We start from the raw sequence: 66,323 nt of genomic DNA on the forward strand, positions 1-66,323 counted from the left end.
AGGTCTGGGAGGGGGTTTGAAACCTCAGAAACCAGGTGAGCCAGAGCCCTCCCCATCCCTGTCCTGCACCTCCTCCTGCTGTCCTTCCAGAACCCCCCTGCCCAATACTGTCCCTCACATCCCTGCTTTTCCTCTCCAGGATATGGCAATGGCAATGGGCTGGGGGCCCAGCCAGGTGAGGGGGCAGGGAACAGAGGGAAGTGGGGGGATATTGGAAGGTGGAGGGCAAGGTGGGCAATAGCAGGAACCACATCAGGTGGCTGAGTCACCTTGTCCCCAGAGCAGATTGTGGCCCGTGGGAGCTGGGCTTTTTCTGGCCTGGCCACTCTCTCCCCTGGAAGGTGTGTCTGCCCTAGAAGCCACCACAGGCGGATGGCTTGGCCATGTGGAGGCCAGGAGGGCAGCCTGGGGGCAGCACTGGCCTGGGCTCACTGCCCCCTCCCTTCCTCCCCATCTAGGTCCCTGCAGTGGTGGGGTCCCTCCGTGGCTTCTTGCCAGGCCTCCCACTCCAGGGATCCCTTCAGATAAAGCAGGTGGCTGGGGCCTGAAATCCCAGCCCCCTCCCCCAGTGCAGAACGGCAAGTTCCCAGGTCAGTGCGGATAAGGGACCTGAGGGGCCCTGGCGGGTACCTGGTCCCAGGAGGGGCTGGGCCTGGCTGGGCCACTCAGAATCCCCCAGGCCTGATCTCCAGCAAGTCAGTGAGGAAAAGCCTGAACTCTGGCCCTGAGACCCCACATGACCCCCAATATGACAGCTCCCCCAGCCCCTTCCCCCATGGCAGTCTGCGACATTCCACACCTGCCCCACCCTGGGCTCACTCCTGTCCCCTGGCTTTCCTTCTAGTTCCTACTCCAGCCATCCAGTGGGGGCCGAAACCTCAGGAAGCAGGTGTGCATCTGCCTTCCCTGCCCCACCCCATGCCAGATCAGATCATTCCTCCATCTCCCTTGTTCCCTGGGTCATCTCAGGTGTTCAGGCACTTTAAGGGCCAGGAAGTCCCTCTCCGAGTCTACCCTTGGTATCTCTTGCTGCTTTCATATCTCATTTCTTCTGGTTCCATTCCCTGTGGATGAGGAGAGTCCCTTACTCCTCAGAGTCTGGAAGGTCCATACTGGACCCCCAAGGAGTTTGGGAAAGTCTGGGTCCTCCCTGCTCATCTCCATTCCCCTCACAGGGTACCAGCCTCCGAATGGCTACAGACCAGGAGCAGAACTGGGTGAGGAGGCCCTTCGCCTGAGTTCTCCCTCCTCTCCCCTCCAACAGCGCAGGAAGTAGGGAGGCGAAACCGGCTATCTCTGACCCCTGTTTCCTCTCCCCCAGGCTTTGGTGGTGGCCTCAAGCCCCAGAAAGTCGGTGAGCCCCCGGGTCCCCATCTTGGGCATGAGCTATGTCTCCCTCACAGTGAGTGCTCCTTGTCTGTCTGTCAGTCTCCGTCCTTATCCACCCAGCGATTATGTACTATGCACTGGACCACAGTGGTGGCCAGAGCCAGGGGGATCCTGTCTCAGGTGAGGGCAGAGTGACAGACTCAGCAGGCAGAAAGGGAAGTGCCCAGAGGGAGGGAGGGACAGCTTCCAGAAGGTGGGCTCCACTGGGTTAGCTGGATGATGGTGGGGGATTGTGGGAGGTCCTCTCTAGGCTGCCTCGGAGTCAGTCTGTCTGTCTGCCCCTCCCTGTCCATGAGCAGGTCACCCTGGCCCCCCCCAGTGCTGCCCCCGCCCCATTCCAACCAGCCCCTCTCCCACCGCTGTCCTACAGGTTTTGGTTACAGGAATGGTGGTCTGGGATCCGGGGTCTTCCCTGAGGCCCGCGCACAGCCAGGTGCCTGGGGCTGCTGGGTAGGGTGGGGTGGGGGTTTCTGGGCTCAGGGGCTGCTCCTGCCTCTGACCTTCCCTTTCTTCCTCCAGGGTTCCCTGGGACTGATGGCTTTTGGAATGGTGAGTTGGACCCAGGGGACACCGTGCAGGGGGTGGGGGAAGGGATGTCCAGGGGCGGGGCAGGAGTCAGCCTGGTCTCTTGCAGGGTATGAGAGGGCAGCAGTTGTGCGCCCCAATGTGGCTGCTCCAGCCCCTGGAGGAAATGGTAAGAAATGTTGGGGGAGCAGAGGGAACCCTAGCAAGGGTGGCGGGGACCAGGCCGAGTGGGTGAGGGACTCTGAGACCCTGGAAGGACTGGGGCATCCTGAATGTACAACTCCAGTGGGCAGGAGTCCCAAGCCGGCTCTCCTCCTTCAGGTCAGGCCGGGGCCCCGAGGGGCTCTCCCTGGCCCTCCCTCCAGCCCTGGGGGGCCAACTTGAGGCCTAGATATGGGGCCAGAGGTGCATATCCAGAGGTCAGGAGCCAGCCAGGTAATGGGGTGCGTGGGAACGGGTCATCAGGGGTCGGGTAGCTGTGGAGAACTGGGCTCTGGGCCCTGGGGCTAGCCGTACAGCCCACCTTATAGCCCTGCAGAGATGGAGGGAGGGCACTCCTGGTGGAGGGAGTAGCAGGGGGACAGGAGGGACTCAGTGTTCTCACCTCTGCCCCTCCCCCCAGGGCCCTATGGGCAGCTGAGGCCAGAGCTGGGCCCTGGGCCCTTAGGTGAGTGGGGGTCTCCCAGGGCCTGGGGTAAAGCTGGGGTGGGCAGGAGGACTGCGAAGTCGTCTGGTGACTGGGGTGCCCTGGCTTGTCTGTGTGCCTTAGGGGGCCCTGAGGTGAAGCGAGGCAGCAATGGCCTGATGGGAAATGGCTATGGAGGTGAGAGGGAATGCAGGGCCCCTGCCCCCACTCATCCCATGCCACCATCGTTGCCCCTCCAGGCTGCACTGGGGGACACCCCCAGCCCTCGGGGGGGACATATAGCCAGCTCTCAGGCTACCTGTGTGTGTCTGCTGGGTGACTGGCCTCAGAGGCCAGGGGAGGGAGAGGACTCATGTCCCCCAGGAGGTAAGGAGGGAGACAGGGCTCACCACGGCCCTGCTCTGCCTCTTCCCAGGCTGCTGCCCTCTTGGGAAATGCTGAGCTCCAGAGCAGATTTACTGCCCACTCTGAGCTCCTCTGTATCAGAGCCTGGTCTGCCTGGCGAGGCTGGCCAGACCCTCGGGCTTGGCCTCTGGCCTGGGGTCTCCTGTGGGCTGGAACTATCAATAAAGGCAATGTGCTTCCCTGTTTGCCTCTGTGGGCTGTGTGCAGGGGATCACTGTCTGGGTTGGGGGCCAGCTGGGGGCCCCTTATTCATTCCTTCAACAAACATCAACACAGCTGTGTGCCAGGGGCTGTGCTCCAGATGGGAGAGATGTGAGAACTCAGGCCTGCCCTTGGGGAGGGGGGCATCACGTGGTCACAATCTGGCGATGGAGCCATGTCCAAGTTAGGGGACTTGTGCGTCATTTGTGTTTTAATTTATAATTAACTTATTAAAATGATCCAACTAAAAATCTCATTTTCCTTAAGCCATTATACTTGCTTCCAGACCTCATTTTATTGATTGACCTTATAATGTGGATGTAAAACTCACTTCACATTCTTTGATTAGTACTCAATTAGATTATAAATTTGACAGATCAGCTTCTCCCTAAATATTTAGCATGCTTTACAAACCTGATTAATTCAATTCCCTTAGACACTTCAAATAATTACACACATAATCTACTTGATCTCTTAACAGGGTGAGGGAGTGGCGTACGTGTGTACAAATCCAACCAGCAACTTCTTCCTAAGCACTTAAGGGGCTTTTGGAAATGAGCCCCTCTTGGAAATGAATAAATTAGACATTTAATATCTCAGATTACTGAACACTTTCAAACATTTTAAAAAGCCAGTTACTAATCCAATGTCAATAATCAGTGCTACTGGATTGCTTCGTTTTCTCATCCTGTGATTATAAGTTTAATCACCCAGAAATGTGGAAGCAAATTACTCTCCTAGGCTGGGTCCAGAATGGAGGTTGCACAATTGGGGATTGATCTGCTATTCTGAACTTTGACCAAGGGCTTGGCTAGTCCTGGAACCAGTCTCTTTGAGACTCTGTTCTGAGCTGTGCCTTCCCAAGCCTACACCTTTTGCAATCTGGTGAAGTTTTGTCTTAACTGAAGAATTCCAGCTGAATAGAGTTGAGGGGATTTGGCACCCTATGAGGAACTCAGCTTGTCTTTCTGTGGCCTGATTTAGGATAACAAGTGTAGACCAAAATCTGACTGCAGTATGCACAAGGTTTTGGGTTGAACAACCTTGAGGAGTGTAAATGTATAAACATTATTGGAATTCCAGACTGATTTCTCTTAGCCTACCTCATTTAATTTGCTCTATTTGAGAATCATTATAGACTTTTGTTTTTTCACAGAAGTATTGATTCTTTAAAAATATAATCTTGGGCTTCCCTGGTGGCGCAGTGGTTGAGAGTCCGCCTGCCAATGCAGAGGACACGGGTTCAAGCCCTGTTCTGAAAGATCCCACATGCCGCGAGCGGCTAGACTCATGTGCCACAGCTGTTGAGCCTGTGCTCTGGAGCCCGTGAGCCACAACTGCTGAGCCCACATGCTGCAACTGCTGAAGCCTGTGCGCCTGGAGCCCGTGTTCCACAGCAAGAGGGGCCACAGCGGTGGGAGGCCCGCGCACCACAACGAAGCGTAGCCCCTGCTCTCCACAGCTGGAGAGGGCCTGTGGACAGCAATGAAGACCCAACACAGCCAAAAATAAATTAAATAAATAAATTTATTAAAAATAAATAAATCCTGGATGTCATTTTTTTTTTTGTCATTTCTTTAAAAAAAAAAATCATCTTGTGTTTCTCTGACCTGAGGTGTGGAATAACCCACATCGTCTCTTTACTGGAGAACAGGATTAAGAGGAGCGTTTGGGCACAGGGGCCACAGAGAAGAGGGTCTCAGTGAGGGCAGTGGATGATATCCTTTCTAACCCACTGAGAAATGTTCTAATATTGTTTTTTTTTTAATTAATTTATTTTATTTTTGGCCGCACTGGGTATTCATTGTTGCATCCGGGCTTTCTCTAGTTGCAGCAAATGGGGGCTACTCTTTGTTGTGGTGCTCGGCGTCTCATTGCGGTGGCTTCTCTTGTTGCGGAGCAAGGGCTCTAGGCGCGCCAGCTTCAGTAATTGTGGGTAGTTGTGGCTTGCGTGCTCTAGAGAGCAGGCTCAGTAGTTGTGGTGCCCGGGCTTAGTTGCTCCGCAACATGTGGGATCTTCCTGGACCAGGACTCTAACACGTGTCCCCTATATGCACAGGCAGATTCTTAATCACTGTGCCACAAGGGAAGGCCTCTAATATTGTTTGTTTTTTTAAAAAATAAATTTATTTATTTATTTTTGGCTGCATTGGGTCTTTGTTGCTGTGCATGGGCTTTCTCTAGTTGTGGCAAGCAGGGGCTACTCTTTGTTCCGGTGCACAGGCTTCTCATTGTGGTGGCTTCTCTTGTTGTGGAGCACAGGCTCTAGGGGCACGGGCTTCAGTAGCTGTGGCACACAGGCTCAGTAGTTGTGGCTCGCGGGCTCTAGAGGGCAGGCTCAGTAGCTGTGGCGCAGGGGCTTATTTGCTCCGTGGCATGTAGGGATCTTCCCGCACCAGGGCTCGAACCCGTGTCTCCTGCATTGCCAGGCGGATTCTTAACCACTGTGCTACCAGGGAAGCCCTCTAATATGTTTTAATAAATATTTCTATATTCCAATTTTAAATAGATTGACCATTTCTCATTTTTTCCTGATTGTCACCCATCTGTGTTGTTTACAACCGTTCTTAACAACGTTAACACAAATGCTGCATGTCAAGCTTTGCTTTTGAATTGATATCGTTTCATCTTTTCTGTAAGATCATTCATTGGGAATTTGCGTAGATCTTGACCTACACCAGGAGCATCATTCCAGAATCCCTAAGGGCAAACCCCCCCAAAAAAAGAGATCCATACACTCTCCACATTGGCTGTTGTAGGGAGGGAGGGCGGGGCTGTAGAGGGGGTTGCGTGGCTAAATGGACCCTCAGGCCAGTTGGGGGCGCCCACTGCACACGCAGCGCCTGGCCTCAGGGATGGTGAGGGGTGGAGCCTGCGGCAACTCGGAATACTATGATTGGCTGGAACTGAGGGAGGGGAGGGAAGAAGACGTTGACAGAGAGTGCTCCTGCCTCTGACTGGCTGCCAGTGACAGCTCGTGCCAGCCGGCGGGAGAAACGCACAGGTCGCCGGCGCATTGGCCTTTGATTGGGTGGAGCGCGGTGGCGCACGGCTCCGATTGGCTGGGTCTCTCGCAGGGCGGCGCGTGGCCACCTGCTGGAGAAACAAGGCCTCCGCGGACTATGCGCGCTCGGCCCTGGCGCGGCGGTGGTGGCCAAGCTGGCGTCCCGGCTTCCTCGCTCCCGCTCGCATCCGCGGCTGGCCCGCGCCCGCGCCCACTCGCGGTTAGGCCGGGCCCGCGCATCTCTATCCCTGACCCCACCGCCTGCTCCGTCCCTGCCGCACCCGCCGCTGCCCGGACTGCCGCCCGGCCTGAGCCCCGCGCCGCCGCCGCCGCCTCCCTCGGCGCTCGCGCTGGCCGAGCTGCCGCCGCTGCCCGCGCTCCCGCTGCGGCCCAAGCCGGTGGCGCCCTGGGGCCCCGGCGCCCACATGGCGCTGCCCGACCTGCCGCCCGAGGCCTGGTCTTCCGCGCCGCCCGCCGCCGCCCTCGCCCTGCAGGACCTGCCGCGCCTCCCCGCGCCCGCGCCACCGCCCTCGCATCTGCCGTTACCGCCTCTGCCCGAGACCGCGGTCGCCGCCACGCCAGGGCCCGTGGGCGCGCGCGGCCGCCCGCCACTCAACACCGAGCCGCCCCCGCAGCCGCTGCCGCCGCTACCCACGCGGCCCTCGCCTTTCAACCTGCAGGCACCGCCTGCGCCGCTAGACCCCTGGCCGCTCGACCCCTGGCCGCTGCCCGCCTTTCCCCCGCCGCTGCCACTGCCGCCCCCGCCTCCGCACTTTTTCCTGTAGCCGCCGTGCTGAAGGCCCGGCCCTCCCCGCCCCGGAGGGGCTGCGGGCGGGTGAGTTGGCAGCCCTGCCTGGATTCAGAGGCTATGCCCCTCGCCGCCTTCCCCGCCGGCAGGTTCAGGGGCATGGGTCGGGGTCCGGCTTGGGGAAGAAGGAGGGCGTGTCGGGAGCAGCCCAGCTTTGGGGGAGGAAGGAGCAAGTCTGAAAATAAGCTCGTTTGAAAATTGGGGCCATTTCTTCCATTTTTCCTTACTATCCTACAGGAAGCCTTTTGCCTGGTCATTTGAGAATGTAACTAATTCCTTGTAGTGATAAACTGGCTGGTGATCTGGGCAGGTGGGGCTGGGATCCCACAGCACGCGGCTTGAGGAAATGAAAACAAAATTTAAAAATACTTTTACTAGAGTATGCAAAATGTCTCATTTTCCCTTGTACAGTAAAGGGTTTGGATGTCATCGCTAAGATCTTTCTCTGCTGAAGTTTGTATGGCTTCTTGGAAACTCAGAACCTGCCTTCCAAGTCTTAAGAAGTCAAACTTTCAGCTGAAATAGATCCTGGGGTCCCTTGGGCCTGGGCGCACGGGGAGAACAGCGGTGTTGATGGACAGTCGATACTGGGCCTTGGAACAAGAGTGTCACATGCAAGGGCTCTGAAGTCATCCCCAAGGGACAGGAAAGCTCCCAGGGTGAGTCATGAGAGGAAGCCCCTGTTCTCTCCTCATCCTTACTACCTCCCTTCACCACCCCCACCCCCCTTTCTCCCCAGCATGTACAACGCAGAATAAAGTTCCCTTTGTTACTCAGGTGGCTTGGGCTCAAGTAACCAGGCAGACGTCCTATCTCAGTGGGCTCTTCTACAGCAGCTCAGGAGTGGTATCAGGAAGCCAAATTGACCTTGGGAGACCTCTGAGAGCCTGGGACCTGCCAGCAAGAAAGGCAGTGTATGAGTTTCCTGAGACTGCTGTAGCAAATCACCACAAACTGGGTGGCTTAAAACAGAAATTTAGTCTCTCTTGGTTCTAGAAGCTGCAAGTCCAAAATCAAGGTATCCCAGGGCCATACTCCCTCCCAAGGCTCTAGGGGAGGATCCTTCCTTGACTCTTGCAGCTTCTGGTGGCTCCAGGTGTTCTTTGTTTAAGGCTGCATCACTCCAATCTTTGCCTCCATCTTCATATGACCTTCTCCCTTGTAGCTGTGTCTCACATCTCCCTCTTGTTTTTCTCTTATGACACCTGTCATTGGATATAGGGCCCACCCTAAGTCCAGAATGCTCTCATCTTGAGATCCTTAAGTACACCTGCAAAGACCCTTTTTTCAAATAAGGCCATGCTGACACGTTCCTGGGCTTGGGACTGGACATAGTGTTGGGGGCCACCATCCAATCCATACAGGCAGTGTGCTCTCCCTTGTGGGGCTGGCCCACCTGCCACGCTGTCTTTCAGCTTCCCTAAAGCCTGTGTTAGGCCCTACCCCTTGCTGAACCTGAGCCTTGGGTGCCCTTGGAGTACTCACGCAGGATCCAAAGGCGCTAGTGCCTTGATAAAACTCTCACTGGCACAGGAAAAAAAGTAGACCGACTTTCCCCTTTGCTGAATTGTGGCCGAGTTCGCATTCCTGCCAGCTTGCTGCTTCCTCTATGCTCTTTATGTCCTGTAGCCCTCCCCACTCTGAGCTGAGAATCAGACAGTAAACAGGAAGGACAAGACTGAATGTGGGCTCCTAAAGAAGACAGCACTCTCAGAGCTTCAGATGGCTAACTGCTGCTGGTTGTAAGATGACAATTACGACTGATAATAAAGTTGTTACCCAGTCAATGGAGTCGGCCCCAGTTTACAAGTGAAACTGCCATTGTGCTCTTGATGAAATACTCCCGTCCCAAGTTAATACCTACAATAATACCTAAGGTGTGCAGGGCACTTGCGGCCCAGCCAGTGCCTTTGGCAACCCTGGAGGTAAGCAGGGCAGGCTTCTCCCTCTGGTTTGTAGCCAGGAGACACCCGAGATTAGGCAGACGTGACTTGCCCAGCAAGGTCCTGGGGTGGGGTTGACACCACGTCTGACCCCAGAGTTCACTGATCTGCGTGCTGCGAGTGGAGAGCACTCTTTGCTTTCTGAGACGGGGACATGGACACGGTGAAAGTGAACCCGGGTGGAGGGTGGCTTCCCGTGTAATCAGATACAGATGTTGTTCTGTGCAGAGACTTCCCCATGACGCAGGGAGCCTCGAGGAGTGGGAGGAGGAGGGGATGGCTGGCTCTGGAGGAAAGGACAGGATGCAGGGAGGATGGCTTGAGGGAAGCTCAACATGGTGCGGGGTGGCCCGGCTGGGCTGCGGGCTGCATTGCCTTCGGGGAAAGAGGCACCAGGAGGCCCAGCTTACTCTCAGGAAGCTCAGCCAGCGTTGCTGGGCAGGGAGCTGGAGGCTTTGAAGTCAGTCTGGGGTTGCATCAGGCTTGTCCTGTTTCCCACGTGTTCTCTTGGCCAAGTTCCTTAGCTCTCTGAGCTTGCTCCCTTGTCTGTAAAATGGGGGCGTAAGTCCCTGAGAATTATTATGGGATGTCAGTGTTTCCTCTTTTCCTTTTGGTTCAGGAGCCAGGGGCTTTCTACCTGCAACTTCGGGGCCTCAGGTGCCTCCCCAGGGAAATGGGCGATGCAGCCTTTGGGGTTGTTGTGCAGCCCCCATAGCTACCTCCATACCCTTCCTGGCACCATGGTGGCCACAGTCAGTTCCCCTCTTTTGTCCTGTTCCCCTGTAAGGGGAGCGAGATGGACAATAGGATTGGAGTTAACCCCCTCCCACTTCACCTTCATCTAAGCTGAGCTGCAGTCTCTTCTGCCCACCTGAGCCTCCCACCCCTCCTCCCTCCCAGAGAGAACAAAGGTTAGTTTTGGTTCTGTCACTCCCTGAAGGGGTGAGGAGGACAAGCCCCCCTCCACTTCCTTGGTTTCCTCCCTCAGTGGTACAGCGGGGAAGGTTCTCCTCCCCCACCTCTTTCCCAGGAGGTGGCGGATGAGGTGGGGCTTCCTGCGGACTCGGTAAAGTGTCATTGAGATGGTAACTACACAGTGGGGGTCCCGGCCTCTCCTGTCCGTAGCCTTCCAGCCCGAGTCCCAGGCCCAGCCTAGGCCCCAACTTTAACCCTTTGGTTCCCAGATCCAGCTGAATCCAGGTTGACCAGAGGACCTAAGAGAGGGCCTGGGGCCTCCCAGCCGTGGCCTAAGGAGGGCTGAGGGCTGAGGGTGGGCAGTACATTCCTGCCCAGGTGCCCTGGGACTCTGACCTCTGCTGCCCATCCCCCCCACACACACACAGTGTGCCTCTCCTAGTTCTCTGACAAATGTCCCCACATTTACTCTCCGTCTAGGCTGTGGAGGAGGCGCCTTATCAAGAGGGGGAAAAGGGAGACAGGTGGGAGGAAGCTGAAGCTGCCCCGTGCCCGGAGGCAGGTCTGGCTGGGATTGGTTTCTGGGGGCGGCGGCAAGAGGGGTGTCTTCATCCTCTGACCGCCCACCTCCCGTGTGGCAGTGCAGGGGTAGAGTGTAGACATGTCGGGCCGAAGAGGAAATGGGATCTAAGAAGTTTAGGGTCCTCATTGTGCCATCTCTGGGCACCACGTTTACCTGGTGTGTATAGTGCCCACACCAGGCCCCATCACGACGTTGGGGGGAGGGGGTTGGAGCTGCCCGTGGAACTGGTGGGCCCTTAAAGCAAGGCCCAATTGCAGGCTGACCAACTGTCCCCATCCCCTGCGACCCCCCTACAAAGGACTCAGTGCTCAAACCAGGAATGTACTAGGCAAATCAGGATGAGTTGGTGACCTTATGCCCAAGGCAGGAGGCAGACTCTCTCCAGGCCTGGGGAAGGAAAAGGCCCTGGGCTGAGGCTGCCCAGGATGGGAGGCCTTTTGTGCGGTTCGGTGGGCCCTCCAGAGATCCGGGCTGGCTGCTGCTCCCTGACACCTGCCTGCCCAAACCTGTGTGACTGGATTCCTGGTGGCCCCAGAGGGAGCCCACTGAAGGCTTGCCTCTATTTGCCCTTCTTCCCAACCACCCACCTACCCCATGAAGTCTGAGGCCTGGGGACGTGAGGGGGCACTAGATGAGCTGGACAACCTGCCCAGGGCTCCCCCTGCCCATCCCAGCCAGCTAGCATCAGCACCCTCCTCCCGTCTTCAGGCCGGGGCCACCAGGTCAGCCCATACCAGTTTATCTCTGCCCCTCTCTGGGGAGGCACCCAGTGTGGAGAAAGCGCCAATCATTGGCGTCCGCCTATCAGACCCACTGGCTGGCACTGGCCTCAGTTGTTCCATTTTAGGGGGAGGCGTTCTTGTGCTTTCCTGGGGCACCCACCCCTTTGCAAATCTGATGACGTTATAAACCTCTTTTCCAAAAAATTGCTAAAACCCATTCCCAGAAGCAATGCAGCCACTTGAAATTAGAATCCTTTATAAATGAAGCCCCACTGGGTAGGTGAGGAGGCACCTAGCACCCCTCCCCTCCCTCAGGGTCGTCGAGTGGTGCAGCGGCCAGGTGTGCATTGGGGGGCCTCCCACCCCTGCCCCCACAGGCCAGGTGAGCTCCAGCTTCCTCAGGAGGAGGGTGGGTGGAGAGGCTCTCCCCCGGGGGTCCTCTCCACCACCCCGGAGAGTGGAATTTTCATCAGCCCCCAACTCCCTTTTCACACAGTAATCCTCAGTTCTTAGCACCCAGGGAGGGCCTTGAAGGAGCTCATGGCCCGCCCCAAATGAGGGGCTCCTGTTTGTGCGCTTCTCAAAGGGACCTTTGACCCAAGGAGGCTAAGGACCTTGACCTTCCATGAACTGGCCCTGGGTTGGGGGCAGGATTTGAGCCATGGTCTGTGTGACTTCCAGGCTGCCCCCACGAGGGGAGTCACAGGCTCTGAGGGGGTCTTCAGGAGGGGTGTCTTTCCTGAGGACAGTGGGGCAGGGCTCAGGGACGCCCTCCTCTGTGGTGTCCCACTCCCCGAGGAACAGAGTTGGGTGCTGGGGCTGCACCCCCACGGAGGGCTCACGCCCCTGCTACTCTCCCCCTTCCCCCTCCCCCACCTGCACAACGGGCTCTTTGTCCCTGGCCCCCAGACACCCTCAGCTCAGCCCCCAGATTCAGCAGCAGGGGTGGGGATGGCACACCTGAGCTGATGTAGAAGTTGGGGGTGGTGGTTTTCTAGGCCATTGCCTGGGTGATGCCACCTGAGCTGAGCGCCAGGCACCTGTTGCTGGGGAACAGTGCGGGCAGGGCCCCTCCCTCGGGAGCCGCCAGCGCCACTGGGCTGAGACGGGAGACGGATCAGATTCCAGAGAGTCCCCGGTTGGCGGGCAGCTGGACAGGGGCGGGGTGTGTGATACTGGGGAAGCTGGTGCGTTTGCATCACGGGGTGGGGGAGAGCAGAGACAGCGGTGGGCGGGGGACAGGAGGCTCCCCAAGATACCCTCCCACTTCTGTCCTGAGCCAGTTCCTTTATGGCCCCCATTCCTTCCTCCACAGCCGGTCCTCAGTCTCCCCATTCCTTTGTCCATGGGTTCCTATGGCATGGATGTTCTTTCTTCCCCTGTTCCATCCTGGTCATGACCCACCCCCGCACTGACCCTGAGGCCCCCATCCCATCCCCAGCCCCGCCTCCTCCCATCACTCTGGCTTCCCCAGTCTCGGCCTCTCTGCTCCTCCCCTGCCTTGGCCTTAAAACCCCGCCTGCAACCGGGAGCCAGCAGAGTCCCCAGGTGGCACTGCCAGGTGAGCCGCTCAGCGTGAACCTGCACCAACTCTGGGGACACATCTCTCTTCAGCCTGAAGGTGGGTCGGGAGGGTCCGTGCAAGCTGGGTCAGACAGGCGGCGGTGGGACCTGACTGCAGGGTGGCAGGAGCAGCCGCTGGGCATCTGAGGGGCGACGGGCCCCTCGAAGGGACACCAGCCGCTCAGCTGAGCAGGACTTGAGGTTGATTTGTGTTTGTGGAGGTTCAGAGACACATCTGTGAGGGGCACGGAGCGAGGAGGTGCCTTGCCAGAGGCTCACAGATGTGAGGACTGTCTTGGTCAGAGGACGCTGACTTACGCTCCGCAGCATCGGACCCACTCCTGCAAATCAACCAGGCCTCCTAGAGTTGGGAAGACCTAACTGAGGGAACAGATGGCTTCGGCTGCTCTTGAACTCCTGGGCATGACCCTGGCTGTGCTGGGCTGGCTGGGGACCCTGGTGTCCTGTGCCCTGCCCCTGTGGAAGGTGACTGCCTTCATCGGCAACAGCATTGTGGTGGCCCAGGTGGTGTGGGAGGGGCTGTGGATGTCCTGCGTGGTGCAGAGCACCGGCCAGATGCAGTGCAAGGTGTACGACTCGCTGCTGGCGCTGCCCCAGGACCTGCAGGCTGCCCGAGCCCTCTGCGTTATCGCCCTCTTGCTGGCTCTGCTTGGCCTGCTGGTGGCCATCACGGGTGCACAGTGTACCACCTGCGTGGAGGATGAAGGCGCCAAGGCCCGCATTGTGCTCACCGGGGGGGTCATCCTCCTCCTCTCAGGCATCCTGGTGCTCATCCCTGTGTGCTGGACCGCCCACGCCATCATCCAGGACTTCTACAACCCCCTGGTGGCTGAGGCCCTCAAGCGGGAGCTGGGAGCCTCTCTCTACCTGGGCTGGGCGGCATCTGCCCTGCTTATGTTGGGCGGGGGCCTCCTCTGCTGCACATGCCCCCCGCCCCAGATCGACCGGCCCCGGGGACCGAGGTTGGGCTACTCTATCCCCTCCCGCTCGGGTGCATCTGGGCTGGACAAGAGAGACTACGTGTGAGGTGAATGTCCATGGAAGCCTGCTGCTTAGAACCTTGACCCTGTGCTGGATGCCCTGCCCTAATCCTTGCCTTCTACTGTCAATCCTTCCCCCAGGTGAAACCCACTTTCCAGATGCTGGAGCCCAGCCCGGCTGCAGGGCTAGTCTCAGCGGGCCTGACTGAGTCTAGACCCTCCTCAGGGTCCCCACCTCCATCCAGGCAGGGTGCCCTGGCCTGCCCCTGCTTCCCCCAATTTTCTCTCTTCTGCTGTCTCCTTCTTCAGGCTGGCCCTCCTCTTCCTGAGCCCTCCCCTGCCCCCAGAACCTGGGCCTCACTCAAAGGGCAGTAGCTCCTTATGCCCTCCCTGGCCTGGAGTTGGTCCCTTCTGACCTGGCCACTACCAGCATCCAGAGGCCCAGGACAGGTCATCTGGGAGCAGCCACTCTCCTCCAGGCCTGGAGGCCCTGCCCATCATCAACCCCCCTCACCCCCACCTTTGAGTAGGGAATAAATAGACCATTTGTAACCCGGCTCCTTTGATCTGTGGTTGGGCCGGGAAGACCTGATGGCCTCTCCTGGGTTTGTCTGGCCAAGGCCTGCTCCAGGTCCTGACCAGTGGGTAACCTCACTCAGGCCACGCAAGGCACGGGGGCAACACGGGAGGTGAGTGACTTGTGCCCACCTCCTCCTGCCAGGCTGGCACTCAGCAGACCCCCAGCAACACCAAAGGCAAGTAACCAAACAAAATGTGCTTTATTTAGTAAAAACTGGTGAGTGTGGGCAGGACATGGCAGAAGTGCACAGGGGCTGGGGATGGGAGGGTCAGGGGTCAGCACAGGGGGGACATGACTCAGGATGGAGAAGCCAGAGGTCAGAAGACTTGGAGGTGGGTGGGTCTTTGGTAACTTATCACCTGCTCCTCTAGAGGCTACACATGGCTCAAAAGCCCCTGGGGGTTCCAGAGGCCTGACCAGCAAGGGAAGGCTTGTCTCTGCAGGCCTAGGGAGGCCCTACCCCCAACATCAGCAGGAACTCTCGGGGACAGGATGAAAGCACCTGGATAGCAAGCACCCTTCACATGGGGCCCAAAGCTCCAGGTTGGTCTCTAAGATGGGGGTGTCCAGGGTGGAGAAAGATCCAGAAACTCTGAAGCATCACCTCTTTGGCTCCATCATCCAAAGGTGAGGAACGCCAGTAGCAGAGCCCAGGTGGGTTATCAAATGGATTAACCACCGCCCCCCACCAATATAAAGCAAAAACAACACCAAAGCTGTCATGGATCACCATTGCCATGGCTCCAGCTCAGAGGGTTAGGCTCCACTCTCAAGGGAGCCCACGCTCCCCTTCCCGAATTAGACGTAATTCTTAGTGGGGTACTCAGAGGGACCCCGAGAGGCAGTATGTGGGGCTGAGGCCGAGTATCGGGCCATATAATGGCTAGAGCCCCGGGACCCCCCAGAGGGGCAGGTGCAGCACAGTAGCCCCCCACCCAGCAACAAAAGGCCAGAAGCTGCCCAGCCCAGGTAGAGGGAGGCTCCCAGCTCCCGCTTTTGGGCCTCGGCCACCAGGGGGTTGTAGAAGTCCTGGATGATGGTGTGGGCAGTCCAGCACACGGGGATCAGGGTCAGGACTCCTGAGATGACAAAGATGATCCCAGAGATGAGCACCAGACGGGCCTTGGAGTCCTTGTCCTCCACACAGGTGGTGCACTTGGCCCCTGCGAGGTAGACCAGCAGGCCGAGCAGGACCACTAGGAGAGTGATGACACAGAGGGCTCGGGCAGCCTGCAGGTCCTGGGGCAGCGCCAGCAGCGAGTCGTACACCTTGCACTGCATCTGGCCAGTGCTCTGCACCACGCAGGACATCCACAGCCCCTCCCACACCACCTGGGCCACCACAATGCTGTTGCCGATGAAGGCGGTCACCTTCCACAGGGGCAGGGCACAGGACACCAGGGCATTCACCCAGCCAAGCAGTGTCAGGACGATCCCCAGGATTTGCAGACCAGCAGAGGCCATGGTGAGGTTGAGGTTGAGGAGCTGCACTGCGGGACAGAAGCAGAGTAACGTTAAGATCAGCTGGCCCAGCCCCTGGTTCCCAGTGAATGCTAACCCCCATGCCACATGCCATGGCCACCACACAGGACACCAAGAGTATGAACCCTGGGAATCAGGACACCGTGTCCTGTAACATGGGCAAGGCATGCTCCCTGAGCCTCATTTTCTCATGGGCAAAATGAGCATTTAATGCTTTAGTATTTTTTTTTCCCCAGACAGGCACTAGTTTATAAGAGTGAAAAAGTAAGCAACCCAGTCCTAGTTGTTTTGAGTGCAAATGAAATATAAAGCCTATGCACATGCTTGCCCATGGCTTCAGCTACTTTGGGTACAAAGGGGCAAAAGGGATGAAACAATAGAATGCAGTTTTTTGGTGGTTTCCACAGGGTTAATGGGTGGTAGGTTTGCTCTAGCCATGAGTTTCAGGCTTAAAACTTAGTTTTAACACCAAGAATAGAGATACAAGTTTCCTCCCAGCACCCAACATAAATGTCCAAACCCTTCACCCCAACTTGGTTCTGTACCCCATACAGGCGGTTGCCAGTTTGATCTTAAGATCTTGTGTACATGGTGGCCAGTCAGCCCTGGCCTTGCCTGCCACTGCCTGGCCCAAACCAATCCCACCCAGTCAGACCCTGGATGGGGCAGGAGAGATGGAGGGAAACAAAAACAAAAACAGCCCTCCCACCCCGAAGCACTTCCTTTCCCAAGGCCACCGGCTGCCTCCCTGGTTCCTGCCCTTCTGTCCTCCCCTAGGGGGGCCACAGAGCAGACCCCCAAGGTTGGTGACTTTTTTTGTGTATTCTTGCCCCAAGTGCCATTCTCTCAGGACACAACTTCCCTAAAAGAAGTTACCACCCTTGGGGTCTGTCCAGTGAAACATCTCCTCTGGGGCAGCCCTGGCCCCCTCACATCCCACTTCGTGTTGGAGGTCGCCGCGGGGGATCCCTTCCGTTCAGGGTCCCGTTGTGGCTCTCCACTGCCCAAAGTTCCCGCGCACGGCTCGGACCTAAACTTAGCACCGGCCCCACCAGGGTGGCCAGAGGGCAGACTCTCCACTCATTTGCACCCGCCCATAACCCGGGCCGAACTCATGGCCTGGGGGGAGATAGGACGCGGCGGGCCGTACGGCGCTAATCCCAAACCCAGTGTCAGCCCTCCAGGACTCTGGCCGGGTTAGGGCCGGGGCCACGCCAGACTGGGCACCCAGCACCTCTCCCTTACAAGCGTGTCCCTGCTCTCGACTCCTTCCCTTTCCACGCACTACAGGCTCGGCTCATCCGAGGGCGTCCCCTCCCGCTCTCGATCCCTATTTCCCTTCTGAGTCTGGCCCGAAGAAGGGTGTCCTCAGCCCCCCGGCCTGGAAGCCGCGCACCCTGGAAGGTTCTAATGGCGGCGCTAGCTGCAGGGTCCGCTCCCGCAGGTGAGGGGGAAGGGAGCCCCGCCCCAGAGGGAAGCACAGGTGGGGGAGGGGCGCCTGGGTTTCGGTGCCTTTGTCCCCGGGCTGGGGGAGGGGCGTTTAACCCTTCCGCCAAAGGACCCCATTAGGGCTTTGGTGCAGCCCCCCGCCCAGGGGCTCCTGGCCCTGGGTGGCTGCCGCCCAATCAGTTCAGGTTCTTCACGCGCACCCCAACCCAACTCCGCCACTCCCCCTGCCCCCCTATCTTCGAGGCACCTACCCCCTCCCCCACGACACGCACACTTCCCCCAGGCTCACCTGCAAAGGAGTCCACCAAGATTCGGAGTAGCAGGCGGAGTGCTGGGACTGGGGCGGAGGCGGGGGTCTTAAAGAGGCAATGACGTCACCGGACCACCGCCCAGGGGAGGGGCAGAGACCCCAGTCCAGACCGCGGCGGACGCGCGAATCCCAACCTCGTCAGTGGGGGGCGCTCGAGCCTGGAGCCGCTGCTCCCCCATCTGGCCCGGGTGCAGGGCATCAACTGGCTGAAGTCCGGCAAGCAGTGGGTCAAGGGGCAGGGTATGGAGCCGAACAGAGCTTGGGGCTCGACTCCGGAACTCACCTAACCTTCCCGAGCCTCATTTTAGTCTGAAAAATGGAGACAACAAGCCCACATTTTACTATGTAACTATGTCCTAAGGTAGAAATTAAAGGGCACAGTATTATTATTTTTGTTGTATTGTTATTATCATACCCTCGGGGCCCTTAAGAAACAGCTTTCTCTGTGCTGGGTTGTTTCGTGTCAGATCCGCCCTCTCGCCCAACATGCACCTCCTGGGCTTCCGCACCGAGAAGGCAGGGCCAGATCTGCATCCCTTTGGCGTTCTGGCCGCTCCCGCACAGAGACGGCGTTTGTTGAGCGAATAACTGAACTTAGAGGTCCGGGCGGGACCCGGCATCTAGGGGTGGATCATGGGGCGGGCAGAGGCTAGGGATCCGCCCCGGAAGGCGGGGGCGGGGCCGCTGCTGTCTGCCCGGGTACGCTGGCGGCCAGCGCAGACTGCAGCCGCCGCCCGACGAACACCATGTCTCCTGGCCCACTACGCCCGCTGCCGCGGCTCTTCGTGCTGGGGCTCGGGCTGGCGCTGCTGAGCGCCGCGGCCGGGGAGCGAGTGCCAGGTATGCCCGGCCCGGGCTGGGCGGGAGGGCGTGGGAGACGGAGGACTCCCAGGTCCGGGATCGGGGAGCCGTCATTGGGGGCCTAGAGGAGGGGGCAGAACTGGGGGGACTAGGCGGACATGGGGATCCGGGGTCAGGTGGTCTCCAGACACCGCGCTCCCTGGCCAGGAGAGGTCCCATCTCGCTCCCAGCTTCATCCGTAGTCCGGGCCTCAGTTTCCCGCCTGTCCAACTTGGGGGGCGGGGGAGGCTTCGGTCCTGAGTCTGGACTCGGAAGTGGAGAGAGAAGAAAAGTTTGAGGGAGGGATGTCCCGTCCGGTAAGGTGGCACGCCCCCAGCCTGATCAATACCGGGTCTGCCCACCCCCCTTAACCGGAGAGTTGGGGGGGTGCTGAGAGGCACGGAGGTCTGTGCCCCCCATACCATGTGGGGTGCCCCCTTCCATCCGGTGACTTCAGTGCCCAGCTATGCGGGGGGAGGGACCGGGGTCGGGCCCGGTGCCCAGGAATGAGTCACCCGCCGGCGGCGGCGGGGGGGCTGTTATGGGGACCTGACCCACTCCCCCAGCGTCCCGCACTACGCCCCCCTCTCCCCCGCGCTGCCGTGTCCCGGTCGGGCCGTGCGGTCACCTGTGAGGAATGTGGAGGGAGGGCGCCGGTGACTCACGTTATTCGAGCCGGCCGACCCTGACCTCAGCCCCAAAAATAGCCGCCCCCCGCCTCTGACTCGTGGCCCCCTCCCCAGGCACCACCCCCTGCTCTCGCGGCAGCTCCTGGAGCGCGGACCTAGACAAGTGCATGGACTGCGCATCGTGCCCCACGCGACCGCACAGCGACTTCTGCCTGGGCTGTGAGTGGGGGCGGGGCCAGAGGCGAGCGGACCCCAGTCTGGGGGAGAGGGTTGCTGGGTGGAGAGGGGAGCAGATCTGTGGAATTAATTGGGAGAGGCTGGATTGAGGAAGGGGCTCTGACTGGGGTAGGGACCAAGGTGGAGGAAAGGCTTAAGGCTCCGATCTAGGGGGCGGGGCTGGTCCCTAGAGGGGCGAGGTCTGACTTGGAGTCCCGCCCCCAGGCGCTGCGGCCCCTCCAGCCTCCTTCAGGCTGCTGTGGCCCATCCTTGGGGGTGCCCTGAGCCTGGCCCTCGTTCTGGGGCTGCTTTCCGGATTCCTGGTCTGGAGACGGTGCCGCAGGAGAGAAAAGTTTACCAGTAAGTGTGCCCCTGCCCGCCCGACGGCCCCTCATCATTCCTCAACAACTCCCCCGCTCCTGATGCCCCTCTTCTTATCTTGCAGCCCCCATCGAGGAGACCGGCGGGGAGGGCTGTCCTGGCGTGGCCCTGATCCAGTGACAGTGAGCGCCCCCTGCCAGCAGGAGGCTGCGCCCACTCATCATTCATTCATTCATTCTGGAGCCAGCCCCAGCCTCCCAGACACAGCCAGAGCCAGGCTGCTCCAACCACAGGGGTGTGGAGGGATGGGGGACAGCAAGTCACCTGAGGCCTGGGTCCAGGCTTCAGAAGGGCCTTCCAAGGTGTCTGACTGCCCTGACTCTGGCTCCAGAATAGAAAAGGAGACCCTGGCTGGCTCATGCCAGACAGCTGACACTAAGGAACCATAGCATTTGCACAAGGGTCCCCCCACCCCCACTATGGCCTGGGGGCCAGGCTGACCTGAGAGACAGACACAACATCAGGACCCACCCACTCAGATGTACTGAAATTCCACCAGGGGGTCTCAGCCTGGGGGGCTAGGGACCTGTTCCTAACTCTAGGGGGCTGGCCCTCTAGCACGGCTGGCCCTAAGACACTGCCCCTCCAACCCCCAAAAGGGGGGAGATATTTATTTTGGGAAGAAAGTTTGGAGGGGGAGAGAATTTATTAATAAAAGAATCTTTAACTTTAAATGGTTTGGAGAGTAGCATAATCCCAGCCTGACTTCCCAGAGCTGGAGGGAGGAGTGAGTCAGCCGCGGGGGTGGGGGTGAGGCTCTGACTCACACATTCTCAATGCCTGAGCCCAGCCTGCCAGGACCTGGCTGTGCCCTGACCGTTTTCCAGGGAAGATCTTGAGGAGAAACCCCAGCATCCAGCACCCCTGCCCTGCCCTCCCTTTCCCAAAGGCCCTGGGTTCCACACTGTAGCCTTCATTTGCTCAGCAATCTTTATTCAGTTCTCTGGGGAGGGGACGGCTCCCTTCCCATGCTCCTGCGCCTCCCACCCCAGGGCTCCGTGGGGCTCAGTGTCCTCTGTTGGGGGAAGGTCCTTGTGCCCAGAGGCCTGGTCTGGAGGAAAAGCAGGGCAGCTGCTCCCTTCGTGGGAGTGCTGGCCTCCCCTGCTGTGGGGAAGAAGGAAGGTGGGCAGGGGCACTGCCCCCCAGCACTCAGAGCTCCATTATGTCCCCAGCTGGGGTTGCAGGATAGTGGCGGCTGGGGGTGTCCCCCAGCCTCAGCAACCGGAGCGCCTCAGGGATCAGGTTCCCAGGGTAGCACCAGAGAAGCAGCTCAGAGCAAGGGCTTCTGGAAGAGGAAATGACAGTCACGGCACAGGGCTGAGGCTGGACTGGCAGAGCCACACCCCACCTGGTACAGGTCCCCAGGGGCTCCTGGACTGCTGGCACCTTCCAAGGAGCCAAGTAGGGAAACAACAGAGGTTGGCTAGAAGCTAAAAATAGCAAGATGAGGCAGAGCCTGGAGATTGGCTCTGAGGATTGGGTATGATCCTCCAGAAGGCCCAGCTAGTGGATTGTGGATTGTGCCTACCTGAGTGGGGGCAGAGCTGGGGGGAAAGCCATGGGGGGGCTGCAGTAAGGGTGGTCATTGTGCAGGCTGAGTCTAGAGAAATGGGTGACCATGTTCTCCTCAGACAGGAACTGCTTGCGCAGGGGCTCCCTGGGGAGAGACGAGGAGGCAGGCAGCCTGGGATATTCAGAAGAGAGGTAGTCTGATGGGGACCTGAGGTGACAGAGGGCTTGCTGGGAGTCCCTCCCTGCCCCCAAACTCACTGCTCCTCCTCCAGGCGACGCTTGGTACTCATGGGCACAGGTCCTCGGAGAGGGGAGCTGGGAAGAAAAGAGAGCCAGGAGCACCCCACCCTCTTGGACCCATCCCCAGGATCTGCCCAACTAAGCCTGCAGCGTCAGCCAGGAGCCCCCAGCCCAACCCTGTCTCAGCTGACGCCTAAGTCACCTCCTCTCCCAGACCATCCAGAAGCCTGCCTCGGAGTCTGTCCAGAGTCTGCAATCCTGTCTTAACTCATGCCCAAGCCCTGCCGATAAACCCCACCGCGTGTCATCCTGCAGACCAGCCCTGAGGGCCCAGCAAAGCTCCTGGGCCCCCGGGCCAGGCCCACCCAGGGCCCCCACACACACCTCGCGTCCAGGCCTCGGGACGCCCCTGAGTCAGCCCGCGGGTCGCGCCGGGCCCGACCCTGGGGGCTTCGCTCCAGGGGTTGCTGCAAGATCATTGGTGTTCGGGGTCCTGCGAGCGGAGGGGTGGGATCCGGGCGACAGGGGCGGAGCCTCCGAGGGCGTGGCTCAACACGTGGGCGTGGCTTTAGGCGCGCGCGCGCGCGGCCAGGTTCCACGCAGGCGCGGAAGACGGACGGCACGCGACTGGAAGGCGGGTCGGTTCAGCGGGGTAGGGGAGGGGAGGTAGGGGAAGGGACCTGGTGTAGTGGCGTTGAGGAGGGCGCCACTTAGTGTTGGGACCTTCTTGGCGGTCACCTCCGCTCCTGGGACTCGGGTTACGCGGCGGCCGCCTTCACGCCGGACCCGCCACCAGTGTTGGGTAGGTGACGCGCCGCGAAAGGGAGGCGCTCGCCGGCACTTCCGGTCTCGTGAGGCTCCGTCGCGCGCGGAGCACTCTGGGACTTTTATTTCTCGAGATGGAGCGAGCCATGCCGCAAGCGGTGCCTCTGGGTCAGGTGAGGGGGCGTGATGCGTGGTACCTTCTGGGGTTTGTAGTCCATGCCCGGCTCCGAAGGGGCCGGCAAGGAGTCGTGCGCTCAAGACCTGTTTTGCGTGGGCTGTTGGTGGGACTCGGATTCTGACCCGAGGGAGGGAGAGTAACCCAGAAATACCTCAGGGGCCTAACATGAAAGTCAGGATACGGATTAGGAGTCAGTACGTTTTTCTGTATTGGAGTAATAGAGCCACTTTTTTTTTTTTCTTTTTTTTTTTTTTTTTGCGGTACGTGGGCCTCTCAATGTTGTGGCCTCTCCCGTTGCGGAGCACAGGCTCCGGACGCGCAGGCTCAGCGGCCATGGCTCACGGGCCCAGCCGCTCCGCGGCACGTGGGATCCCACGGACACGAACCCGTGTCCCCTGCATTGGCAGGCAGACTCTCAACCACTGCGCCACCAGGGAAGCCCCTAGAGCCACTTTTTAAGCGGTTTCTCCGAGGCAGCCCTGTGCGAAGCTTTTTATATACAGTAGCTCGTCCAATCGTGACGAAATCTCCAGTGGGCTCCTTTTGACAGTTGAGGAAACGTGGAGGAGAGGCTGAGTCCTTGGTCAACAAAAGTTCCAGTAGGCATCAAGCCTCAACTCTCCCCTTTCTCACCTCCTTCTTCGAGCCACTCCTGGGACTATATGGACAGGTGCCTGCTTGGTGGGCTATAAAAAGGAGAACTGAGAAGTCAGTGCGGTGGGAGGCCGGACTGCGGCGGGAGGCCGGACTGCAGCAGGGGAAGCAGGAAGGAGTGTGTGGTTCAGGGGTCCCAGACGCCCCAGACAGCCTTCATCCAGCCTCTCTCCACAGATGGAAGTATTTCAGGCCTTGCAGCGGCTGCACATGATCATTTTTTCCCAGAATGTCTCACCCTGTGGGAAGTTCCTGGCAGCCGGCAACAATTACGGGCAGATAGCCATCTTTAGGTACCCTTGCCCCTGCTCCCCACCATCCATTAGCTCTGGCACTTGGTCCTCCTGGGGCTGATGCCCCCTGCTTCTGACTCTCAGGCCCCTCTCCTTTCAGCTTGTCTGCTGCTTTGAGCTCTGAGGCCAAAGAGGAAAGTAAGAAGCCCATGGTGACCTTCCAAGGTGGGTGCAGGCATTGAGGCCAGCTTAGGGAACCCCCGGGTGGACGAGAGGAGCAGGACAGGGTCACTCAGGTTCTGTACTTCCATTTAGCCCACGATGGACCCGTCTACAGCATGGTCTCCACTGATCGACATCTGCTCAGTGCTGGGGATGGGGAGGTGAAGGCCTGGCTTTGGGCAGAGATCCTTAAGAAGGTGAGTGTGGAGCTGGGGGAAGGGTGAGGTGCCCAGACCCAGAGAGAGCCTTTGAGGTCACCCAGTGTTTTCCTCCATGAAGGGCTGTAAGGAGCTGTGGCGTCGTCAGCCCCCATACAGGTGAGCCAGGCCCATGTGGGCAGAGGGCATGTGGGGGTGAAGGTACTGCCTCACAAGAGCTGACTCTGCTTTCCCTCTCCCAGGACCAGTCTGGAAGTACCTGAGATCAATGCTTTGCTTCTCGTCCCCAAGGTTTGAGCCCTTTTTAATCGGGGCTCTGCCCTGCCCTGTTTTGGGCCCAAATTTTAATCCTTCCCCTCTCCCTGTTCTGACTTGACATTCTCTTCTGACCCCATCCTTCCTTCTTCTGCAGGAGAATTCCCTCATCCTGGCGGGGGGAGACTGTCAGTTGCATACGATGGACCTTGAGACGGGGACCTTCACAGTGAGAGGGCTGTGGAACTGGAGTGGCAGGGGCGGGGTGGGGGAGCAGGGGCAGCAGCATCCTTCCTGGATCTTGTCCTGACACTGCCCCTCTCCCTGCAGCGGGCCCTCTGGGGCCACACAGACTACATCCACTGCCTGGCACTGCGGGAGCGGAGCCCCGAGGTGCTGTCAGGTGGCGAGGATGGGGCCGTGCGGCTTTGGGGTAAGGGAATGTCTGATTGGAGGGAAAGATGGTGGTAAGGGAGGCTGGGGCAAGGAGGGTACTTTTTATGGTTCTTCCCCCACAGACCTCCGCACGGCCAAGGAGGTCCAGACGATTGAGGTCTACAAGCACGAGGTGAGGGCGCACCCCATGCTCTGTCCTTCTTCCTTCCTGGGCATCTCCTGTGTCTTCACCTCCTCCTCTATTCTCCTCCTCCCTCCCAGGAGTGCTCGAGGCCCCACAATGGGCGCTGGATTGGGTGTTTGGCAACTGACTCCGACTGGATGGTGAGCCGGGCAGAGTGCAGGATGGGGTGGCAGCTCCAGGCCCTGTCCAGCTGAGAGCCTGTGGTTCATGGCGGCTGGGGACCCCCACCTTTCTGCCCAGGTCTGTGGAGGTGGTCCAGCACTAACCCTCTGGCACCTTCGATCCTCCACACCCACCACCGTCTTCCCCATGCGGGCACCACAGAAGCACGTTACCTTCTACCAGGACTTGGTGAGGCCCTCTGTCTTGCTTCTGCCAGCCCTGCCCCGCTCCCCCTGCAGCCCTGAACCCTGAGGCCCCTCCTTGTCTTCCACAGATTCTATCAGCTGGACAGGGTCGCTGTGTCAATCAGTGGCAGCTGAGCGGGGAGCTCAAGGCCCAGGTGCCTGGCTCCTCCCCAGGGCTGCTAAGCCTCAGCCTCAACCAGCAACCAGCAGCCCCTGAGTGCAAGGTGGGTTCAGCAAGGGGCAGTGGGGATCCTGGGAGGCCAGGGCATGTGGGCAGGTCAGTCACTCCCCTCTTGCCTCTAGGTCCTGACAGCTGCAGGCAACAGCTGCAGGGTGGATGTCTTCACCAATCTGGGCTACCGAGCTTTCTCCCTGTCCTTCTGACCTCCAGCAACACCCCCACCTCCATCTCAGGGGTTCGGAGTGGTTTGGTTTTTTCTTTTTTTTATACTAATAAAATTTGGGGCCTTTTTTTTTCATGTGCTTTTTTCCCAAGAATGGAGGCCAAGTCAGTGCAATGATTTATATATTACTCTTTCTGAGCTTGATACATAAATACCCACCCTCAACCCTGTCCTGGAGCATGCCGGGGGCCAGGGGGCCTAGTCCCTGGGAAAGATAGACTTATATAGATTCGAAAAACAGCTCTGCCACACCTGCCCCTGCCACCCACCTGGGGTACCTGGTCCCCGAAGCTGGCCCCTGCTCCCGGTGAGCCCTTGCCCAGCCTCTCGGGGTGGAGAGGGCACCAGCCGCCTTTGGCAGACAGTCGGGGCCCGTTGCTCCGCTGGCCAGAAGAGGAAAGGGAGCCAAAGAGGGCAAAGGTGGCCCCCTCGACCAGGCGCTCAGGTCCTTCGGAAGAGGTTGCTGAAGAAGCCGCCGGCGGGCCCAGGGCCCAGGCGCAGCGAGAGGCGCGGCGGGTTGCGGCTCGGGGCGGATCCAGCCGCACTCAGCTCTTTCTGGCGTTGTGATCGCAGCTGCTGCCCGATGACCACCTGCATGTCGTCCTGCGGACAGGGCGGCCGGGCCGGCAGGTCGGGTCAGCGTTCGGCACCGCCCCTGCCGGCACCGCCCCGCCGGCACCGCCCCGCCGGCACCGCCCCTCACCTCCCAGGCTTCCAGCTCTTGCGTCAGCGCCACCTTCTGGCGGATGGTGCGAAGCAGCTCCCGGGAGAGGGAGTCCCGCTCCAGAGAAACACGGCTGAGCTCCAGGGCCAGTTCCAGGGACCTGCAAGAGCGAGGGGCAGAGAGCAGGTACGAGGGCGCTGGGGCGTCAGCGAACAGTGGTGGTTGGGGGCTCCTGGACGCAGGCGGGAGTGAGGCCGCTAATACCGAAACCAGGGAGGTTAGAGGGCCCTTGCATCGGAGTGGGGACAATTATAGCACTCGCGGGAGGGAATCCGAGACCCAGAAAGGCCAGAGTGTCCTGGGGGCCTGCAGCCCCCCCTGGGGCGGTGGTGGATGGTGGCAGATGCTCACTTGTTCACAGCCTCGTCCCGATCCGAGAGGGCACCGCTTAAGATCTCCTCGGGATCCTCCTGCGCCCGCAGTTCCTTCTGCCTTTGCAGCTCCTCCCGCAGGGACTGTAGCTCTTCCCGCTGCAGCGCTATCTGCGGACAGGGTAAGGTGCAGAAAGGCAGGTAGGCCCCTGAGTGCCCCAGCTCTTACTCTTCCAGGCAGCCTGGACTCCAGCTCGCTGCCCTCCCGCCCCCTCCCCCACCCCCCCCATCCCCGCCTGCTCCACAAACAACCCAGACAGTTGTGGTCCTGTGCTGGAGATGAATTTTCTGAGCGCCTAGAGGGGTGGGGCTGGTCGGGGCTAGATGGGTGGTATAAGCCTGCAGGAAGGATGCATGGAGAAGCATTGGGAGGTGGGACTAAAGGGGCAGTGTAGTTCAGGAAGTCTTCCTGGAGGAGGTGACATACAGGCTGACTCTTCAAACATGATTGCAAGTTTGTTGGGTTGAAGGGCTATCCAGGTAGAGGGGAATTCGTGGGCAAAGGTTCGGAGATGTAGATGGGAAAGAGAAACTGACATTGAGAGGGGCTTTGCGTCCAGTACTATGCTCCCCCCACCTCATCCTGCAACCGGACCACTTCCGCCTCCTTCTCTTCCAGTATTTCTGCTGGACTCAGGGATGCTCGCTTCCTGGGAGGCTCCAACCTCTCCTCCTGGGGCGAAGGCTGGTGGCTGGATGCCTCTTGGGTCTCTGGGGGCAGAGTGGCCTATTCACCAAAGAAACTGGTCAGTGCAGTGTCAAACCTCGTGGGAAAAAAAGGAGGGACGGAGTCTGCAGCCCTCCTGGATGGTACGTGTAGAGGCTGGTGGGCCGAGAGCTCACCAGAGCATCTCCGCCTTTGTCCGCGTTCTGGTCTTGGTCCTTGCTGTCGAGGCTATGGGCAAGCTCTGACTGAAGCGAGGCTCCTGAGATGTTGGCGTCCTGGAGGCGCGACTCCTCCTCCAGCTCCGAGACCCGCCGCTGCAGCCTCCGCAGCGCACTCAGTGCCTCCCCCGCCTCGGAGCGCGCGAGTTCCAGCTGCGACCAACCCACCACAGAGTGAAACAAGTGCGGTCAGCCAGGTGCTCCCGCCACCGGCATCCCGCGGCCGGCCCACAGGGGGCGCCGGCACGCCGCAGAGAGTCAGGCAGCTCCGCGCGTCCGCGCAGCCCAGCGCTGAAGTTGGCTCCCACTCCCGGATCGCTGGGCTGCCTTGGGCCGCGCAGTTACCCTCGGCAGACACCAATTTCCTCCCCTATAAAGCAGGGCGCCGATGGGTGCCCCGGCTTCAAAGTCTCCCATCACCGTCCCTCCAGTCCCACCCCACCAGGTCACCTCGAAAAGCCCCACCCCCTCCCCCGACCATACCAGTCTACCTTCTAACTCTCTCACTAGTGCTATCATCCAGCATTGACTGATCCTTTCTTCTAAGCTGGGCAATGTGCTGAGTGTCTCACACCCTTACCACAGCCATGTACCATTACATCCCATCTCACAGATGGAGAAACTGAGGCTGGTGTTCCACAATAGTAGGAAGGGACACTGAAATAAGAACCCAGGTAATTTGACCACAAAATGCAAACTCCTGAGATCTCAAACATCAAGCCATACTGCCTCTTTTCATTTCCTTTCCTCCATTTTCACAGCCCAGACCTGGTCCAGGTCCCTATCATCTCTGCCCTGAGTTCTGGCCTCAGCCCCATCCCTGGCCTCCCAGATGCCAGTCTCTGATGCATTCTAAGATTACTGCCCCTGCTCAGTAGCTTATGGCTCCCACTTGCCCTTGTGCTAATGCCTGTGCTCTTCTGGCCCAGCTGTTAGGGCTCCCAGTGACCCAGCTCTGGTGTCTTCTTCCAGGAAGCCCTGAGGCAGTGGCCAAGGCCCTGGCTGGATGCAGCTGCCCACCCCAACCCTACTAGTCACCTCCAGACTGTGCTCGTGCCTCTCCCGCCGTAGCAGCAGCAGCTCCTCATGGGTTGCCTGTAGCCTGCCCTGGCCCTTTTCCACCTCCTCACACAGACCTCGAATCTGGGCCTCCAGGTCCTGTCGGCGACTCTGGAGCATCTGATTCTGGGGAAAGGCCTCAGAGCTGGAGTGGAAGGGCTAGGCCAGGCACAGACAGCTCCCAGCCAGCCTTCCAGGCTCAACAGACCCAGCTGGCACTCACCTCCCCCTGCAGACATTCCAGCCGTGTCCTCAACTCTGCCCCAGCCAAGGCCTGGGCCTGGCACTGACCCCGAAGGCCATCCAATTCTCTCTGAAGCTCCTGCTCAGTCTGGGAGGCCTGAGGGTGGGGGGAGGCAGTGGAGCCCTCAGCTGGCCCAAGCCACAACACCAAGCCCAGTGCATCCACTCCCACCAGGACCCAGGTATCTGCCACTCCTTCCCAGGGACCCGGGGTCAGAGCCGTCCCACCTGGGCCAGCTGCTGGCTGAGCTGGAGGTTCTGTTCACTGAGTTCACTGAGGGCGCGTGCCCGCTCCCGTCCGCTGTCCTGCTGCTCAGAACGCTGCTCCCCCAGCTGGGCCCGAAGGGCCTCCACGTCCCCCTCCAGCTCCACAGTCCTGGCCTCCCACTCAGCTCCCCGGGCTGCCAGGCCTCGGCGGAGCTCATGGTTCTCCTGCTGCAGCCGCTGTGGGGGCCGGGACAGAGGGTAGAGACAGGGAGAGGTGAGACTGGAGGGGACGCAGGGAGACAGAGACCCAAAGAAAGTCCAAGGGGGGTCTGAGACAAGCCTGAAAACCAGAAACATGAGAGAGCCGGGGAGGAAGTGGGCAGAGGGCAAGACACAGCCTCAGACAGCAGAGGAGGAGGGGGAGCAATAGAAAGAAGCTTCCAGGAGGAGCTGACCCTGGGCCAGAGTTGGGCGGGGCTCCCTGATGCCCACTCACCTCTGGCTGCCACCAGGGCTTCTGGACCCGAGGGCGTAGGCGCCATTTGTGGCGCCTGAGTCTGGCAGAATTGAAGCCTCGGCCCATGGCCTCACACACCTGGGTTCCAGGGGCTCGGGAGGTTCGGCCTCTGCCCAGCCTCTCTGCTCCGTCCCTCTCCCCCAGCTCCTCCTGGCTAGCTCCCTTTAATTAACCCTGGTTAGCCACACCCTGGCCCCAGGCCTCTGCCTGCCCTCCCCCAAACCTGTCTAACCAGCAGGGGGATGCTCCTGGCACACCCAGATGCCCAGCTTGTGGAGGCAGGCAAGTCAGGGGGCCAGCGTCTCCTGCCTCCCCGTCATAGACTGTCCACGCAGGAAGGTGAAGCTAATCACAGCTGCTACAATGATTAGCAGGCATTCCTGCCAGGGCCTGTGCTAGTACTTTATATTATTTTATTTACTCCACGAGACTTAGACTCCTTAACATCCTCATTTTACAAATGAGGAAACTGGGCCTCAGAGAGGTTAAAAGCCTTGCCCAAGGACACACAGTGAGTTAGTGGAGCCGGGATTCTAACCCAGGCAGCCAAGCCCTTAACCAAATACTGTGGGGGCAACACAGCTCTAGGATGGAGCCCACAGATTCGGGGTCTGATTGTCCTGGCCGTTGTCCTGCTCTGCTGCTGCTTTGTGGTAAGGCAAGTTCCCTAATATCTCCAAGTCCCATCCATCCATCCATCCATCCATCCATCCATCCAATATTTCCTGAGCTCACCCTGTTTTGGAGTCTTTGTCAGCAGTAAGTGAGACCACCAAGTTCCGTGCCTGAAGCAGCTTAGAGTCCAGAGGCAAATGGACACTTCATTGAACCAGGTAGTTTCAGAGGGGGAACATTAAGAGCTCTAAAGAAACCCTGGTAAGTGATGAAAAGGAGTGGGGTGGGGTGGGGATCCTTCAGGAGGAAGTGATGTCTGTTGACTCCTGCAGGGCAAGAAGGAAGAGGGCTACAGCAAGGGACAGCAAGTGCAAAGGCCCTGAGGCAATAAGCGTGGGTTGCTCAGGGAACTGAAAAAAGGCCCCCTCTGAGAAGGGACTGCGTGGCTGAGATGACTGACGTCAAGGAGGTCACAAGGGGAGGAGTTTTGGTTTCATTCTAAATGTGAGGGGGAGCCACTGAGAGATTCTGGGCAAGGACTGAAATGATCTGATTTGCAATTTTCGAGGATCCCTCTGGCTTCCCCATGGAGAAGGGGCTCAGGGGGCAAGAGTGGAAGCTGAGGACCAGTGAGGAGGCAGCTGCAGTGTCTGGGGCAGATGATGGGGCTGCAGCCAGCTTGGAGAGACGGTGAGAAGTGGGTAGACTCACAATCTAGTTTCGAAGAAGAATCAACAGGGCCTGCCAGTGTGGGAGGGAGAGGTCACAGAGATGTGCAGGCTCTGGTCCTACGGCGGGAAGCTGGGGTGGGGACAGCAGGGGATGGGGTCATGGAATCCAGTGCCACTTATGTTGAAATGCCCATTAGGTGGCCAGGTGGGGAGGGTGTGGGGCCGACGACATGGATACAGGAGTCAGTGGTGTCTAGGGTGTTTAGGGGACCAGATGTGACCCCCAGGGTGAGAGTGTGGCTGACCACAGCCTGGGCAGAGGGAACTGTTCATATCTCCCAGAGCCGGGTGAGAATTGACTGAGATGATGCATGGAAAGTGCTTAGCCCAGAGCCAGGCAGGGAGAGAGCCCAGGATCTGTTGGCAATACTGCTGAGGAGACAGACCCAAGATTCAGAGAGGTCCAGCAGCTTGCCCAAGGTCACAAAGCCAGGCAGGGATCTGAACCCAGGTCCTGTCTTGCCCTCAGAGCCCATGTTCTTAACCACTGGGCAACACTGCCAGGGAGGCTGGTCCCAGACCTGAACTGCTGTTCCAGAAGCATCCCCCTGCCTGGCTTTCCTCTCCCTGCCCCCCTGCCTGGTCCCTCCCCTGTCCTCCATCCCCCCAGCCCTGCCCTCTGCTGTCAGCTCACTTCCTCATGCTCGGAGTGCTGGGCGCTCAGCATCTCCAGCCGCCGCTGCAGCTCCTCATTGCGCTCCAGAAGCATCTTGCCAAGCTCTGCGGCCAACAACAGGTCTTTCTCCTTCTGCTGCAGCTGCAGGGCCAGGTCCTCGGGCTCCTCAGGCCTTGGGCCCCCTCCCAGGAATGAGTCCCGCCGCTCCAGCATGAAGGGGAAGAAGCCCTCATTGCTGCTGGGGGAGGTGCCCCTGGAGAGCAGCCCGGATGGGAAGCTGGGCCCTTCTGGGGAGCTCATGGTGCCTGCAGTGTCTGTGGGGACAGGTAGGTCTGTGGGGAGAGGTAGCTGCATGACACTCTACACCGCAGCCCAAAGGGGTTCACTGCCCTGCCCCGCACCCCCCCCCCCCCCCACACACACACACTGGCCAAGACGTGGCTCTCCTGCAGTTCTTCACCTGCCTGCTGGCCCTCTCGGTCCTGCAGCCAGGGCCTCCCTGGGCCATGAAGGGTTAATGATCTGTGTCTTGGCTGTCCAGCTCCTTTAATGTCCCCAGGGTAAACTGAGGCAGGGAGAAGCAGGAAAAGAGCTGTCCAGGCTTCTGCCTCTAGCAGATGTTTTCTGCTCCCAGGAAACCTTCTCCCAGTGCTCCAGGACCACACGCCACCCCAGTGACAGTCCCCACCCCCCTCTTCCCATGACCCAGCTGTTCTGGCTCCCAGCCTCTTACCAGCTGAGAAACTCTTCCCAGAACCCAGGTTCTTGGGACTCAGGACTCTGCGATTAGTCCAGCCTCTTCTCCCAAGAATACAGGGCCTTGTGAACTTCCGTGTCCTGAGCCCTTAGCCCCCAGAAATCCAGCACCCTCCCTTTCCAGAAGCCCAGGCCCAAGTTCCCTGCCCCCCAGCCCTCCTGGCCCTTGTTTTCCTATTTTCTCAGGTCCCCATCCTGAACTTAGGTGCCCAGACCCTCAGCCCACCCCTTCTGGATTGCTGGCCCCAGTCCCTCAGATTCCAGGCCCTGAGCGGGTGGGCGGGCCGGCGAGGTAACAGGTTGTGCCGGCACTGCCGCCCGACCGTCCACTCCAGGTTTCTGTTTACTTCCCGCCCGGATTTGGGGATGGGAGCCTGGTGGCACTCCCCTAGGGCCGCCAGGGCCCGCAGTTCAGGGGCTCCAGGGCTCAGGAGGGAGGGGACACATGGGGCTTTCCTGGCATATTACCCCTCTCCAGCACTCCTGAGGTTCTCCACCCCCTACGCGCGCACACACGTCTGTCCCTTCCCCTCCTCCCCTCGCCATGTGTCCGACCCTAGGCCTACTCTCAGGACCCAGGCATCAGCGGCAGTCCCAGCCCAAATGCCCCCCGGCCAGGCTGGGGGTCTCCCTGACGTGGCCTCTGCAGGCCCAACACCACTCTGGGACTCAGGGGTATCCCTCCTCCTCACCCCTCCCGGCACCGAGCTACCAGTTATTAGCACCTCAGCCCAGGCGTCAGGGTCCCCACGCCTCGACACCCAACCCTAGGCGTCGTTAGCCCAGCCACCGCCTTCCTGCCTTCCTTCCTGCCCGCGTCCCCCGTTTCCCGGCCCCGGGAGTCCGGCCCGGCCGCTCCTGCCCCGCCCCATGCCCCACTCGCCCACTCTCTCCGGCCCGGTCCGCCCAAAACTTGAAGGGCCCCCATCCTCGGCGCCCCTTAGGCTCTCACCCGACGACGCCGGGCTCCCTCCGAGGTACCCGCGGCCCCGGTCCCCTCTTCCGGAGACGGCGCCAGGTGAACTGCCCGCACAGGTGAGGGGGCGGTGCCACGGGCAAGGCTGGGGCGCCCCCTGGTGGCCGGAATGGCCAGGTGGGGCCCAAAGAAAGTCGCGTCGACCCAGGTCAGAGCCAGTGACCCATCTTGCCGCCATCGGAAAACGACAGGGCCCATTAACTGACCACCTGCTGTGTGCAGACCCCTGAGTATATATGTCAGCTCCTTTCCCCTCACAACTTCCCTTGTGGGATAGGAAATTATTAACAATAACAACAAATCTAACATGTATTAATGCTAAGTAATATGCTAAGTAATAATATCTTCTTATATGGGGATAACTTCTTTACTTTCATGACATCCTAATGAAGCAGGAACTACTATTATCCCCATTTTACAGATGAGGAAACTGAGGGCCAGGGAGAATCTAACTTGCTTGGGGTCACATGGACAGAACTTGAATGTGAGCAGCGCGAGTGTGACTTCAGGGTGTGTGCTCTTATGCTGATTCCCGTGCTGTAGGTGACAGCTAAAGTGACTTGCCCGTAACCACACCTTAGCCTGTGCGCCTCCCAACTTGAGGCTCTCAGTTCCCAGGCTGCACAGAGGCAGAGGCAGAGGCAGAGGTCTGGGTATGGAGAGTGGGAGGATCCAGGCCTGGGTTCTGGGGTCCAGCCCAGTGCAGCCTGGGCATGCGGGGGATGCCCCTGCCGTGGCCTGGTGGCTTGTCAGGAGTCTCCTCAGACTTCCAGGGCTCCCTGGGTCCCTGTAAAAGGGGTTCCTGTCCTGGTGAGTAGGGACAGATGGAGGGCTGGGAGCAATGGTATGCTGGTAACACTTTAACAACAGACTCTCTGGGGAAAAAGAATGCCCTGAGTTGTTGCTTTTGCCAATTTCTGTGCTGTAAGTACTCCCTCCAAAGCTGATTTCAAGCTACTGATGTGACATCCTTGAATGTGGAGATGGGCAGAAATGTCCATAATCAGCTTTTGCCAGCCAGTATCAGCTGGGTTCCCTGCCCCTCTGGCTGGGGGGGTCAGGGCTTCTGAGTCTTGGAGGACTGGAGTCCTATCTGGCTGAGTTTTAGAAAAACAGGAGGAAGATGGGAGCTGGGACTCCTGACTTGTGGGGAAATGGATGCAAGGATTCCTTGGAGGGATGGTTCGGGGGCTGGGACTACTGCGTCCGGGGCTGGGACAAGGTTTCCTGCCAGCACAGAGCAGGGGTACCAATTACATTGCAAAGGGGTCTGTGGGCTGCCTTGCCTGGCAAGGCTACTACATTCTCCCATAGCACCTGTGGGACAGCCTGGCAGACTTCAGAGGGCTGGAGACACCCCAGCCTTGCCTCGGTGCTGCCACCTAACTCCCTCCAAATACCAGGACCACCCGGGGCCCCAGGTGTAATGCACCCACACTCCACTCCCTGAGCCCCCCTCCTGCCAGGCAGGGGGTGGGCTCACCTGGAGATGAAGTGCTCAAGGCCCTATTCCCAAAGGAGGTTCACAGTCCACCCAGGAAGTTGGAGGAGGTGTAGACCTATAAACCAGAAAGGCACCAATAAAACAAACAGCGAAAGAGCTTGGCTCTCGGGTGCTGGCATCACATGGCTTCAATCCAAATTCCAGTTTGGTCACATGTCAGCTGTGTGTACCTGTGTCATTCAGCTGACTGGCCTCTGCAGCCCTCAGTTTCCCCATCTGTAAAACAGAGGCGATCACAGTTCCTAGCTTATGGAGTTCTGAGAATTCAATGAGGGTGAAGTACCAGCGCTTAGGCTGTGCTCATGATCCTCAGCAGGGCCCTAAGAAATGACTCACCACACGTATTACAATGCATTTCATCCTCACAGCAACCCTATTAAGTCATTGCCATTCACAGACAGGTTACCAGCTCAGGGAGGCAAAGTGATTTGTCTGTGGCTGCATAGCCGACCTCTCATCCCAGCTTGCCTGGTTCCCAGCCCCAGTCATTCTTTGGACATTTGAATCTGGCCTCCAGCCTCCCTGCTGGACCTGAGTCCTGGTCTCCAGCCCCTCCCCTGTCCCCCAGCTCCCCTCTCCCCAGCCTCCCTGCTGATCACAGGTGAAGATGGATAAGAGTGACAGAGTGGCCCCAGGGAAGCCCTAGGGATGCTGGGACATGTCTAGATAAGAGCAGGGATGATAATAACCCAGCCCTCTGGTCTCCAGCCACCCCCCAAGCAAGCCAGCTTCCTGGAGCCTCCAAGCTCTGGCTCGGCCCTGAATGCTCTCCCCAGCCTTCCTAACCACCTGGTGAGTCCTGGTGTCTCCTCCCTGGGGAAACCTCCACAGACTTCACAAGGACTTGGGCAGCCTTTGCTGGGCAGCGGAAGCCAGCAGAATGCCCCACCCCCTCCAGTGAGGCAACCCAGGGAATGGCGCACTTCCAGACCAAGGTGCCTCTGGGCTTTTACGACAGATACAGAGTCTATGAACAATAAGTAGTATTGTTTGGGGCATTTAAAACTTTCCTATAAAATGTTTTGCACTGAATACTGTAACTTGCTTTTTTTCATTTAGCCTGATATTTCCAAGTTTTTTCCCAACTTAAAAAAAAAATTGACTTTATTGGTAGGTATTCATTCCCTAGGGCTGCCATAACAAATTTATGGCTCAAAAAACAGAAATGTATTGTTTCATAGTTCTGGGGGCCAGAAGCCTGAAATCAAGGTGTGGGCAGTGTTGGCTCCTCCTTGAGCCCCCGACGGGCATCTCTCCCACACTGCTCTCCCAGCTCCATGGTCCATCACCCAGAGCTCCCCGTGCTCCTTCCGCAGGTCTTATCCCCTGGAAACCACTGATCTGCTTTACTTTGCCTCTTCCAGATTGCTCTCTGAATGGAGTCGTGGCAGTGAAAGCACCAACTCCTAACCACAGGACCGCTAGGGAAGTCCCTGCTCCTGGCTGCTTTGACCCAGCATAATGCTGCTGCGATTCATCCATGTCATACATATCAGTGGAATCAATAGGGTTGAGAAGTTTCAAATCTAAAGGAAAGTTGCTGAAATAACACAATGAATACCCTCCACTTAAGCTCCCAATGGTGGACATTTTGCCACATTTGCTTTCTTGCTCTCTTACACGACACACACTCGCACACATTTTACTAAACCATTGGCTACTTCACCTTGCATCTCTGAGGACGCAGATATCCCTCTACATAATCATGTACCATTATCACATGTGATCGACTGAACATTTCTCTTTAGACCCCTTTCATCTGAAATACTCCCCTTGCCTTCTTTTTTTTTCTTTTTTTAAATATTTATTTATTTATTTTGGCTGTGCCGGGTCTTAGTTGTGGCCCACAGGATCTTCTGTTGCGGCATGCATGCGGGATCTAGTTCTCTGACCAGAGATTGAGCCCAGGCCCCCTGCATTGGGAGCATGGAGTCTTACTCACTGGACCACCAGGGAAGTCCCACTCCCCTTGCCTTCTTATGTGTCTTTCGGGATATTGACTTTGGGGGGAAGAATACAAGCAGCTGTTTTCCAAAATGTTTCTCAGACTTATCCAGGATAATGTATTTAGATTTAGTTTGTTCTTAACAGCTGTAAGGTATTTCATCCAATGTTTATGCCCCGATTTGTTTCTCCACTCTCCTATCAATGAACACTTAGTCTTCTGGCACTTCTTCAACATTATAAACAATGTTCTAATGCACATCCTTGTACGTAGATCTCCATGGACACTTGGATGGAAATTTTATGCTGTCATCATTCTAGAAGTAGAATCAGTGGGGGGAGGTGTTCCAGTGATCTCTTGCTGGGTAATAACTATCCCACCATTTAGAGGCTTGGAACAGCAAGTTTTTTTTTTTTTAATTATTCTTTAGAACTTTTTTTAAAATTTATTTTTGGCTGCGTTGGGTCTTCATTGCTGCACGTGGGCTTTCTCTAGTTTTGGCTAGCGGGGGCTCCTCTTCATTGCGGTGCGCGGGCTTCTCATCGTGGTGGCTTCTCTTGTTGCAAAGCACAGGCTCTAGGCACACAGGCTCAGTAGTTGTGTCGCACAGGCTTCATGTGGGATCTTCCCAGACCAGGGCTTGAAGCCGTGTCCCCTGCATTGACAGGCGGATTCTTAACCACTGTGCCACCAGGGAAGCCCAGCAATTTGGTTTTCTCTCTCACAGTTTTGAGGGTTGGCTGGGCTCTGCCGGGATCTCATGCAGTTGCAGGTAAGATGGTGGCCGGGGCTGGAGTCGTCAGATGGTTTCTCCGCTCCCAAGTCTGGCGCCTGGGCTGGCTGGCTGGGTCAGCTGGGACGAGATAGTGTTTCTTTCTTCACGCAGCCTCTGCACACGTCTGCCTGGATTTCCTCCCAGCGAGGCTATCCCAGACTCCTCACGTGGCAGCCGACTTCCCCAAAAACGAGGTTCCAAGAAGCCTGGGCAGAAGCTGCCAGGCTTCTTAAGACTCAGAAGTTCCCAGAACCATCACTTCTACAGCATGCTACTGGTCAGGTAAGGCACTGAGTCAGCCCAGGTTCCAGGGGAAAGGAGTGGATTCCACCTCCCCACAGGAGGTGTAGAGAAGAATTTGCAGCCATCTTTTACCTACCACAGAGGTTATACTCTTCAGTTTTATTAAATATCGCCCAACCGGTTTCCAAAGGGTAGGTATGAATTTACACTCTGTAATCAGAAGTCCAACTCCATTTCTGATGTTTGCTGATAACCTGAAAGCCTCAGGCTTCCCTCTTCCCTCTTGTGTCCCACATCTGGGCAAGCTGATAAGAAGGCCCTGATGCTTGCTCCCTTGCACAGGCAGGAAATTGAATTCAGGAAAGCCCTGGCCAGTGTGGAGGGGCCCTCAATCCAGCCTCACCCCCTAACCACAGTGAAAGCCCCTCCTCACTCTCTCAAGCCATTTCTGACCTGCTTGGGAACCTGCCCTGCTCCTCCCAGGAAGCCTCATTATGTGAGTCATCAATCTTATCCTACTCTCTGGCTATGTGTGACCTCATCAGTCTTCACCTCTGAACCAAATTTTGTGTGGAGGGTTTGATCCCATCATGGAGCAACCAGGAAGCACACTCCTATCAGCAGAGTGTGAGTTTCATCTAGCCCGTACCTAGCTAATACTTGGCATCATCAGACTTTTTAATTTTTGCCAATCTGATGACAAACATGGTGTGAGATAATAGAAAAAATATATATCGGTCTCTGCCCTCAGTTCCTGGTACAAAGCTCCTGAAATCCTTGTAAATGGGGATGCCAGGAGAAGTGAGGTTTTCATTAAGTTGGTGTCAGTGAAGTGGGATTTGCTAGAACTCATGGAAGCATGTGGCTTGGGAAGAGAAAGGATAAAAGGGCAGGGGATGCGGAGATTTTGATTCCTGGTGGCCATGTGGTCACCCATGGCCTGGAGAAGCAGCTGTGCTGTATTCAGGTACTAAAGGTAAAAGCTGGCAATGGAATTTAGGGATGGACCCAACTCCCAGGGAGTTGGTTCAATTGAGGCAGAAGGAAATGAAAACTACTAAGAAAACAGCAAATGATTCAATTGTTTATTGTTATTGGTAACAGCTAAAATGAAATTAAAAGAGAGTGCTGGGTGGAACATTGATACTGATCAGATTTTGGTGAGTCTGAGCTTTGGCCACTAGCCTAATGCCACCCACTGAGGGAAAAGTCATGCAGGGACAACCATAAGAACCTCTGAGACCTCAGGTCACCAGGAAGGTAGTCAAGGGGGGGGAAGGGCAAAACCAAGAAACTGCTGAAAACAGGGGGACAGTGTGGAGGGCTTTTTTTCATTTCGTGGATCAGTATCATCACTTTCTTGAAGACCCTTTCTTGAAATGGATTGTGAGAGTAACTAGCTTAGGGGCTGTTCTTTGGTTTTGAGTCTGCAGAGTGGAAGGGCATGTCTGGGTTGTTCAGGACCCACAGCTCAGTATGAAAGAATCACAGATGGTTATAAGTGATCCAGACCCACAGGAGGTTATTCCCGAGGGAACAGCCAGCCTGGTAGACTGAATAAAAGCCACAGTAAGGTCTGATTACCCTGAGAAGGAGAACTATCCATCTCGCCCCATAAATGCCAAGTGGAACACTGCAGATGAAGTGGCTGACAACTCTGTATGCTAGCCACCTGGGGCTGGCTTTAAAATGACTTGAATATTCGCCCACAAAATACGCCCCTTACCCCGACCACCCTCTGGTTGGGGGGTGGCCCTTTTGCATGGGTACCCCACATAACCCGACTGCTGCAAAACTGAAGGACAGTTCAGGAAGCCTTATAAATCTGCGGTCCCAGCTCCCCCTCATGGGTCTTACTAAAGAAAAAAAATTAGGTTAATTAACAAGAAAATGGGGGGACTTCCCTGGTGGCGCAGTGGTTAAGAATTCACCTGCCAATTCAGGGGACATGGGTGTGAGCCCTGGTCCAGGAAGATCCCACATGCCGCGGAGCAACTAAATCTGTGCGCCACAACTACTGAGCCTGTGCTCTAGAGCCTGCGAGCCACAACTACTGAGCCCGCACGTGCCTAGAGCCTGTGTTCCACAAGAGAATCCACCGCCATGAAGAGTAGCCCTCCCTCGCTGCAACTAGAGAAAGCCCAGCAACAAAGACCCAACGCAGCCAAAAATAAATAAATAAATTTAGTTATTAAAAAAAAAAATGGGGAAAGGCAGAGAGAATCAAGAGACAAGAGACAGGTCTTGGCAGGGTGAACATTTTTAAAGGGTTATTAAGAAATAAGGTGAATAAAACGAATATTAATAGGAATGAAACAAAGAGGAAAACGCGAGGAAAGAAGGACTTCCTTGGTGGTCCAGTGGTTAAGACTCCATGCTTCCATTGCAGGGAGCACGGGTTCAATCACTGGTTGGGATCCGGGATCCCACATCCCGCATGATGCGTGGCATGGCCAAAAAACAAAAAAAATTAGGGGGCTAGCAACCTGGGGAGAAGTCGGACTCAAGTCCCAGAACCAGCTCTGGAGATTCTGCTTGGCCATGAAAGTTTTTAAAGGGGAAAAAGGGGAGGTAATCTCAGTTAATCACTGACTGTCAGTTTCTTTTTCTTTGACCGCACCTCGCTGGCAAGTAGGATCTGAGTTCATTGGAAGAGTGGAGTCTTAACCACTGTGCCACCGGGGAAGTCCCCTCAGTTAATCACTGAGATAGGGGGTCAGAATCATCACCATCTCCCGTTGGGTGCAGCCTTGTCGACTCCTTGTGATCTTTCTTTAGATGCCACCTTGTTCACACAGTTTCTTCACGAGATTACTGAAGGGGAAGCTAGGAAAAAGATCTAGTCATCTGTTAATTCCTTATTCTTCATTTCTATTTCTTTGATCTAAGGAAAGAATCAGGTTAGGCTAAGTGTTGTGTGATCAAAAGATTTGAAAGGTGTGCTTGGGCCGGAAGTTAGTTACAATATGGCTTTGCTAAAGTGACAAGACAAAAGGGACCTCCTGCAGAGAGCTCTTTCCTGCAAAGAGCTCTTTCCTGCAAAGAGCTCTTTCCTGCAAAAAGCTGCTTACAGATCCCCATTGTCAGACATCACTCCATTTCTAAGGGATTAGGGGCGAAGGTCCATCTTCTGTAACTTCTTCCTGCTGATATAGGGTGTCGTAGTCTTAGAGTGGAAGATGCTGACATGCTTCTATAACATCTCTTTGCTGACAATTTTAGTTGCCCACTTACATATACGGGCCTAGCGAGCTACAATTTTTTTTTTTTTTTTTTTTTTTTTTTTTTTGCGGTACGCGGGCCTCTCACTGCTGTGGCCCCTCCCGTCGCGGACCGCAGACTCAGCGGCCATGGCTCACGGGCGCAGCCGCTCCGCGGCATGTGGGATCTTCCCGGACCGGGGCACGAATCCGTGTCCCCTGCATTGGCAGGCGGACTCCCAACCACTGCGCCACCAGGGAAGCCCGCTACAATTATTTTGACGCCCACAAAGATACAGATTATTATGAGCAATAGTGTTAACCGCATTCTCTTGAGGCCAGTACTTGGAATTGTGCTAGCCAAAGAGTCAGTACTTCTCAAAATGGAGCAGCTTATGTCATGGCTGCAGTCTGGTCATCATGCTTTTTCCCTCTGGGGGACAGTTACAGTATCTGTAAAGCAACTCAAGAATGTGCATCAGACACTGAAAGATTCTATGACTCTATTGTCCTGATCATTAACTACTTGAGCCTGCCCTTTTGTGACTCAGGGAGGCTTGGGAGACTTCAGCTTTTCTACAAACAAGAGGCAGGGGACATTGGAAGGGCCTTTGTACTTGGGGGGAGGCGGGGGTACCGCAGTGTTCTGCTCGGTTTAAATTCCTCCCTTCTGCCTCCCCCTAACCCCACCCAAGCAACCACTGATCTGCTTTCTATCCCTCTAGTTTGGTTTGCATTTGCTAAATATAACTGGAATCATATAGCATGATCTATTTTTTTGTCTGCCTTCTTTTTTTGTTTTCCACATTAACTTTTTTTTCTTATTGTGGTAAAATACACATATATAAAATTTACTGTCTTAACCTTTTTTTCTTTTTTTGCGGTACGCAGGCCTCTCACTGTTGTGGCTTCTCCCATTGCGGAGCACAGGCTCCCGACGCGCAGGCTCAGCAGCCATGGCTCACGGGCCCAGCCGCTCCACGGCACGTGGGATCTTCCCGGTCCAGGGCACGAACCCGTGTCCCCTGAATCGGCAGGCGGACTCTCAACCACTGCGCCACCAGGGAAGCCCCACCTTAACCATTTTTAAGTGTACAGGTTGGCGGCATTACATGCAGTCACAATGCTGGGCAGAAATCACCACCATCATCCCCATAACTCCTTTCAGCTTGTAAAACTGAAACTCTGTCCCCATTAAACACAAACTACCCCTTCTCCCCACCCTTGGCCCCTGGCAGTCACCACTGTACTTTCTGTCTCTGTGAGTTTCAGTACTCTAAGTACCTCATATGAGTGGAATCCTGTAGTAGTTGCCTGCCATTAAGTCTTTTCAAGGACAGTTTCTGTTGATTTTTTTTTCCTTTGAACTGGCCATATTTCCTGTTTCTTTGTGTGCCTTGTGATTTTTTGTTGAACACTGGGACATTTAAATCTAATAATGTGGTAACTCTGGAAGTCAGATTCTCCCCCTCCCCAGGGTTTGCTGTTTTTTGTTGTTGTTTGGGGGCTTTTTTTTTTTTTGGAATGTTGTAGGCTGTCTCTGTGACTGAGGTGTGAACTTAATGTGTTCTTAGGTCTTTTCTGAGCCTTTCCTTGGGCACACGCAGTCACTTGCTAATTTTCCCCATAGATGCAGGTTTTTTGTTTTGTTTTGTTTTGTTTTAATGTTCTAGTCTTTAATGTCTGACTCCTGAAAGGGGAAAATCGTTAAAAGATGGGGATTAATACTCAATGCTCTGTGGTGACCTAAATGGGAAGGAAAAGGAAAACCAAAAAAAGAGGGGATATATGTATATGTATAGATTCACTTTGTTGTACAGTAGAAACTAACACAACATTGTAAAGCAACTATACTCCAATAAAAATTAATTTAAAAAGAAAAAGAAAGGGGTTATAAAGGGGTCCGGGGCCTTTAAATCCCCTGGCATTTACTTCAGCCAGATGGGCGGGGGCTGCAGCAGCGGGCGAGCTGCCACAAGAATGGCTGCCGCCCCTCGGTCTACAGCTCCCTGATCAGAAGCATTGATCAGTCTCAGCCGTCAGAGCCCAGATCCCCCATCTTCGGAGGACAGGGTCCTTTTTTGCTCACCTTCCTTCCTACAAGTTCTCCAGGTGGGGGATGGGCAGCTACTACTGAACTGAGAGCTGAAATTGATGGCCATTTACTGTCCAAGCCTTCCCCTGGAAGTTGTAAGCCTTCAGGCTTCCAGAATAGTTCCATCAGACAGATTCTGCCAGTGCAATTGTTGTCCAGGTGGGGAGACAGATTCCTGGTGCTTCCTACTCCACCATCTTCCCAGAATCTTCTCTGATCCAAAGCCTTTTGCACAACAGTGGGTGAAACAGTCGGGGAGTGAAGAAGGGAACTTCCCAGGACTCCTTGACACAGGAACCCCACTCACCACTCATTGTGGTACCAAAACCTGTTGGTGAAGCCCTGACTTGGCGGCAATTAGATTGAGAAAACAGAACTAGAAGTGCAAGAGTTCATGAGACTATGGAAGTTGGAATGTTTAAACAGCCTTTATGTAAAGAAGCTGTGTCTCCTTTACCTATTGTTTTATGGGAATGGATATTATGTCCTGCTGGGAATATTTCCCCTACCTGGTATTGTAAACTCCAAACCTGTAGATGGAGTCCCAGCGGAGGCCACATCTAGGAATGTAAGGGTCGATTGAATTAAGGTAAAAGTTCTACTAACTGGAATTCTACTAATTGGAATACTCCATCAGACTTTCTGTGAAGTGCCTCTTACCTGAGTGCAATTACAGGGATTGACACTGTATCTGACTGGGGAATGTTTCCCTAACTAGTACTGTGAAACAGAAGGTGTGCAAATCCTCCCTTCAAGCAAGGTTACTTGGACATGCTAAACAGGAACCAGTAAGATTGCCCGACTCTACACAGCGTTGAATAGAAGGTGGGGTGCTGGCAGGGACAGAGTCTCTGTGCGGTAGACCTATGTGGATTGTAGACTGGGGCTTAAGGCAAAAGCCTTTGAGCACCCCCCAGCGATGACTACTGGGACTTTCAACTGGAGAGTTTCCAGGGTTATTTACTATCTTGTTTTCAGACATTAATTGAAGCTACCCCATGACTGAAGGACATAAAATGATCTTAAAACCTGAAATACCCATTACGTCTAGGGTGATATCAGAGAAATGCTCTAATGGGGATGGCAGAACCCAGAAGAGTTCCATCATAAGATGGAAATGGTTTTCACAAGATGGCGCTGCCTGGGGAGACCGTCACGAGGAGGGAGCCTCTCTTCTCTGAGGACTGAATCCGGATCTGTGTGAGCAGCTCTGGATTCCACCACTTGGACAGTGAGTGCCCTATTAACAGCTCTCAACTGACCAACAAGAAGATGCTTGGTTTGTGGACAGCAGTTCCAAGGTGAACAGACAACCTCCTCTTTGGAAGGCCACCACTGTGATCAAAGAATGTGAAAACAGATCAGTCTGGTGGGCTGAACTGCAAGCTGTTTTCCTAGCCATGATGGGAGAATTGGCAGTGGGGAAATTCCCTATGTTTTGGTTTCTACAGACTCACGGTCAGGCAGGAGGGCAATGGAAACCTGGCCTGTTAAAGGGATGCCTAGGGAATTCCCTGATGGTCTAATGGTTAGGACTCTGGGCTTCCACTGCAGGGGACACTGGTTTGATCCCTGGTCAGGGAACAAAGATCCCACATGCAGCACAGCGTGGCCAAAAAATAATTATAATAATTAAAAATAAATAAATAAAATGATGCCGATATGGGACACAGCCCCGTGGAAATAACTATGGAAATTTGAGGGGTGCTTGAAAGTAGGACATGGCACATCAATGTCCATCCTTGGAACCCCCTTCCAACTTAATAAGCAGAGATTCCTATATGTTCCCTTAAGGTGGCTGCCACCTGGGCCCATGAGATAAATGGACATGGGGTCCCTACAGCAATGCAGAGTTGGGCTGAATCTGGACATGGTCCTCTTGTACCCCCTGAGGCACGAAATGCCAATAAGAGCTGTTTTGTCAACAAGCAAGAGAGAGAGAATGGAGATAGTTATGTGGCAGATTCCCTGGGGGGAAGGCCTGGATCGTAACTGGCAAGTGAGACTAATGCTGGTATCCCTGAGGGGTACAGATGGGTCCTGCCAGGAATAGACACCGATTCTGGACTGGGCTTTGCTTAGCTGGTGGTAGATGCAAATGCTCAGAATAATATAAAAGAACTGGAACAGAAGATATTGTGACAATTTGGGTGGCCGATCATCATTTCTTCAGACCAAGAACCCCACTTTATAGCCCATAATGTCCAGAGTACTAGTTTGGTAGAGAATTGGAGCAAGCAGTTAAAGCATTAGTTGTTTAAAATGGGACAATTAAAGAGCTGGCTTATACTCCTCCCTGTGTGACACAGGTATGAGTGTGGCCAAAGGAGTGTCCCCACTGGGTAGATGTCTCTGTTTTTCTGGTGGATCTGGGGAAGACAGGGTGGGGAGAAATGCTGGTAAGACTATGTAGTTTTTCCCAAGGGAGGAGGATGCTCATATAACAACTCATTTTTTTCTTTCTTTCTTCCCCACATCATCACAACTTTTTTTCTTCCTACCTGGTTCCATGACCAGGGCTGCAAATACAAGTGCCCCAAACAGTGATGATTCCTAAATAAGAGATAGCAGCTATACGTCAAACCTTATGTCAGAATTCCTACGGGACTGATGGGGCAGGATGTGCCTTCACCTCCTCTGACAAAATTGGCATTGACAGTGAATGCAGCTATAGTGATGCTGGTAAAGATAGCCCACCAGTGACCTCAACCTCTGTGGACCGAGGGGGAGGCACCGGCTAGACTAGTATAGCTGCCTGCAATCTGGACCAGCACGGTGGCTGAACCTAACGTCCCTTCCAAAGGTGGAAGCATTTGGGTGTCAATGTAGAGAAGGAGGAACAGTATCTAAGGGTAAAGTAATGGATAAATGAATTATGTCATGAGGGAAATCCAGTATTACATTAACACCTTGAAAGAGGCTCAGAGCAAGAGATGATATTCTCTGTTAGCTCGATTATACCAGATGCCTGGAAGGGTGAAGCCATATGTGCCAAGACCACTCCTGCTTTTGGAACCTGACAAGATCAGACGGAAACTTGAGACCCTAAGCGGCTTCACCCTGGCAGACACTTTCATATGATATGATGATGGACTGGAGTGATTGCTGACGGCATGGGATTCTGTAACATGCCAGTATCTTTCAAGTTGCATATTGTTTTGCTGTAAATGTTCCATGGCTAGACAAGGGGGTGGGCTGTGAAATAATAGAAAATATGTCTTTTGGTCTCTGCCCTTGGTTCCTGGAACAGAATTCCTAAAACCCTTGTGATTTCCTAAGTGATAAGAGTATTAGGAGCATCTTTTGTTCTAATATTTGGTCTCTGTCCCCAGTTTCCGACCCAGGGCTCCTAAATCCATCAGAATTTCCTGGGTGATAGGGGTGTCTTTTGTTCTAATAAGGTGACTCTGGGTGGGCTTCTTGATAGCTCCTGGATGGGGGCTGGTCACCTGAAGCTTGGAACTTTCAGTCCCACCTCTCATGCTCCAGGGAGGGAAGAGGGGCTGGATATTGTTTATAATTAATCATGCCTACGTGATGAGCCTCCATAAAAATCCCCAAAGTATGAGGTTCAGAGAGCTTCTGGGTTGGTGAACACATCTACATCCCAGGAGGGTGGTGCACTCCAACTCCACGGGGACAAAAGCTCCTGGGCTGGGGACCCTTCCAGACCTTGCCCGATGTATCTCTTCATCTGGCTGTTCATCTATATTCCTTATCCTATTTTTTTATTACATAAAAAGCTGGTAAATGTAAGTAAGTGTTTCCCCCAGTTCTGTGAGTTGTTCTAGCAAAGATTATCAAGTCCAAGGAGGGGGAAGTCATGGGAACCTCTGATTTGTAGCCAACTTGGCAGAACCTGGGGTGACCTGGAGACCTCCTACTTGTGATTGGCATCTGAAATAGGGGGCAGTCTCGTGGGACTGAACCCTTAACCTGCGGGGTCTTCAATAACTCTGGTTACTATCAAAATTGAAGAATCGTAGGACACCCAGCTGGTGTCACAGAGAATTGCCCGATGTGGGGAAAAACCCCACACATCTGGTGTCAGATGTTAAACATTGTGAGTGCGGTAGTGTGTGAGAGCAAAGGAGAAACACCAGGAGAAGGAGTGGACGTTTTTATTGCATACGGGATCCATTATGGACTGAACCAGTGTCCCTAAATTTGTATGTTGAAGTCCTAATCCCCAGTCAAAATGTGGGGATTTGGAGATAGGCCTTTAAAGAAGTGATTAAGGTAAAATGAGGCCATTAGGGTGGGCCCTCATCCAATGTGACTGGTGTCTTTATGAGAAGAGGGGATATGGACCGCAAAGAGACACCAAGGCTGCGTGGGCACAGAGGAAAGACCATGTGAGGACACAGGGACAAAACAACCACCTGCAAGGTGAGAAGAGAAGCCTGGAAAAATCGACGTTGCCTGCACCTTGATCTTGGACTTCCGGCCTCCAGAACTGTCAGGAAATAAATTTCTCTCGTTGTTCAGGCCACCTGGTCTGTGGTAGTTTGTTATGGCAGCCCCAGCGGATCAGCACAGGATCTCAGTGTTTTAGTTTGCATCTCTAGCTTGCTAATCCTGCTCACTATTTATTTTGTTTAAAACACACATGGGGTCCTGTGGCTGCCCAGCTTGCGCCACAGACTGAGCTCTTTCACTCAGCCGCCCTCGCCAGGAAGTCCGCCCCCACCTTCATCCTCATCCTTCTCCAGCTGCTCGGCCTCCCAGCACCCGGCTCCCCGGGGGGCGCGAGGGGCGGCTGTGCCTCCGGGATCTCCTCCTATTCACCCCTCCTCCGCCCTGCGCTCCCGGCCCGGGGCCGGCGCTCCAGCTCCTGCGAGCATGTTACTGGATTTTTAAATGCCTAGTACCTGCCCCGAAGTAGCACCCGGGTCTGGGATCTAGAGTTGCTAGGACCACCGCGTAGGAAGCAGAGACCCGCGCAGCCCACGTGATTGGGGGAATGAATTCGGTGGCCACAGGCAGCCGCACGCGCGCACACGGGGACCGCGGGCGGAGATGGGCGGGGGGCGTGCCAGGGCCCCGCGGAGGGGGAAGCGGCCCAGCCTCCCGCCGCCCGGAAATCCCCCCTGCGCTTGGCCGGCCGAGCGTCCTGGGGTCTCCGGGAAGGGCGCCTGGGGGAAGGGGAGGACCCCGAGCCGCCTCTCCCCCGGGCCCGGCTTCGAGGATCTGAAAAAGCAGAAGCGAGCGGCGCTCCGGAGAGTCCCACCGGAGCCGGGATCTGGGAACAGAAACTTGCGGCCGGGGCTGGGGCCGCGCCCCGCGATCTGTGTAGCGCTCGGAGGAGAGGTCCTGGGTCCGGGAGAAGTCCTGCGTCACCACCCGGCCCGCCTCGTCTCGCTGGAAGACCGAAGATCCGGCCCTTTCCCCTGCTGCGCCGTCTTCGCCTAGTGGGTTGCGCCTGACCCGCCCCTCCCCGCCGGGCCCGCCGCTCCAGTCCGGAGGAGGGGCCGTCGGCGCGGACAGGACCGGCCCGCATCCCCGAGAGGCGGCCGTCGCGGACCCGGAGCCCGAGCTTCCACCCCCTTCCCGCACCCTCTCAACTCTGCCGGCCCTCCGCTGGACGCCCCTGTGCCCCCCGGATCGTGCTCCCAGGGTCCCGGATCCCCGAGCGGCCCCCCATCCCCTCGCCCACTCCTCGTATCCCGCGCCGGGTCCCCTGAACCAATCTGGGCCCCTGATCTCCACCCCCGGATCCCCAGGGCGGCGTGGGTCAGGTCCCCTCGAGCTCCGCCGGCTGCCAGGGCAGGACCGCGCCATGCTCCGGCTCCTGGCGCTGTTGCTCCCGCTGCTGCCGCAGCCCGCGCGCGCCCGGGAGCCCTCCGCGCAGGACGTGAGCCTGGGCGTGGTGAGTGCCGGGGTTCGCGGGCTCCTGAACCTGCAGGGGTCTGGGAGAGGGAAGCCGGGGCCTGAACTCTCGGGTTCAGAGGAAGCTGGGGGCGGTTCAAATGTCCAAAGAGTGACCGGGGATGGAGACAGGGGACCCAAATTATTGGATCCGTCAGGAGGTTCGGGGCCCGAATTTGGAAATCTGGAAAGGGGTTATGGTCGGGAGGTGGGGACTCTTGGGAACAGATGAACAAGGGCAAGCCCAGGGCTGGAGGGCCTGTACCTTGAGATGGGGAGCAGGCCAGTACCCGAGGCTGAGGACTCTGGACTATCCATGTCTGGTGAGAGGTGGGGCTTCCAGGATGGTGGTGGGAAGGGAAAGTCCCATCTCTTCGACCTTTCCTGCTTCCCCTGTTCCCTCCTCTGGTCTAGGACTGGCTGACCCGCTATGGCTACCTGCCGCCACCTCACCCTGCCCAGGCCCAGCTGCAGAGCCCTGCAAAGCTGCGGGATGCGATCAAGGTCATGCAGAGGTTTGCGGGTCTGCCAGAGACAGGCGTCCTGGGTATGTGGCCCCCATCCTCCCTCCCCCAGCCCAGCCTCCGCACCCAGCCTGACCGTTGTTGCCCACCCAACCAACCGCAGTTTCTAAACCTCCCGTGTATCTGAATCATGGGCGTTATGAAATGCTGACCTCAGGTCCCAACTCAGAGGTTCTAAGATATTCCTCTTTCAGTAATTATCAGGAATCTCTTCTTGATAAATGACATGTGAGGTCATTTCAGGCTCTGCTGGTATAGTGAACAAGGTAAATGAGGTCCCTGCTCTCTCGGAGCTAACATCCTAGAGGGAGACACACACAGATCAAGAACAGAAATATGCAAACTAATTTCAGATAGTGGTGAGCATTCTGATGAAAATAAAATGCTAATGGTATTCAGGGAGCTGGTCTGGGCAGGGCAGGCCTCTCTGAAAGATGTCATATGAGTTGGGAGGAGCTCATATGACTTGAAGAATTCATAGGACACAAAGAGGAGGAAACAGCCATGGGAAGATGTGGGAAAAGAGTGTCACAGGCAAGTGCAAAGGCCCTGTGGCAGACACTGGCTTGCATGCCTGTAATGAAAGGAGGACTGATGAGCTAAACAAGAACCTGATCAGGGGCCGTGAAAGGTGTTTCGGTTTGATTTCAAGTGTGATAAGAAACCCTGAGCGGGTTTGAGGGAGAGAGGCAACTTGATGTGATTTGCAATTTTTTTGTGTGTGATTTGCAATTTTAAGCTTCCTCTGCTTACTGCTGGAGAATGGAGGGTGGGGAGCACCCAGAACAGGAAGGAGGCACGTAGTGTTCAGGCAACGATGTGATGAGACGCAGCTGAATCCAGGGTGTATATTTTGGAGGTAGAGCTGAGAGGCTCGTCTGTTGGGTTAAATGAAAGGAAGAGAGAGGTGGAGGGGTCCTGTCCAGCTACGAGGGGAGGTAGGACCCTTTGGGCAACAGGATGTGCTCAATTGCTCTTTTTTTTTTTTTTTTTTGCGGTACGCGGGCCTCTCACTGTTGTGGCCTCTCCCGTTGCGGAGCACAGGCTCCGGATGCACAGGCTCAGCGGCCATGGCTCACGGGCCTAGCCGCTCTGCGGCATGTGGGATCTTCCCGGACCGGGGCATGAACCCGTGTCGCCTGCATCGGCAGGCGGACTCTCAATCACTGCGCCACCAGGGAAGCCCTCAATTGCTCTTTTTCACCTCAACCTTCACTTGGAGTGAGGGGACGGCTGGGGATGGAGCCAAGCTGGTAAAGGGGATTCCAGGAGATCTGACCTAGGAGGGGCTTGCCACAGACCAGAGACCCAGCTGGCCTGAGGACTTTCAACTTTATCTGGATGTGATGGGGACTTGGGAGCTAGCGTGTGAGGTATGGGCAACCTCCCAGGGGTTCCAGCCTCCAAGAGAGTAGTTCTCACTGCACCCCCAGGGTTCCTTTCTCTAGAGGCCAGCGGCCAGGGCTCAGGGAAGCAGGATGCCCAGATCCTGGCCTGAGACTCTTGAGTCCATGCAGGGCCGTGCAGAGAGTGATACTACCCAGAAGGGCAGTGTCATAGTCTGGTATGAGCTGGCTTCCAGAATTAGATGGCCTGGGTTCCAATCGAAGATGTGGGGCCTTATTGGGCAAGTGTTTGAAGCACTATGAGACTCAGTTTCCCCATGGAGAAAGTGAGCTTGTGCCTACTGGTGACCCCCCTCTGCCACAACCTCTCCCCCAGACCCTGTGACAGTGGCCACCATGCATAAGCCCCGCTGCTCCCTGCCTGATGTGCTGGGGGCGGCGGGGCTGGTCAGGCGGCGCCGCCGGTATGCTCTGAGTGGTACCGTGTGGAAGAAGCGAACCCTGACGTGGAGGTAGGTCCTGGCGCCCTCTCCCACCCTGGGCCTGCCTGACCCAGCTTCGAGTGAGTGGCTGCCTTCTCTCTCCTCAGCCCCCCTCACTCGCCCCTCCTCTTTCCAGGGTAAACTCCTTCCCCCAGGGCTCAGTGCTGAGCCAGGAGACAGTGCGGACCCTCATGCACCATGCCTTGACCACCTGGGGTGTTGAGTCAGGCCTTGAATTCCAGGAAATGGGTTCTCAGGACCCGATGGAGCCTGATATCCTTATCGACTTTGCCCGGGCCTATCACCAGGACAGTTACCCCTTCGACGGGCAGGGGGGCACCCTCGCCCATGCCTTCTTCCCTGGGGAGCACTCCATCTCTGGGGACACTCACTTCGATGATGAGGAGATCTGGACTTTTGGGTCAAAAGGTACACTCTCCCCTCTTCTGAGAGATCCTCTCCCCAGATCTGTCTGTCCTTAAGAATTAAGTTTAAATTACCTTTATTTATGGAGGCTGTATCAGTTGGGCTTCTCCAGAGAAATAGAACCAGTTGGATGTGTGTGTGTGTGTGTGTGTGTGTGTGTGTGTATGTATGTGTAGAAAGTGATTTATTTTAAGGAATTGGCTCATAGGATTCCAGAGGCTGGTAAGCCCAAAATCTGTAGGGCAGGCCTGCAAGCTGGAAATTCAGGTGACTTGGTGGTGCACTTCTGAGTCCGGTATTTGCAGAACAAGCCAGCTGGAAACCCAGGCAGGATTTCTACATTGCAGTCTTTGAGGCAGAATTCCTTCTTCTCCAGGAAAGCTCAGTTTTTGTTCTTAATGCCTTCAACTGATTAGACGAGGCCCACCCACGCTATGGAGGGTGATCTGCTCTACTTACTGTCAATTGAATATAAACGTTATCCATGTCTATAAAATAACCTCCACAACAATATCTAGACTGGTGTTTGATCAAGCACCGGGGCGCCATAGTCTGGCCGAGTTAACACAGAAAATTGCCCATCACAGAGTCCTGTTAGATGCTCAGCTCCAAGGTAGGGCTGAGGACTTAAAGGGGCAAAAACACAGCTCTGCCAGCAGCTGAGTCAGAAGAGTAACTGGCAATTGCTACACATGGTGACAAAACCACGGGGAATCACAACAGAGGATGTCCTCAAGCCTGGGAGTGCTCAAAGGAAGGCTGATCCAAAGCTCTTGAGTGCCGGGGACTTCCTGGAAGTGGTGACTTTGTTTGTTCCACACATATATACTGAGTACCAACTAGTGCCCGAGGTTCCACTCTCCCGGCGTATGCAGGGCAGGGGTGGGGTGGGGGTGTGGGAGAGGGGACACATAAGAAAGCACAAGCCAGTGAGCTCTCTGAGGCCAGGGGAGTCAGGGGTGGGAGCACTGGGGGGAGAAATGGCCTGGGACATTTGGGGCTGGAAGGCAAAAATATGGTGTTGGGAGGGGACTACAGAGGCTGGAGGGCAGGTCTCACATCACGAGGGGTCTTGGACAGCACATGGTGGGGTCTGGATGATAGGATTCTGAAGGCAGTGGGAACTGTGGAAGGTTTTGCATTCTAGAAATACCACTGGCTGCCGTTGGGGGCAAGATAGGGACAGGGAGGCAGGAAGCTATCTTGGGGTCCAGGTGAGAGATGGTGGAGGGGATGGGAGTGGGGGCAGAGGGCAGTGGGCAGCTCTGAGGGGAGTCTAGTCAGGATGGGCAAAGATTGGGATCTGACTGGGTTCTAGGGGTGAAGGGGGGTGAGGATGGTTGGGTACCAGCCAGGTTTCTGGCTCAAGGCCCCTGGAGGATGGTGTCCTGTTAATACAGGTGGGAAGTGGGGGAGGAGGAGGAGCAGACTCGGGAAGGCAGGGGTGAGTTCAGGTTGGGACGTGTGCCTGCAGTGCTGGTTGGCTGGTCAGTGCAGGTGGTGCATTAGTGGTTGGGTATCTTGCACTAGAATTTGGATTCCTCCAACTTAGGTCAGGTTCCCCAGAACTGGAGCTTGAGAGGAAAATTCTTGTGCAAGCAGTTTTCGGGGGCATGTTCTCAGGGGAAAGGGAAGCAGGAGAGGACTGGGGAAAGAAGCTAAGCAAGGATGTGGTCTCAGCTGGACAGGAGCCTGACCCCACAGGGAACACTGGAGCATAAATAATGCCACAGGGCTGGTTCTGCCTGGAGGAAGGGGGCCCAGCTCTTCCAGCCCCCCGCTCCCCACATCGATCAGCCACTGGCTGCAGACTGCTCAGGGAAGGGGAGGCTGGGCCAGGAGGGAGAGCCATTTCCTGGGGGAGGGGGTGGCCGGAGGATGGGCACACAGGCTCTGTAGAGGATTTGGGTGAGGTGCAGATCACATAGATAGACAAATCCACCATAGGGAGGCTGTGTAATGCAGCATTTAAGATCTCCGGGTTGAAGTGGAACTCGAGCCAGGGTTCTTCTGCCTGCTGCGTGTATCAGTTACTTGACCTCAATGTGCTCAGTTTCTTCATCTGAGAAGTGGGGATAATAATAGTATGTGCTGGTCCCATGGGCTTGCAGATTAGACGAATAATTCACCTACAGCTCTCAGCACAGAACAGGCTGTTCACTGCCAGCTGCTATGAGCTGGGTCTGGTGGCAGATTTGAGAGTTGGCAGTACTTGGGGGTAAGGTTCCAGGAGAATGTAGAATGTGACGATCAAGTTCAGAGCTGTGGGGTGTCCCACAGTTAAGAGGAGGGTGGCAGGGAAGGAGGAATGAAAGGAAATGGAGAAAAACCAGGCTGAGGGCTTCCCTGGTGGCGCAGTGGTTGAGAGTCTGCCTGCCGACGCAGGGGACACGGATTCGTGCCCCGGTCCGGGAAGATCCCACATGCCGCAGAGCGGCTGGGCCTGTGAGCCATGGCTGCTGAGCCTGTGCGTCCGGAGCCTGTGCTCCATAATGGGAGAGGCCACAACACTGAGAGGCCCGCGTACCACACACACACACACAAAAACAGGCTGAAAGGTGACCAAGAACAAAAGCAAAGGAGGAAGTGGACAGGAGTGAGCAGGGCAGCAAATCATCCAGTAAGTTATTTATGCCTGGATCTGGCCCTCTGGGGACAAAGTGACCTTAGTGCCCACAGGCTTGGTGGGTGGCGGGAGAATCTAGACCACAGAGGCGTGAGAGGAGCTGAGGAATTGAAGGCTGAGTTCAGACCACTGACCAGAGAACTTGTTGGGGAGGGAGAAGGGATATGGATGGGGGGCAGACAGGTCCAGGGGGTGTCTTAGGATGAGGGAGTCTTGAGCACTCAGGGACAGTGGATGAGCCAATAGAAAGAAAGGGGTGGGGGATGGGTACATGGATCATGGATTAATGGATGGATAAATGGATGGATGAACGGACACACGGATGGATGGATGGACAGCTGGATGCATGCACGTATGAATGCAGTGATGAACGGATGGGTGGGGCATTGTCCTTGTCCTGGAGGAGGTGAGCGAGGCAAGGACCTCTGCCCAGGGCACTGCAAGAGGCAGGAGGTGAGCTGGGGGAGATGAAGCGCTGTGCCCGATGCACAGGAAGTTACAGATTACACCAGCGGCCTGTCTTGATGAAATAGGAAATGCATTTGTCAGCATTTGTCATCTAAGAGTTGGGAGCTGGGGCTGGGGCTGGGTAGCGGGCTGAAGGGGCTATGAGTCTGGAATTGAAGCTGAGTGGAGAGAGCAAAGGAGCTGCCCACTGAGGCTGTGGGCAAGGATGCGAGGAGGTGCTGAGGACCCCCAGAGATGGGCACCGGGAGTCTCATGTGGCTGGATCTGCATGGTTGTGTAATTTCCCCAGCTGAATAGCGTGAGAAGGTTGCAAGAAAGGGGTGCGGCCAAAGGAGAGGCAAGGCGGGGTGGGGGGGAGTGGTGAGATATGAAAAAGATCTACCCAATTAAGACACCAAATGTCCTGTCCTCCAATTTCTTAGAAAAAGCACTCAGTGCAGTGAGAAAATCCACAGTCAACATGGGAATTCATCAGTACTTACAAGTTTGACCAAGACATCTGAAATCATTGCTGAGCTGCAGGACAGCACAGCCAGGGTACCAGCTCTGTCATTTAACTTGATCTCTCTGTGCCTCAGTTTCCTCACTTGTAAAATGGGGATAGGAGGTAGAGGTTTGTGAAAAGTAAATGGGGACAAGTGTTTGCTACTCTGCTTATGACTCACTCATTTCATCCTTAGATTCTCGCCTAGTGGCCTTGAGGGGTGGAGAGAAATTTGCTTTTCAGTTCACCAGGTTACTTCCAATAAACCCACATGCAGCACTGCTCACTCTAGTTAGAGATTTCCATGAAGTAGATCAACATCTGGGGAAATCTGTACCTCCAGGCGGGGCTGCTTGCCTCTCTTGCTGTCTCTGTCCCTCCTTGGCCTCTCACTGGCTCAGGAATCAATGAGGCGCTGGGGTTTGGCCAGCAGCTGGGAGTGTGGAGAGGCTCGGTCCTGGCACCTGGGCTGTCCCCCCAAGGAAGAGGCTTCTGTGGTCAGAGAGGCTGGGCGCCAGGGCTAGCAGGCTGTGGTTGGAGAGTCCGTGCTAGAGCTTTGTGTTCTGAGAGGGATGAAGTCTGCAGTGGTGGGGAGGGAAGGCGAGGACCCCAGGGAGGTGGGGGTGGGGGTGGAGGCATGGGAGAGGGAGATGGGGGAGGGAAAATAGAGGACTGAGGGGTTGTGGGCACTGGGGCGGGAGGTGAAGCCGGGACGGCAGACCATGGGGTGGGAGTGGGGCCATGGAGTCTGACCAACATTCCCCATGGTGGGAGTGGGAAGGGTTTGGAGGGGTGGCGGGCCTCTGCCAACAGACTGGAGCTGTGAGAAGGGTACTCCAAGGGCTGGAGCTCCCTTAAGAGAACCGCACACACCCTAAGTTTCCTGATTCCCCCAGAATGTTTCTGTATGTTGCCTTCTTGGGGGAAGGGGCTTCGTCAGTGTAAAGCTGCTCCTTCCTCTATTCACACTGTTTCCTCCTGCTCTTCCCCCAACCTGCTCTGTGGCTCTTTTCAGACTGGCACTCCAGTATCTAGCACGGCCAAACAAGGCTACTCAAGAACATTTACCAAATAAGTGAATGCAGAGAGGAAGGATAAAATGGCTGGGGGGGTGGGGGCGGGTGTCCGGGTAGAGGAGGCCATGGCCACCTGTGAGGGTCTCCTGGTTGTTTCTGCCCAGCAGAAGGCCCCATTCCCCGGGGCCTGGGGGTGCTAGGGGTGGGGGTGGGGCACAGCTCCAGCCCATTCTCCCTCCCTCCCCAGATGGCGAAGGGACGGACCTGTTTGCCGTGGCTGTTCATGAGTTTGGCCACGCCTTGGGCCTGGGCCACTCCTCAGCGGCCAACTCCATCATGAGGCCCTTTTACCAGGGCCCGGTGGGCAACCCCACCGAGTACCGCCTGTCCCAGGACGACCTCGAAGGCCTGCAACAGCTCTACGGTACAAGGAGCGATGGGGCGCTCGCCGGTTAGCCTCTGCAGCAGGGTCAGGGGACTCACCGCTCTCTAACGGTTTCTCCACAGGGAAAGCAGCCCAAACCCCACTTGACAAGCCCACAAGGAAACCCCTGGCTCCTCCTCCCCCGCCCCCTGCCCTGCCCCCGGACCGGTGAGTATCTCTTCTGCTGTGAGGCCTTGGGTGAGCTCCCTAACCTCAGGGTCCTCCTACACGAGATGGGCAGGTAAGAGTCCCTGCCTTGTAGGATGCCGTCCAGGTTAAGTAAAGGGAGAGGGGCCCCCCAACCCTCTCTGTTCACCTCTCTTTTCCTTCCCAGCCCCTCCCAACCCGTTCCTGATCGATGTGATGGCCATTTTGACGCCATCGCCAACATCCGAGGCGAAACTTTCTTCTTCAAAGGTAAGTGACTTCGGACCTCCCCGACCCCATATAGTTGGCTTCCTACCCACTTAGAGTGACCCGCCCGCCGGGGCTATGAGGTTCGCAGGGATGCGGGACTTTCAGTGCTAAAAAGGGGAAAGCCCTGGATCAGCCGGTCACCCAAGAGCCACTGCAGCCTTGATTTTCAGATGGACCTGCCCAACCTGCGGTGGGAGGGGAAACCTAGCGCTGTGTTCGAGCCACACACTGCGGGGTGGGGGGTGGGGAGGAGACCTCCTGCCGTCTCATCTCACGCCCACATGCCCACCCCTTCTTCCCCCGTAGGCCCGTGGTTCTGGCGCCTCCAGCCCTCGGGACAGCTGGTGTCCCCCCGGCCCGCCCGGCTCCATCGCTTCTGGGAGGGGCTGCCGGCCCAGGTGAAGGTCATCCAGGCCGCCTACGCCCGGCCTCCGGACGGCCGGATCCTTCTCTTCAGCGGTGAGTGGGGCTCGAGGCGTGGCTGGCTCCGGGCGTGCGCAGCGCCGCTCACCTGCCCCTCCCCCCCACCCACTCAGGTCCGCAGTTCTGGGTGTTCCAGGACCGGCAGCTGGAGGGCGCCGCGCGGCCGCTCACGGAGCTGGGGCTGCCCGCGGGAGAGGAGGTGGACGCCGTGTTTTCTTGGCCGCTGAACGGGAAGACCTACCTGATCCGGGGCAGGCGGTACTGGCGGTACGACGAGGCCGCAGCGCGCCCGGACCCCGGCTACCCGCGCGACCTGAGCCTCTGGGAGGGGGCACCGCACGCCCCCGACGACGTCACCGTCAGCAACACAGGTGGGAGAGAGCGCCCGCGGGGAGAGGCCGAGGGATGGGGAGCTAGAGGACGTCCCGGGGTTTTGGAGAGCCCTGGGGAGAGAAGCTACACGGGGGGAGGGGCAGGCCTGGACCAGCCCCTGAAGCATCTGCTCCCTCCCCTCAGGTGACACCTACTTCTTCAAGGGCGCCCACTACTGGCGCTTCCCCAAGGGTAGCGTCAAAGCCGAGCAGGACTCTCCCCAACCAATGGGCCCTAAGTTTCTGGACTGCTCCGCCCCCAGACCCCCCAAAGCGACCCTTAAGCCAGGAGCCTGCGACTGTCAGTGCGAGATCAGTCAGGCGGCAGGGCGGCCGTCCGTGGCCCCCCTGCTGCCCCTTCTGCCCCTGCTGGTGGCGGGCTTCGCCTCCCGCTGAGGGGGGACCGCCCGCCACATGGAAGGGACCAGATCTCCCACCGCGGGCCCTCTGTCCCCGGAGGCGGAGCTCAGCGAGGATGCACCTGGGCGGATGCGGGTGGAGTTAAGCCCTGGGAAGGCCAAGAGGTGGCGACAGGACTAGCCCTGGCACTGAATGCCCCACGTGTTTGGCCTCCTAGTTCTCTCCTTCCCCTCCCCTGGCAACCCGGACTCCGGCCTGGCTTCGACCCCGCAGGACTCTTATTTTCCCAGAATACCTAGCCTTTCCCGGAGCTCAGCCGGCTGACTCCCTGCAGCCTTGGACCCGCCTGACAACAGCAGCTGTCCCAAGCTGTTCAGGTCTTTACAGGACAGGCCTGCCCCGGACGCTGAACCCCAGGCTGGCTCTCCACCTGCTGCTCTGACGTTTCTCACCCTGCCCTGCGTCCATGAAGTCCCAGTCAAGCCATATTGGTGGAGACCCCAAACCCAGCCCTGAGACCACCCCTGAGCACCAGTGTCCCAAGTTCTGGGTGGACCTTCTTTCTAGTCACCACGCTGGTACCAGAAATGCCTACGTTCAATAGGACACCATCCTGTCCCTAAAACGCCTCTCCCCACCTCCACACCTGAGCCTCTACCACCTCCTTCTGAACTGCTTGGCTCCATCAGCTCAATGCTGGTGGAAAGACAGTGGACTGGTCCCTTCTTAGTCCAGGGTCACTGGCTCCTCAGCTTTCCTGCGTGATGAGTGAGTGGAACCTGGGCCATCTCATTGACCCCACTGCAACCTCCCCCCTGCCCACTATCCACAGAATTCAGGATCTAAATCAGTGCCTCTGCAACTATGCTTTTGGAATATTACACAACAGAATGACCCACTAAACTTAAAAATGCAGATTCCATGCCCTCGCTCTGAATGCTCACTCTGGGGCTGGGGCCATGAATCTGCATTTGAACAAGCTGGGGTGGGGGTGGGGGTGGCCCTGCTGGGCAAGGGAGCTGGGCCAGCAGCTGTCATCTCTGTGTCTCTGCCTTGTGGCTTTTCTGTGTCTCTGCCATGTTCTCTCTCCCAGGGGCCAACCCCTTCCTGTTGTCTACAAAGCCCAGCTGATGGCCTTGGTTGAGAGAGGTCCACCCCCCATGTGTGGAGTCACTTAGCAGCCACTTCTTTGGTTGGTACCCAGCTTCAGCGGCCCCACAGTGCTGCCCAGAGCTGAGGCCAGTGGGGATGTTGCCCACCTCGGTCACGAGCAGGAGACCAGTAGGAGGGCGACAGCCAGGTGTCTTCAACCAGCCTGGAACCTGAAAATTCAAGGCCACCAGAAAGCCATCTGGGCCTCTGTTAGGATCCTTGTGAAGTATGAGGAGGAGGAAACTTGTATTTGAAGAGCTTGTCAGCCCCACCAGGAGGACAATAAAAATGACGGGAGAGAAAGCCCTTCGTTTCTTCTGAGCACTGATGGAGCTGGGGTGAAGTTCGGTGGCAGAAACTTGACAGACCCAAATCACTCTGATTTGCAGAAGAGGTTGGAGTCCAGCATTGATGGGAGACAGGGTGGATGAGAATGAATGGGAGGAGGAACCCAAAAGTTGGTTGAAGGGAGCCCAGAGGAGGGATGTCCCATGTGAAATTTGAGGCTGCTTTCACTGCTACAATGGAAACTTCTTCTGCAGCCTTTAAGACTTCATTAAGTCTGCTACACAAAAATGCCACATTAAATTGAATTATATTATTTAAAGAACAGTACAGTCCCATAATAAAAATGTAAAACTTTTGTGTTTCAAAGGAGACCATCAGAAAAGTGAAAAGTCACCCCAGACACCCTTGTCCCTTGTATACCCCCTTCTTCATACACTCTCTCCCTAAATGCAGATTCTTTAGGTCCAAACAGGCAGAGCTTCAGACTGCAAGTCAGCTCTTCCAAAATGACCCTGCAGCAAACACTGCAGGATTCCACCCAATGGGGTCTCTGGAGTCAACAACTCAGGGACCGAAGTGGATGTTGTTGCCAGGGGCAGTGGGAGGGGATGGGGAGTGAGAATTTCATGGTTGCGGAATTTTGGTTTTACAAGATGAGAAGTTCTAGGGATGGTGGTGATGGCTCCACGAGAAGGTGAATATATCTGATGCCTCAGAAACGTGCACTTAAAATGGTGATGGTAAAGGGTATGCGACATGTGTTTTATTTCACGTACAATAAATTCTTAAAAAAAAAAAAGTGAAAAGAATGGGGAATTTTTTTTTTTTTTTTTTTTTTTTTTTTTTGTGATACGCGGGCCTCTCATTGTTGTGGCCTCTCCCGTTGCGGAGCACAGGCTCCGTACGCGCAGGCTCAGCGGCCATGGCTCATGGGCCCAGCCGCTCCGCGGCATGTGGGATCTTCCCGGACCAGGGCACAAACCCGTATTCCCTGCATCGGCAGGCGGACTCTCAACCACTGCGCCACTAGGGAAGCCCGGGGGAAAATTTTTTGCAAATGATATATCTGATAAGGGACTTTTATCCAATATATATACACTACCCTGACAACAATAAAAAGACAAATAACTCAATTTAAAAATGGGCAAATGGGGCTTCCCTGGTGGTGCAGTGGTTGAGAATCCGCCTGCCAATCCAGGGGACACAGGTTCGAGACCTGGTCTGGGAAGATCCCACATGCCGTAGAGCAACTAAGCCCATGAGCCACAACTACTGAGCCTGCGCGTCTGGAGCCTGTGCTCCGCAACGGGAGAGGCCGCGACAGTGAGAGGCCCGCGCACCACAATGAAGAGTGGCCCCTGCTCGCCGCAACTGGAGAAAGCCCTCGCACAGAAACGACCCAACACAGCCAAAAATAAAAAATAAATAAATAAATTTAAAAATGGGCAAAGGGACTTCCCTGGTGGTCCAGTGGCTAAGACTCCACGCTCCCAATGCAAGGGGCCCTGGTTCAATCCCTAGTCAGGGAACTAGATCCCACAAGCATGCCTCAACTAGAGATTCCGCATGTTGCAACAAAGATCCCTCATGCCGCAAGACCCGGAGCAGCCAAATAAATAAATATTTAATTTAAAAACATAAAACCTACTATTTAAAAAATCATTAAATAAAATAAAAAATAAAAATGGGCAAAGGATCAGTGTATACATTTCTCCAAGGAAGACGTACAAATGGCCCATAAGCACATGAAAAGATGCTCAACGTCCTTAATCATCAGGGAAATGAAAATAAAAATCAGAGTGAGATACCACTTCACACCCACTAGGATGCCTAGAATCAAAAAGACAAAGGGGGCTCCCTGGTGGCGCAGTGGTTGAGAGTCCGCCTGCCGATGCAGGGGACACGGGTTCGTGCCCTGGGAAGATCCCACATGCCGTGGAGCGGCTGGGCCCGTGAGCCATGGCGGCTGGGCCCGTGAGCCATGGCGGCTGGGCCCGTGAGCCATGGCCGCTGAGCCTGAGCATCCGGAGCCTGTGCTCCGCAACGGGAGAGGCCGCAACAGTGAAAGGCCCGCGTACCGCAAAAAAAAAAAAAAGACATAATAGTAAGTGTTGATAAGGATGTGTGGAAGTTTCATACATTACTGCTGGGAATGTTGAATGATTTGTCATTTTGGAAAATAGTCTGGTGGTACCTCAAAAAGTTAAAAACATAGTTACTGTATGACCCAGCCATTCTACTCCTAGGTGGAATTCATGAGAAAAAGCATGTCCACACAGAAACTTGTACATGAATGTTCATAGCAACATTATTCATAATAGCCAGAAGGTGGAAACAACCCAAAAGTCCATCAGTGGATGAATGGAGAAACAAAATGTGGTCTATCCTTACTGTGGAATGTTGTGCAGCCATAAAAAAGAATGAAGTCCTGGTACACGCTGCCACATGGAGGAACTGAAAACACTATACCGAGTGAAAGAAGCCAGATACAAATGGTCACATACTGTATGAGTCCGTTTATATGAAATGTCGAGAATAGGCAAATCTACAGAGACAGAAAGTAGATTAGTGGTTGCCTGGTAACGGGCACTGGAGGATGATGGCTTAGGGGTGCAGAATGGCTTTTTTTTTTGTTTCTGGCTGCTGGCTGAGCAGCGTGGCATGAGGGGATCCGACCAGGGATGGAACCCATGCCCCTGCAGTGGAAGCAAGGTGTCCTAACCACTGGACCGCCAGGATAGACCCCCAGAATGGCTTTTTGAGGTGATGAAAATGCTCTGAAATTGATTGTGGTAGTGATGGTTGAGCAGTTCTGTGCATTGAATTGGGCACTTTCCTGGGTGAATTGTATGGTATGTGAATTATATCTCACTAAGGCTCTAAAGAAAATGGCTCAGTCCATGATGAAACACAAAATGCCTTCAGATGGTGGCCTTCATGAGACAGACATGGGGGGCAGAGTGTCACGTCTCAGGGAGCCAGGTTTCCAGAGATGAAACCAGAAATACGACTTGCAGCTGAAGCAGGAGCTGCTCCCTTCTCTCCCTCTCACCCTGGAATTCAAAGATGGCTCAGGGAAGATCTGGACTTCCTGGGTGGGGAAAGGGGTTTTCAGACAATTGAATGGGCTCCTAAGGGTCAGGGGATGTTAGCTGGAGTCCAGTGAACCCAAGTGACGCTTTCACCAAGGAGTGGGACTTGTAGGTCTGTCCCTCTTGGGCTCACACGAGTGGCCCCTAAGGAACCCTGTTCTTCTTCAAGGATATTACAGTTTGTAGTTTGCTTCCCCAAATTCATATGGTGAAGTTCTAACCGCCACTACCTCAGAATGCAACCTTATCTGGAGATGGGTCATTACAGAGGGAATAAAGTTAAAATGAAGTCCTTAAAAAAAAAGAAAAAAGTCCTTAGTGTATGCCCTAATCCAGTATGACTGGTGACCTTATAGAAATGGGGAATTAGGAGACAGATACATGTCTAGGGACGATGCCATGTAAACATGGAGATGGCTGTCTGCACGCCTAGGAGAGAGGTCTGGAACACATCCTTCCCTCAGGGCTCTCAGAGGAACCAAGCCTGCAGACACCTTGATTTCAACTTCTAGGCTCCACCGGGAGAGAATAAATTTGTGCTGTTTAGACACCGGTCTGTGGCAGTTTGTTAGGGCAGCTCTGGGTCACTAATACAGTCAGCAAGGCCATGGCCGTGCTGGGCTGTGAGGAGCTGTGGCTGCAGCTGGGAGGCAGGCCAGGCTGTGAGAGATAGGGCCAGGGAGAGCCCTGCCGTGGTGGCTCTGGATTGAGGGGCTCCCAGAGGGCTCAGGGGCATCCCCCATATCTTAACCCGCAGCTGGGTGACGTCCTTCTCCAGAGCTCCAGAAGATTCTTCAGCCTGCTGTCTCAAGTCTGGACTTTCCCTCTGCCCCTCCCCTCTCTTGAGCTGATGGGTCAGGGGTGAGGCCCATGCTGGGCTCAGAGAGTCCCATCCCAGCTCAGGGTGGAGGGGCGACAGCCAGGGACCCTGAGTGTAAGGGAAATGCCCTCCTCAGTCCAGGCCCCTCAGACCTCTGTCGCCTCGTCTTTCCTTTCTTCTGTCTCTTCCCCTCTCTGTCTCTGTTTCTGTCACACACACGCAAACACACACAGCTGACCCTGCATCCTGCCCCAGGGTGGCTCCACCCTCCCCCGCCCCTCTCTCTTCTGCTCTTAAATCAGTGGATCTCAGGGGTCAGCAGACAGCTCAGCTGGGGCTCTGGCTGGAGGAGCTCAAGGTCACTGGCTCAGGAGAAGCAAAAGTTGGGGGAGGGGGCTGATCTGTAGCCAGAGGACTTTCCAGGGTGGCGGGACAGGCTGCTTCTCTGAAATCCTTTTCCTCACACCTGTTCCTCCCACTAGGTCACAGCAGCAGAACCCGGAGCCACCATGTGCTTCTCCAAAGTGAGTGAGAGCGAGTGATGGGGGGGAGATTGGGCCCTGGAGTCTCATTTCCCCCGTGTCCCCCACCCCCACCAGCTCAGCCCCCACCCCTGCTGATTGGTCCACATGCACCTGCCTCTGTCCCACCCTCCCTGGGCCCTGGGGGAGCCACCGGGGAAGCAGAGGGTCAAAGGCTTGTGACCTGTGCCATCAACAGGGCCCAGTCTCACAATGACCCTGTTTGAATGCCCTGCTGTCACCGTCCTGAAATCCTGCATAATTGTGGACAAAGGACCCTACAGTTTTCTTTTGCTCTGAGCCCTTTCCTTTATGGAGCAAGTCCTGTTGTGGGCCAGTATTCCTGTCTGGGAGGTCAGTTATGGGGGGCAGCTCTGTGTGCGTGTCTGTGTGTGCAGGAGCACAGAGAAGTTATGGGACAAGGGTGTCACTTTAGGAATTAGACTGGACATGCTCGTGGGGGAGCTGGAAATGGAGGGTCTGCAGTGTAAGAGGAATCAGCCATCCCCTTGGACCCCGTCTACACCCCGGAAACCCAGGGGTTGAGGCTCGGCAGTGCTTTCCGAGAAACTTAAAAATATTCTTCTCAGGTGCCTGGCCTCACTGTCTATTCTTTCCCTTTGGGGTGCCTTCCCCCCTTCCCCCACCACACCACTCCCCCCACCTCAATTCTGAGGGTGACCAGACCAGGGAGCTCTGGGCCACGCAACACAGGGATCGGGGAGTGGTCTTTGTGGGATGACCCAGGGCTGAGTGGTCAGGCTCAGTTAGAGGGACAGGAGATTGTTCCCACTGGCCCCCAAGGTGTTTTTTTGCCCCGTTGTGTGTAACACTGGGCTGACAGGGTGGTGCCCCTGGTGACACAAAGTGTGCAGACAGGTGCCTTGCACACGCTGTGAGTGGCACTGACCACCCAGGGGCCGGAAGGCAGTGTGGACAGCGCCAGATTGGGACCATAATGTGGAGTCTTGTGAGGGTCTGTGGGGCACCTCCCACCTCCATGGTGGAGCCAAGTGTCTGGCGGGGAGGTGCTGGGGCCCGGGGGCCTGCAGGGTCAGCGGTCAGGTAGAGCCTCAGACAGGAGAGGACAGTGCCAATTCCTCCCTGTTCAGCTCTCACCAGGACCACGGAGGGCTAGGGATCTGGGAACCAGGTTGACCCTGCACACTCAGTGGCAATGGTTCTACTTGTGTGTGTGTGTGTGTGTGTGTGTGTGTGTGTGTGTGTGTGTGTAACAGGTCTGGGGGAGTTGGCAAGGTCACATAAGCCTGAGTGTCACTGTTACCTCCACAGGGAGTCCCAGATAACATTGCTTCTCTGAGGGCCAAAATGGCAAGAACCTCTTCCCCATGTATGGTTGGGGGATGCAGGAGGCCTGGGTTCTGCTGGGTGAAGCTGAGAATGTCCTGGCCCACCTGAGACGCAGGAGGGAGAAGGACCAGGCCTCTTTGTCCCAACTCTGTCTCTCTTCACAGCATGAGTGTGTGGACGACTTCTGTGATGACCTCCAAAGTCAACCCCAAGCAGAAACACAGGTGGGTCAGTGCGCCCCTACTCCCCTTGCCTCCCCAGTTTAAGTGTGGTGGGTGGTTTCTGATGATGGTGATGATGAAGGTGAAAGCTCAGCACCCAGTCTTTACACTGGACAAAATTCCTACCTGTGTGGCAGGTGAGTGCACAGGTGGGGGATACAGAGGCCCAGGGATGCTGAAGGAGGTGTCCAAGTCAGAGGGCAATTGATGGCAGGGCAGGGATGCCAGATGCCTGGTCCCCAGGCACATGGGCTGAACCCTCACCTTGCGGTGAGGGGCCACAGATGAGAACAAGCTGGGGCTTGGGGTTTGAGACTGAAAGTGAGAGTGGGTGGGGGGATTTTAAACGGAGTGTTGTTTTCCCAGCAGGTCGAGTCAGTCCTAGCAAAGCTGGACGTGAGTTTGGGCCTTGCCCGTTCCCCAAAGAGTAGCCCCCAGGGTTGGATCAGCCAGGTTATCTGGGTTGCTGTCTCCCTTTGGACCCATCTGGATGCATGGGAGGCCACAGTGAGGACCACAGACCTCAGCGGCAGGGGCAGGTGTGCAGCCTCCACACTTCCTCTCCCCAGGACCAACTCAGTGAGAACCTGCTTGAAGCTGTGGATGCCGAAGTTCACAACAATGTACCGGTGAGTATGAACCACTGTCACAGCCCCTTGCTTCCCCTCCACCTTACTCTCTCTCGCCGTTGGCACTGCCATGTGTGCACATAGCTCCCCTGAGTGGGGGTTGGAGGGATGGCCCCTGAGAGCTCGGGAGGTGCAGCCTTGCTGGCACTGGCCTCCCCGTCCAGCACACAGTGGCCAGAGCCCCGCCCTGAATTCACAATGATGAGCCCCGTGGGCCTGGTGCTCGGCTCAGAGGCCAGTATGCCAACAGGCAGGTACACCTCACCATGGTGGTTTACGCCTTGAGGGGAATTGAGGGGCCAGGCCCCGCCTCTGGGAAAAGTCCTGGTGTCCATGGAGCTGTTGGCAGGAAAGCAGGCAGTTTCCATTTGCGGGCTTCTGTGTCCCAGACTCTCACAAAGGCTTGGAGGCCTCAGCCAGGGTCAGGACCTGGGGCTGCATCCCCGCTGGGG

At 56.2% G+C, this 66,323-nt stretch overlaps 7 protein-coding genes across 16 annotated transcripts; 4 read left to right on the top strand and 3 right to left on the bottom strand.

Moving 5' to 3' along the window:
- Positions 1–13,097: 13,097 nt before the first annotated feature.
- Positions 13,098–13,751, top strand: CLDN9 (claudin 9; the record flags this gene model as incomplete). Its single annotated transcript, XM_079946002.1, has 1 exon — positions 13,098–13,751. One exon carries the CDS (start codon positions 13,098–13,100, stop codon positions 13,749–13,751), a length of 654 nt encoding a protein of 217 aa, XP_079802128.1.
- A 736-nt stretch (positions 13,752–14,487) lies between these two features.
- CLDN6 (claudin 6) lies at positions 14,488–18,190 on the bottom strand. Of its 3 annotated transcripts, XM_079944421.1 has the most exons (3): positions 17,942–18,190; positions 17,506–17,835; positions 14,488–15,775 (listed from the first exon to the last, which is right to left on the bottom strand). In XM_079944421.1, exon 3 carries the CDS (start codon positions 15,747–15,749, stop codon positions 15,084–15,086), a length of 666 nt encoding a protein of 221 aa, XP_079800547.1. In that variant the 5' UTR covers positions 15,750–15,775; positions 17,506–17,835; positions 17,942–18,190; the 3' UTR covers positions 14,488–15,083. The 3 variants fall into 3 exon arrangements, with proteins under 3 accessions (XP_079800547.1, XP_079800546.1, XP_079800545.1); XM_079944420.1 differs by having other exon boundaries at positions 17,506–17,985; XM_079944419.1 differs by lacking the exons at positions 17,506–17,835; positions 17,942–18,190 and adding an exon at positions 17,053–17,056.
- A 19-nt stretch (positions 18,191–18,209) lies between these two features.
- TNFRSF12A (TNF receptor superfamily member 12A) lies at positions 18,210–20,254 on the top strand. Its single transcript, XM_079944422.1, has 4 exons — positions 18,210–18,366; positions 19,110–19,214; positions 19,437–19,571; positions 19,657–20,254. The coding sequence occupies exons 1-4, from the start codon at positions 18,273–18,275 to the stop codon at positions 19,710–19,712; spliced, it is 390 nt and encodes a 129-aa protein (XP_079800548.1). The 5' UTR covers positions 18,210–18,272; the 3' UTR covers positions 19,713–20,254.
- A 139-nt stretch (positions 20,255–20,393) lies between these two features.
- On the bottom strand, positions 20,394–21,855 carry HCFC1R1 (host cell factor C1 regulator 1). Of its 3 annotated transcripts, none has more exons than XM_079945991.1 (4): positions 21,729–21,855; positions 21,363–21,419; positions 21,121–21,249; positions 20,394–20,877 (listed from the first exon to the last, which is right to left on the bottom strand). In XM_079945991.1, exons 1-4 carry the CDS (start codon positions 21,821–21,823, stop codon positions 20,742–20,744), a joined length of 417 nt encoding a protein of 138 aa, XP_079802117.1. In that variant the 5' UTR covers positions 21,824–21,855; the 3' UTR covers positions 20,394–20,741. The 3 variants fall into 3 exon arrangements, with proteins under 3 accessions (XP_079802117.1, XP_079802116.1, XP_079802118.1); XM_079945990.1 differs by having other exon boundaries at positions 21,121–21,276; XM_079945992.1 differs by lacking the exon at positions 21,121–21,249.
- Positions 21,856–21,952: 97 nt separating this feature from the next.
- On the top strand, positions 21,953–25,272 carry THOC6 (THO complex subunit 6). 5 transcript variants are annotated; one of them, XM_079945987.1, is made up of 13 exons: positions 21,953–21,982; positions 23,119–23,234; positions 23,335–23,399; positions 23,490–23,593; positions 23,676–23,713; positions 23,797–23,845; positions 23,967–24,038; positions 24,140–24,242; positions 24,328–24,377; positions 24,467–24,529; positions 24,630–24,740; positions 24,826–24,960; positions 25,040–25,272. In XM_079945987.1, exons 2-13 carry the CDS (start codon positions 23,119–23,121, stop codon positions 25,118–25,120), a joined length of 987 nt encoding a protein of 328 aa, XP_079802113.1. In that variant the 5' UTR covers positions 21,953–21,982; the 3' UTR covers positions 25,121–25,272. The 5 variants fall into 5 exon arrangements, with proteins under 5 accessions (XP_079802113.1, XP_079802115.1, XP_079802112.1 ...); XM_079945986.1 differs by lacking the exon at positions 21,953–21,982 and adding an exon at positions 22,102–22,146; XM_079945985.1 differs by lacking the exon at positions 21,953–21,982 and adding an exon at positions 22,142–22,282.
- On the bottom strand, positions 25,178–31,426 carry BICDL2 (BICD family like cargo adaptor 2). 2 transcript variants are annotated; one of them, XM_079945984.1, is made up of 10 exons: positions 31,127–31,426; positions 29,126–29,173; positions 28,651–28,866; positions 28,403–28,519; positions 28,159–28,305; positions 27,079–27,273; positions 26,813–26,962; positions 26,216–26,346; positions 25,844–25,964; positions 25,450–25,743 (listed from the first exon to the last, which is right to left on the bottom strand). In XM_079945984.1, exons 1-10 carry the CDS (start codon positions 31,406–31,408, stop codon positions 25,582–25,584), a joined length of 1,569 nt encoding a protein of 522 aa, XP_079802110.1. In that variant the 5' UTR covers positions 31,409–31,426; the 3' UTR covers positions 25,450–25,581. The 2 variants fall into 2 exon arrangements, with proteins under 2 accessions (XP_079802109.1, XP_079802110.1); XM_079945983.1 differs by lacking the exon at positions 31,127–31,426 and having other exon boundaries at positions 25,178–25,964; positions 28,651–29,253.
- A 16,955-nt stretch (positions 31,427–48,381) lies between these two features.
- MMP25 (matrix metallopeptidase 25) lies at positions 48,382–58,788 on the top strand (the record flags this gene model as incomplete). Its single annotated transcript, XM_079945544.1, has 10 exons — positions 48,382–48,471; positions 48,885–49,017; positions 50,717–50,852; positions 50,959–51,251; positions 56,090–56,266; positions 56,350–56,434; positions 56,601–56,683; positions 56,990–57,142; positions 57,220–57,477; positions 57,623–58,788. The coding sequence occupies 10 exons, from the start codon at positions 48,382–48,384 to the stop codon at positions 57,871–57,873; spliced, it is 1,659 nt and encodes a 552-aa protein (XP_079801670.1). The 3' UTR covers positions 57,874–58,788.
- Positions 58,789–66,323: the final 7,535 nt, after the last annotated feature.

This window comes from Stenella coeruleoalba, assembly GCF_951394435.1.
Source record: "Stenella coeruleoalba genome assembly, chromosome: 15".
In the NCBI taxonomy this organism is placed as follows: domain Eukaryota; kingdom Metazoa; phylum Chordata; class Mammalia; order Artiodactyla; family Delphinidae; genus Stenella; species Stenella coeruleoalba.

Coding starts and splice junctions, on each gene's coding strand:
- THOC6 (XM_079945985.1), top strand. CDS start 22,244: ATGGAGCGAGCCATGCCGCAAGCGGTGCCTCTGGGTCAG. Junction 24,039..24,139: donor TTGAGACGGGGACCTTCACA/GTGAGAGGGCTG, acceptor CTCTCCCTGCAG/CGGGCCCTCTGGGGCCACAC. Junction 24,741..24,825: donor TTACCTTCTACCAGGACTTG/GTGAGGCCCTCT, acceptor TGTCTTCCACAG/ATTCTATCAGCTGGACAGGG.
- BICDL2 (XM_079945983.1), bottom strand. CDS start 28,986: ATGTTTCTGGTTTTCAGGCTTGTCTCAGACCCCCCTTGGACTTTCTTT. Junction 28,520..28,650: donor TCAGCCAGCAGCTGGCCCAG/GTGGGACGGCTC, acceptor CCCCACCCTCAG/GCCTCCCAGACTGAGCAGGA. Junction 28,306..28,402: donor TGGAATGTCTGCAGGGGGAG/GTGAGTGCCAGC, acceptor GCCTTTCCCCAG/AATCAGATGCTCCAGAGTCG.
- TNFRSF12A (XM_079944422.1), top strand. CDS start 18,273: ATGTCTCCTGGCCCACTACGCCCGCTGCCGCGGCTCTTCGTGCTGGGG. Junction 18,367..19,109: donor GGCCGGGGAGCGAGTGCCAG/GTATGCCCGGCC, acceptor CCCCCTCCCCAG/GCACCACCCCCTGCTCTCGC. Junction 19,572..19,656: donor CAGGAGAGAAAAGTTTACCA/GTAAGTGTGCCC, acceptor CTTATCTTGCAG/CCCCCATCGAGGAGACCGGC.
- HCFC1R1 (XM_079945990.1), bottom strand. CDS start 21,823: ATGATCTTGCAGCAACCCCTGGAGCGAAGCCCCCAGGGTCGGGCCCGG. Junction 21,420..21,728: donor TCCCGAGGCCTGGACGCGAG/GTGTGTGTGGGG, acceptor TTTTCTTCCCAG/CTCCCCTCTCCGAGGACCTG. Junction 20,878..21,120: donor CCAGCTCTGCCCCCACTCAG/GTAGGCACAATC, acceptor TTCCTCTTCCAG/AAGCCCTTGCTCTGAGCTGC.